The following is a 69,693-nucleotide window of genomic DNA, read 5'->3' on the forward strand; positions in this document are numbered from 1 at the left end:
AGCCGAAACCAAAAGTTGGTTACTCAACTGACTGAATCACCGAGGCACCCCTTTTAAAATTTTTTTATTTAAATTTTATTATTATTATTATTATTTTTATTTATTTTTTTTTTTTTTTGAGAGAGAGAGAGAGCAGGAGTCAGGGAGGGGCAGAGGGAGAGAGAATCTTAAGCAGTCTCCACATTCAGCGTGAGCCCGACTTAGGGCTTGCTTCCACAACCCTGGAATCATTACCTGAGCTGAAATCAAGAGTGGGTTGCTCAATGGACTGAGCCACCCAACAGCCCTTCTTTTTTGTTGTTTTTTAAAATTTTTAATTTTAATTCCAGTACAGTTAACATACAGTGTTATATTAATTTCAGGTGTACATTACTCAGGGCTCATCATGATAAGCGTGTTCTTTAATTCCCCCATCACCTTTTTTACCCATCCCTCCACCCACCTCCCCTCCAGTAACCATCAGTTCTCTACAGTTAAGAATCTGTTTCTTGGTTTGTCTTTCTCTCTCTTTTTTCTTTTTCCTTGTTTTCTTGTTTCTTAAATTCCACATATAAGTGAAATCATACGATATATGTCTTTCTCTGACACTTTGCTTAAGATTCTACTCTCTGCTTCTATCCATGTTGTTGCAAATGGCAAGATTTCATTCTCTTTAATGACTGAATAATATTCCATTGTGTATATGTGCCACATCTTCTTTATCGGTTCATCTGTTGATGGACACTTAGGCTGCTTCCATAATTTGGCTGTTGTAAATAATACTGCAATAAACATAGGGGTGCATGTATCCCTTTGAATTAATGTTTTTGCATTTGGGGAGTAAATATCCAGTAGTGCAATTACCGGATCATGAGGTACTTCTATTTTTAACTTTTTGAGGAACCTCCATAGTGTTTTCCAGAGTGGCTGCACCAGTTTGCGTCCCACCAACAGTGTATGAGTGTTCCTTCACTTAATTTTCAGTGAAATTATCATAATTTAATTTTATACTCTCCAAAAACTACCTAAATTGCCTCTCAGTACATATCATATATCTATCAGACATATCAGATATGTATCAATTTTGTCACATTGAGATGTCTTTCAGAGCCTTTGGGCCTGATCCAATGTAGATGTTTTCGTTTTACTCCTAGAATTTCTGTGCACCACCCTCTTGGGGATCCCTATTCTGTCTCACAAGTGGAATTTCAGTTTCCTGTGTCTCAGGTCTCCTTGTATTTTTAGTGAACGCCTTCATTTTGGTGGAGCATACCTTCCTGAAGCTTTCTGAGAAAGGAAAAATTTTGAGATCTTGAATGTCTGAGAATATCTTCATGACACCCTCACATATTTGATAATTTGGCTCAGTGAAGATGCCAGGGTGGAAATAACTTTCCCGTAGAATTTTGAGGACATTGCTCCATTATCTTCTGGTTTGCAGGGTTGCTGTTAAGAAGTCCAAAGTCATTGTGATTCCTGGTGTTTTGTATATGTTTTGTTTTTTCCTTTTTGGAAATTTGGAATTTGCGGAATCTTTTCTTTGTCTCTATTTTTCTGAAGCCTCGCCGTAATGTGCCTTGGTTTGAGACTATTTTCATGCTTTTTCCTTGGTCTTCCCTGGGCCCTTTCAGTTTGGAAATTTATGCCCTTGAATTCTGGAAATTGTACTGACTTATTTCACTGATGATTTCTTCCCCTTGATTTTCTCTGTTCTCTATTTCTGGAACTCTGATATTTGGCTGTTGGGCTTCCCAAACTGGTCTTTAATTCTCTTTTCTTTTCTTTCCAGTTTTTCTTTTTGTCTTTGTGGGAAATTTATCTTTCTGAGAAACGAAAAAAAAAACCCTTTATCTTCCATCTACCAATTGTTTAATATCTGCCCTTGTGCTTTTAATCTTCAATAGCTGTGTTTTTCTTCTTCTTTTTTTTTTTTTCAGCTGTGTTTTTCTTCTAAGGGCATCTATTCTTGTTCATGGGTATAGTATCATATTTTATGTCTCTGATGCTAATCATGGCCATTTTGTTCCTCCGTGGTGCTTTTTGGGGGTTGGTTATTTGTTTTGTTCATTCTCTTTTATGTTAGAGGCTTTCTTCAGATATTCTATAACCCTTGATCATCTAAAAAACCAAGTAGAAGCTGTGATCCATGAGTAGGGCTTATCCACTGAGAGCTCCCCTATAGCATTATCCGTTTCATTGAGGAACTCCCAATGTCAGAATTTTTAGGTCATTTCTCCTGGGATGCTCATGTTCCCCAAAGAAGGATCTTCTCATGTACTGCCTGGAGGGACAGGCCTGCCTTCTAGCATTTGGGGAACCGGGAGTGGGGAGAAGGCTGGGACTCTTAGCTCTAGTACCAGCCCATGTCCTATGCTGTGCCAGAGGATAAACTTCCAGTCTTCCCTGAGAGAGGGAGGAGGAACTTATGGCAGGAAAGGAAGTGGGTATCCAACTGTTTGGTAAGCAGACTTCCAACCAATCCTCCTCTTCTTAGCCCCACCGTTACTCCTACCCAGTTGCCTAATATCCCAGTTCCTGAGCAGATTTGCATCTGCCATGTAAATAGGTGGCTTGTCAGCTTTTCTAGCTGCAGGTTTAGGATTTAGCTTTCTGGATCTGCTACAGGAGTTACCTCTAGTGTATATGCTCTCCAGCTTCCAAAATTCTGCTGCTGCTTTCTCTTCTGTCCTCCTTGTCCTTATAGTTTAAATTAAAAAAAATGTCATTTGAGAGAGGAAGTGAAGCTATATGTGTGTTCGAGCCATCATTACCAAGAAATCTTTTTTTAAATTGAGCTATAATTCACATAACACAGTATTCAAGCTTTTAAAATTGTACAACTCAGTGGTTTTCCATATATCCACAAAGTCGTGTAACCATCACCACTATCTAATTCTAGAATATATTCATCACCCAAAAGGAAACCTCCTACCCATTAGCAATCATTCTCTATCCTCCCCTCCCCACCCAGCCCCCGGCGACCACTGATCTACTTTCTCTCTCTATGGATTTCTCTCTCTGTGGAAATCCAGACATTTCACAGAAATAGATCATACAGTATGTAGCCTTTTGTGTCTGGTTTATTTCATTTAGCATGATGTTTTCCAAATTCAAACATTTAGTGGCATGAATCAGTACTTCACTGTTTCTGAAAAAAAAGAAAAAAAAACCAGTTCTGTTGATATATTACCTCCTCTTTACGGCTAAATAATATTCTATTGTATGGCTATGCCACATTTTATTCACTCATCAGGTGATGGACATTTGGATTGTTTTCACTTTAGGGGTATGAAGAACAATGGTGCTAAGAACATTTGCGTGCGGGTTTTTTTTTTTTTTAATTTTTTTTTTTTAATTTTTTTTTCAACATTTATTTATTTTTGGGACAGAGAGAGACAGAGCATGAACGGGGGAGGGGCAGAGAGAGAGGGAGACACAGAATCAGAAACAGGCTCCAGGCTCTGAGCCATCAGCCCTGAGCCTGATGTGGGGCTCGAACTCACGGACCACGAGATCGTGACCTGGCTGAAGTCGGACACTTAACCGACTGCGCCACCCAGGCACCCCATCGTGCGGGTTTTTGTGTGGGGGTATGCTTTCATTTCTCTTGTGCCAGATCTAGGAGCAGAGTTACTGGCTCATACGGTAACCCTGTTTAATTTGTTGAGGAGTTGTCAAATTGTTTTTCAAAGTAGTGGTACCATGTTTTAATTTTTTAAAAATTTTTTTAAAGTTTATTTTGAGAGAGAGAGAGAGAGAGAGAGCAAGTGGGGAGGGGCAGAGGGAGAGGGAAGGAGAGAATCTAACAACCATGAGATCACGACCTGCGCTGAAACCAAGAGTCACTCTTAACCAGTTGAGCCACCCAGGTGCCCCTTATTTTATTTTTTATTTAAAAAAAAATTTTTTTTAACGTTTATTTATTTTTGAGACAGAGAGAGACAGAGCATGAATGGGGGAGGGGCAGAGAGAGAGGGAGACACAGAATCGGAAGCAGGCTCCAGGCTCTGAGCTGTCAGCACAGAGCCCGATGCGGGGCTCGAACTCACGGAGCGCGAGATCGTGACCTGAGCTGAAGTCGGCCGCTTAACCGACTGAGCCACCCAGGCGCCCCCCTTATTTTATTTTTTAAAAAGTAAACTCTACCCCCAATGTTGGGCTCAAACTTAGGACCTTGAGATCAAGAGTGGCCATTCTCTGTGGCTGAGCCAGCCAGGCGCCCCAGCTGTACTATTTTACATTCCCACCAGAAATATGGCATTTTCATTTTTTCCACATCTTTGTCAACACTCGTTATTGTCTGTCTTTTCGGTTACAGCCACCATAGTGGGTGTGAGGTGGCACCTCATTGTGGCTGTGATTTGCATTTCCTTAATAACTCATAACGTGGAGCATCTTTTCATGTGCTTATTGGCCATTTGTACATCTTAAAAGGGGCTCCTGGGTGGCTCAGTCAGTTAAGCATCCTACTCTTGGTTTCAGCTTAGAAACCACATGGTTTGTGAATTTGAGCCCTATTTGGAGCCTGCTTGGGATTCTCTCTCCCTCTCTCTACCCCTCTCCTGCTTGTTCTCTCTCTCAAAATAAATAAACTTAAAAAAAAGGAATGTTTTTAAAAAGTCTTATTTTATTAAAAAAATTTTTTTAATGTTTTTATTTATTTTTGAAGGAGAGAGAGACAGAGCATGAGCAGGGGAGGGTCAGAGAGAGAGGGAGACACTGAATCTGAAGCAGGTTCCAGGCTCTGAGCTGTCAGCACAGAGCCCGATGCGGGGCTCGAACTCACCAATGATGAGATCATGACCTGAGCCGAAGTCGGACACTTAACTGACTGAGCCACCCAGGTGCCCCCAAAAGTCTTATTTTAAAAATAGCTTTATTGAGGTATGATTGATACATAATAAATTTTGTGTATTTAAAGTGTACAATTTGGTAAGCTTTGACATGTGCATACATCATGAATAAAGCTCTGCAATCAAGATAGTGCCCCCAAAGTTTCTTTGTGCCACTTTGTCATCCCTCCTTCATGTCCCTTCCTGCACCACACCCCCTCAATCCTTTTTTTTTCATTAAAAAAATTTTTTTAAAATATTTATTTATTTTTGAGAGAGACACAGTGTGAGCAGGAGAGGGGCAGATGGAATCTGAAGTGAGCTCCAGGCTCTGAGCTGTCAGCACAGAGCCCGACGTGGGGCTTCAACTCACAAACCACGAGATCATGACCTGAGCTGAAGTTGGACGCTTAACCTACTGAGCCACCCAGGCACCCGTACACCCCCTCAATCCTTAGGTAACTACTCATTTCTTTGCTATCACTGTAAGTTAGTTTGCATTTCCTAGAACTTTATCTAAATGGAATCATACAGTATATACTCTTTTGTTCTGGCTTCTTTCATATAGTATACTTATTTTGAGATTCATCCAGATTGTATATGTATCAATAGTTCATTCCTTTTTTTGCAAGTAGTATCCATTGTATGGGTGAATCACAATTTGTTTATCTAGGTGACGTTGGGTTTGGGTTATTTCCACTTGAGGGCTTTTATGAACATTTGTGCGCAAGTTTGTATGGATACATAATTTCATTTGTCTTGATTATCCAGAAAATATCTTAACTAGTAAATATCTGAGTAACAGTTTCATTTCTTGAGCATCTCCTATGGTTACCAGGCTCTGTGCTAAATGCTTATTTACTCTTACAACTTAGCAAGTTTAGTATTATTGTCCTTCCTTTACAAAGGAGAAAAACAATTCAGAAAGGTCAAGGCACTGGCTCAGGTCATGGGCTAGGTCTTCCTGACTTGGAATTTGAACTCCGGTCTGGTGCATTGAAGGCCATGTCTGCTCTTCTCCGTCTCCTCAAAATACATATACTATCTCCCTTGACTTTTGAAATCTTAGACTCATTGAATCTTCAAACCACAAAGTCTATTTTGTTTTTATTTTTAACAGGTTTTATGTTTTTTTTTTACTTTATTTATTTGTTTTGAGAGAGAGAGAGAGAGAGAACGTGAGCAGAGGAGGGGCAGAGAGAAAGGGAAGGGATCCCAAGCAGGCTCTGTGCTGTTAGCAAAGAGCCTGATGTCGGGCTCAAAGTCACAAACTGTGAGATCATGACCTGAGCTGAAACCAAGAGTTGGGCACTTAACTGACTGAGCCACGCAGGCACCCCAAACCACAAAGTCTTTAAAAGCTGTTAAAATTATTTTAAAAATTACTAATGTAAATTTTGAAACACATAAAAGACATAAAGATTAATAAAACAAATGTGGTATGTGAGCCACAGATAGTAAGAAATAAAACCTTGCCAACACAGTTAAATCTCCCTTCTCAGGCCTTCCGCAGAGGCCCCCACTGTCCTGAATTTGAAATACATGGTTTGGACATCAGCATGACGGAAGAGCCGAGTGGTTAAAAACCTAGACTCCCCACTTCTTGGATGCATGATCTTGGGCAAGCACGTAGCCTCTCAAAAGCCTCTGTGTCCCTCCCTATAAATGGAAATAATAAAATCAAACAGGCTTCAAAGAGTCACTGTAAAGATCAAATGAAACAAAGCATGTAAAACAATTAGCACTGTGCCTGGCACAAAGGAGGACTTAGTAAGTGGCAGTTAATGTTAGTCCCAGAGCCTTAGAAACATGGACTCAGTTCATGAAATGCTCAAGTTAGGAGGCAGCAGGGGGATCACTGAGCCCACCGTTTCCTCTCCCTTTCTGCACCCAGCTATCTATGGGGGAACAGGGGAGACAAAGGCATTTTCTCTTTCAAAGTGGTTTCCTGTCTAGGGAGTGAACATTTGCCTGTTTGTTGAAATATCCAAAGTGCCTTATGAATCCAAAGGTCTGCCCGGAAACAAGTGACGAGGGCCCTGAGCAACCAATGGAAGTATGCTGGCCTTTCCACCTGTCTGGGGAGCATCACCACCCCCTCATCCTGCCCTGTTAAAGGCAGCTTTGCCCAAGTGGGGGTATTTCCAGCTCTGTGGTTTTCACTTCCACTTTAACTAGTGGGCGGAGTGGCCTCCTGTGGACGAATCAGATTCCTCCTCAGCCCCGACTTCAAGAGGTGGGCCACGGGTTCAGGGTCCCAGACACCCAGGAGGCAGCAGCAGCAGCAGCAGCAGGAGGTGTGGTGGGGAAGACTAGAGGCCAGAACCATGGAAGACCAGCGCGACCTTATCTCCAACCATGAGCAGCTGCCCATTCTGGGCCAGCGCCCTGCAGCCCCGGAGAGGTATGTGTGAGCTTCGGGAGAGAGCACACAAATCCCGGACCGTACAGATGTGCCCAGGTGCTGCGGGAGGAGCACTAGATGGGGAGCCGCAGGACGGCTAGATTCAGGCCCTGACTCTGGGTGATGTTGAGCAAGTCTCTGGCCTGCTCAGGTCTTCTGTTCTCCCTCCTGTACAATGAGGGGGCTTTTTGAGGGCAGGAGTTTTATATTTCTTTGCACGATACGCTTCTGAAAATCAGGAGAGCGCCCCGGATTCTCTCCCTAGAGTTTCAAACGATATCACAGGCTTCACAGACCTCAGGAAGCTGGACTGTGAATCCTAGGTTAGAAACTTTGGACGAGATTTGGAAAATGCTATGGATCCTAGATGGAGAAACAGAGTTTCGCAAAGAGGATGGTAGAAGCAGCTCATCACAGTGGGGTTTCTCTCTAATTCCCACGGACCAGTGTATGAGTTTGTATCAGGGAAGTATAGTCACAGGTGTTTGTTGAGTCGATGGACGCGTCCGCCATTACAGGAGGGATTGAGAGATGCTGGAAGGGGTCAGGGAAAGGCAAAGGGGGACTCTGGCTAAATTTGTAGAAGGCACTGAAGGTTGATGTGGGCATGCCCTGCCTGGGTCCCTCTCCTTTGTAGCAAGGGGCCGGAGCAGCCACCCAGAGGACCCCGGGACCTTCTCCCAGCCCCAGGATTCTCTCATCCAGATGTTTCCTGAAAAAAAGCAGGATTAGAATGCAGCTACCCTGTTCAGATTCTGGGTCTCCCTCCCTCCCTCCCTCCCTCCCTCCCTCCCTCCCTCTCTCTCCCTCTCTCCTTCTCTCTCTCTCTCCCTGTCTCCTTCTCTCTCCCTCTCTCTTCCTCTCTCTCCCTCTCTCTCCTTCTCTTCTCTCTCCCTCTCGCTCCCCCTCTCTGCGCCCCTTCCCTTCTATCTCTCTCTCAAAAATAAACATTAAAAAAAAAAAAGAATGCAGTTACCCTGTGTCCCCATAGTCCCCAGTCTTCAAAAAGTAATTTGCAAATTGGGGGTCCTGGTTGGCTCAGACACTAGAGCATGTGACTCTTGATCTCAGGGTTGTGGGTTCAAACCCCACATTAGGTGTAGAGGTGACTTAAAAATAGAATCTTAAAAAAAAAAAGGTAATTTGCAAATTACAGGGATTTAGAGCTGTGATGTCAGCTGTTACCAGGCAGAAAGGGGTTTGGGAGAGACGCTCAGAGATGTCATGAGGAACTGCATTCTGCGAGACAGGTGACCAGGCAACAAGTCACTGCTTCTCTCTGGGTCTCAGTAAAAATAAAGACAGTGATGATACTAGCCACGATGATAGTCCCCTTTCACTGTCTACCTGTTACCAGTCCTCAGTCACTGTTAGTAATTACTGTGATTAGTTATGTGCTAAACCCAATCCTAATTCTCAAAGTAACCCTAGAGTCGGGTACTTTTCTCATCCCCACATTATTTATTTATTTATTTACTTATTTATTATTAATCAATTAATTAATTAATTTTTTAAGTAGGCGTCACACCCAGCACAGAGCCCAGTGCAGGGCTTGAACTTACGAGCCTGAGATCAAGACTTGAGCTGAGATCGAGTTGGATTCTTAACCAACTGAGCCACCCAGGCACCCCATCCCCATTTTTACATAAGAGAAAATTGAGGCTTTGTTAGTTAGCAACTTACCTAAGTTATCACAGCTAGTGAGTGTTGGAGTGAGAATTTGAACCCAGGACTAGCCTGATTTCAAAGTGTGAGCTCACTACCATCTGGCCCCCATCTGGAAGCATGATTTGCAAGGAGGGGAGATGGAGGCCCTCTGAGTTCAGGCCACCCAGTGAGGTGCAGACCCAGCATGGGCTCAGTGTACGGAGAGGGTGCCCCCTCCTCAAATCTTTGTCTGGTTTTCCTTTTAGTTTAGTTACTGCTTCTAAAACTGACCTGCCCTGTGTGCCCAGTCCTTTCCAGCCTTGAGCTGACCTCAGACCCTTTTGTGAGCACTTCTGCCTGGCAACATTTGTATCATGATTCCTGCTAGTTCTGGTTGGCTCCTGACTTCAGCCGGTTATTATTGTTTATTTAAGAAGGAGGTAGTGGAAAGGAGGAAATGAATATAGAGGGGACAAGAGTTGGCAGTTATTCAGAACCAGGGGACCGCATTCAAGATGCAAAAAGAGGAAGGAAACCAGATGCTAAGTTTTAACTCTTAACTCCTGAGAAAGTGTTCAGTGTTGTGTGCCTAGGTATGGAGCCAAGGGCTTTACCCTCAGGATCTTATTTTCTGTAACAACCCTTTGAGTAGCTGTTCCTATCTCAGGTTACTCACTCAGAGGGGTTAAGTGACTTGCCCCTGGTCCCTGAGCTAAGGGGGTGCAGAGCCAGGGTTCCATACCAGGCCTTATCTCCAATATGGCTGTGTAGATTCTTACGCTCATAGGAGAAACTGACGTTCAGTTTCTCCTAAGACTGGAATTAGACTGGGCGTGGGGTTGTGGAAGGGGCGCGCGTGAGCCTGTAGGTAATGAGCTGGAGAGCTTGAGCCCAGACAAGACCCTGGCTCGGGTGGACTTTTTACAAACTTTAGGGGCTGGCTACCCCTATTCCTTGAGAAGCCCTAGAAGTGGGATTTGTTTTCATTTTCCCCTCCCGTCTCGTCTCCTCTTCCCCATGCAGGGTGTTTGCTTTGTCCTAACAGAACAACAATCTTTTGGTCTGGACCTTGGCCCAGAAAATGCAGAGGACTGGCAAGCAGAGAGCCAATGAGAATGAGCTCTGTTTGTGACGTCATGAGTTACTATGCAGAAGGGTCTCCTGGAGTTTCCTAAAGTGTCCTTGTTGGTTCCTGGAGTAAGCAGAATGCAGTCTCGTCCCGACAGTTTCCAGACAGTTCCCACGGGGGTTCTAGTTAGTAGTCCCGCCTCTGGGGTGAGGTGGGAGAAAACAGGCCAGGAACTCTCAGGTTCCTGGCACAGGATCCTTACCTTCCCTAAACTGTACCACGTCCATGTGCCCTGCCAAACCGTATCCAAGGCCAACAGCTCCAAGGGCTGAGATCTGGCTACTCCTCCCAGTAGGGCCATCCAGTTTAGGGAATGTGAGACACTCTCCCAGTTACACAGGCTCAGCGCCACACTCCCGCTGAAATTCCCCCTGGGTAGGTATCATCATTTGAAATATTTTCTGTGGTCACAGTCAGATCTTACTTCAAAGAAGAAAACTACCAGGTCCTAGAATTGCTGAGGTGAGAGGCATCCACATGACAGGCCCAAAGAACAGCAGAGATTTGCTCAAAGACACTGAGAGTCTGGGGCAGAGGATGTGCCCCCAGAGGGGGTGGTGCCTGGCCCTGTTCTAGTCTGACATCGTCCAGTGCCCCCAACCTGCCCCTGAAATGTCAAGGCCTCACTTCTCGTTTTTAGGTGGGCCACATACTCTGCTGTCCAGGTCCCACTTCTTTCCTTTTTCTCTGATTTCACCGCGGGGGTTGGGTAGGTGGGAGATGAAAACTGCCTTCCTCTGGAGGGCAGTCCTGATCCTCAGGAAATCCCCTGGTAGAAAGGACAAGGCACTTGTCCCTGGCTTTTCCCCACTCATCCTAAGTCCAGGGGATAGATCTAGGATTTCTGCTTAGGCGGACCGTAGGAACAGTAATGGTTGGAAATACGGGGCTTGGGGAATGTTTTCAAGCTGCATGCCCGTTGGGACTTGTTTGTGCTTAAAGTGTGTGTGTGTGTGTGTGTGTGTGTGTGTGTGTGTGTTAGGGGTAGCCGAGGGGGTGGAGGGACTGATAGAAATGGGGCATCCCCCCACTCTGTCAGTCCTTGGGGCAGCCACCTCTGTGGACTCTCCTCTGACCTATCTCCTCATCCCCCCAACAGCAAGTGCAGCCGAGGAGCCCTGTACACAGGCTTTTCTGTCCTGGTGGCTCTGCTCCTGGCCGGCCAGGCCACCACTGCCTACTTCCTGTACCAGCAGCAGGGCCGGCTGGACAAGCTGACGGTCACCGCACAGAACCTGCAGCTGGAGAACCTGCGCATGAAGCTTCCCAAGCGTGCGTGCCCCGCCTCCATCCTGACCTCCCCCACCCCACGTCCCTTGGCTTCAGAGACCCCATTCCGGCACCCGGCCGGGCCTGCCTTCTCCTCCCTCATCTGAGTACTCTCTTCCCTGGGCACTGGGGGCACCCACGCTCATACTGTATGTACCTCCTCTTCCCACAGCTGCCAAGCCTTTGAACAAGTTGCGGGTAGCCACCCCCATGCTGATGCAGACGATGCCCATGCAAGGCCTGCTCCAGGCGGTAAGGACGACCCCAGGACGGTGGAACGGGGAGGTGTTACGTAGCCCAGATGGAGGGCAGGTGCCAAGGGACAGGGGAGGACTGCTGAGCCAGGAAAAGCATGGCTAGGGGGAGCGGACCGCTGTGAGGGGTGGGACAGGGCCCACCCTAGGAAGAAGAGGGCTCCCAGGAGTGGGGGAGGAAAGAGCCTCTGGGGCCATCCCTGGGGTGCTTACAAAGTGCTTCTCGTTTCCCAGAGCATCTCAGTCCCCTCTTTCCCAAAGCTCTTGATGTCCTAGATGGGTAATGGTTTTGTTCATAAAACAATCTGTTGTCCCCAAAGTCCTGGACAGGAAAGCTTATGCAGATTTGACCAATAAGGACCTTGACGCAGGAAGGTAAAGTGAGTGGCTTGAGCTCTCATGCTTGCAGGTGGCAGAGATGGGCCTGTTCCTGTTGAGCACCTGGGCCTCTTACCCAGACTCCAGCTGCTGGCTCTGCTGCAGGGCGCCTCCTCTGTGGGCCAGTGCTGGTAACCCCCTTTTCTTTCCTTCCACAGCCCGTGCAGAACGCCACCAAGTACGGCAACATGACACAGGACCACGTGATGCACATGCTCCTGGTGAGTGGGACCCAGCCAGTGACCCTGCCCACCCACCCAGGTTTCCCCCGAAGGGAAAGCCTGCTCGAAGGCCTGCACCATTCTGGGCTCACAGGAGACATTCAGGACAGGCTCACCGGATCAGTGAACGAATGCCAGGGTGACCCTTCAATGTCATAGTCTAGCCCTGCCATCCCCTTTTTTGAGTGTTAGAGAATCTGAGGGCCAAAGCCCAGGAGTGACTTGCTCAAGATGCCCACTTTTTCCTCCCCAAATTTCTTCTGCATGTCTACTCTGTGCCAGGCACTGCAAGGCTCTGGGCTCACACTGGGAAACACTCAGACTCGCTTCTAATCCCATGGGAGTCCCAGACTAGTGTGGGAGGCAGACAAGTGACCAGGTGATGAGGGACACGCAGGGAGCTTTGCATGGAAAGAAGCAGAGGACCCGACTGAGTGACGGCAGGGGAGGGGGTGTGGAGGAGGGGAGGCCTGAAAGGTGAGGAAGAGTCTGCAAGGAGTAGAAAGAAGACTGGGGGTTAGTGGTAGATCCGGGCCTGGAACCTGGGTTTCTCTACTCCCAGCCTGGGGATCACACAGCTGTGCCGCTGGACGGCCCTTGCCGCCTCCCGTCCCCACTGGCTCCGTTACGGCAAGGGTCCAGGGGAACACGGGCTGCACATTTCACCGTGCCTGCGGGGGAGCACTTTTTAAACCTTCCCTCCTGCCTTGCTACCCTGCAGGAGGGTGACCCTCTGAAGGTGTACCCGCAGCTGAAGGGGAACTTCCCGGAGAACCTGAAACACCTTAAGAACACCATGGGGACCCTGGATTGGAAGGTCAGCAGGTTTCCCCACACTGGCTCCCTCTGGTTCCTGACATTAGGACAGGGCTGGGAAAAGGTGCTGTACAGGGAGGGGGGTGGGGTCCGGGGAAGCCATCCCCAGGGAGCTGCAGTAGTCTGGCCAACACCAACAAAGCCACAACCATGAAGAGGGCTGCAGCTGAGGAACCACCTAGACCAAACTCCGTGGGTCCGCGCTGCAGCTGGACTCTGGGGTGTCGAGTCCCTGTCAGACCCCCCCATGTCTGTCCCCAGGGGCAAAGCCAGGGAAGGTTGGAGGGGGCTGATGAGCCTGACCCCTTGCCTCATCCCATCAGGTCTTCGAGAACTGGATGTATCAGTGGCTTTTGTTTGAAATGAGCAAGAACTCCCTGGAGAAGCACCCCGCCGACATTCCAGTGAAAGGTATGGGAGTGGGAGCCTCGGGCTGCCAGGGCTTCTGGGGGCTCCCTCGGGACTCTCCTGGAGCTGCAGAGGGTAGGACCTGATCACTCCCTGACCCAAGCACTGGGACTCTCCAGGGCTCTCATTCCTGTCTTTCCTGCCTGTTCCTTCTGGCCTTGGCTGCTCCCCCCAACCCCAGCCCCCATCCTGCCTGAGGGCCCACAAGGCAGAGGCCTCCTTTTAGGGGATGACCTCCCTTGCGGAGGTCAGCGCTGCACAAGTTGGCCTGGAGCAAAACCGCCCGAAACATCCCAGGTGTCATCACAAGGTCTTCCCCGCTCCACACTGCACAGGTTCCTGAGGGGGCTGGGAGGGCTCATGACCCCACCTTCAGAGGGCCCTCCTCACGCTCACAGCCAGCAGGTGCCGGACAAGAGGGCCTTGGGGTTCTCCCATCTTGTGGACAACGTATGGCAGGATTTTCAGCCCTGAAGCATCGCAGAGTGCCAGGTCTCCATCCTGGCACTAATTTGCCACGCAACTCTGGGCCAGGGTCTTCCTTCTGGGCGTCAGGTCTGGAAGTAGAACAGTGGCCCGCCCCACCCTAGGCCTCTGATTTTTCCGTCATAGGTTCACAGAAGGCACGTTCAGTGTCATCTCGACCAACTCCCAGCTGATGTTTGAATTCCCTCTACATCCTCAACAAAGCCCCAGTTTGTACTTGGATAACCCCGGTAACAGCCGCTCAGACTTCCCGAGATGCCCACTGCTTTTCCCTACAAATAAGACTCACAAGTGCGATCCCAAACTTTAATAGGCCTTGAGTGTCAGAAGAAATCATCAAGTTCTGGGATAAATCAGCCACATGGCCATTCACTTCCTCTGATCTCAGACTCTGCTGGTCCATGCCTTAGTTTCCCCATCTGTGCAATGGGTAGAGTGAGCACGGCCACTTGGGCAGAAGGCATCAGGCCCACAGCAGTGGTATGTGGATCTCTCGTTCTGCCGAGACCCTGGCCCAGGGCCTGCTCACTCACTGTCTTCGCCATGCCTGTCGCTTCAGTACTGACCAAGTGCCAGGAAGAGGTCAGCCGCATTCCCGCCGTCCACCCTGGCACGTTCAGGCCCCAGTGCGACGAGGACGGCAACTATAAGCCGCTCCAGTGCTATGGGAGCACCGGCTACTGCTGGTGCGTCTTCCCCAACGGCACCGAGGTCCCCCACACCAGGAGCCACGGGCACCGTAACTGCAGTGGTAAGAGTGCCTACTCGGCCAGGGAGTGTCAAAGGAGCAGGAAGGTCCAGGAAGGCTGCGGGGCGAGAAGTCCCTCCTGGCGCACACGTGGCCCGGACAGTCGAGCTCCTGGGGGCAGCCGCTCAGCCACCGCTTTATCCATCCACCTACCCGTGCATTCCTCACGTGTTTGTCCATCCACCTTTTCTCTCCTCACTTCCACTCATCTACTTACTCATCTGTCCTTCTGTCCCTCACCTGTGATGCTCACGCAGCCCTGCACCACCCACAGTGCATCCGGGAGTCCTACAGGCCCACCCATCCTGTGTCATCATCCCCTCCCGTGGCCTTCCCCGACCACGCCTGGTTGTTGCCATCCGACAAGAGTCCTGTGGCTGGGCTGGGAAGAATGACCCAGGCCCCTCGCCAGTGGGTGTGGGAGGCTGGACTGCCAAGTGACAAATGGACTTGCTACTCCTTTGCAGAGTCAGTGGACATTGAAGACCTGTCATCTGGGCTGGGCATGACCAAGCCGGACCTGGGCCAAGGTAAGGGCTCCTGCAGGGGACATTTGGTCCCCAGCAACGTATCCCCAGAGGGGCCGAATCCCTCACGGATGAATGGCCAGTGCAGCATGACCCTGGGTCATTCTCCAACCTCCCCGGGGACAACCATTTCACACGAGCACCACCTCTAGGGGCTGCAGGGGTGGCAAGTCCTCAACTGCTCTGAGATCCCAGGGTGCTGGGAAGGGTCAGGGACAACAGGGGACCTCAACCCTAACCGGCTGCTTCTCTTCTCCATAGTGGTCATGTGAACAGCAGACACAGATGCCAGCACACAACCAGCCCTGCATGGCCACTGCTTCCCTGCTCCCCTCTCTCCTCCCACCCTAGCCCCTCTCCCCTCCCTCACACACCGCTCCCCTGCTCACCAGCTCCCCTTCTGCGCCTCCTTCCATGACACCCTGGCACCTGGCTCTCCATCATCCTTGGACACGCGTCCTGTCAGAGCAGCACAGATATAACGATGCGGGCCCTGCTGCCCAAACCCCATACATCAGCAGGGATGCACGGCCCACGAAGGTGAACCAAGAGCTAGGCTGACCCCCAGTTCAGCCTCCAACATGGAGCCCCAAGATCCAGGCCCATGGACGAAGTGGGAAGGTGCAGGGAGAGGGCACGATGCTTCCCTACACCCAACATGTTTGCTGTCGCTCTCTTTCGGCCTTGGCTTTGTAGCCTATTTAACTAGGGGGGGATGAGCCACTCTTTCCCTCTAGCGACACTCACCCAGGAAGAACCAGCCTCTCCACAACCCCACCTCCCTTTCTGCCAACCCCCAGTTCCCTGTGTGCAGTCAAGCTTGTCATTAGCCCCCAGGGCTGAGGCTCTGAGAATAAAACATAGTAAGTAGACCACTTCTGGTTCCTGACTGTTGTTGGGATCTGGTTCATTTATCCCAAGGAGGTAACAGAGACCTTGAATCCAGCGGTGTGGGTGGGAGGGCGCAGCCCAGGGAGCCCCCCAGAGGCCCGTGGGGCCAGGCGGGCTGTGGGGGTGCGCTCTTTAGATACAGACATACTTGGGTCTCCATGTTAACGCACAGAAATACTCTGCTTCCAAAAAGAAATAGGCTCTTGCCCATCGCTCTTTAAGTGCAAGCTCCTCTTGGTCCAGCTGCCATTTTCCCAGATCCCTGTTCTCATTTCTGTACTAAGAACAGTACGAGTGTGAGGACAGACGGCAGTGACCCAGGCCTGGTGTCAGGCCTGCCAGCGAGTGGGGGCTGTGGAGAACCAGGGGGCTCACCCCTGTCAAAACCGTACCTGCTCTAGACCGACACCCTTGGTGCGGGGACAGAGGCAAGCACGGGGGCAGGGCCCCAGGTTAAGGGTGCAGCCGGATGCCACCCTGGGTCTCCCAAGGCCTCCGGCCCAGCACTCTATCTGCACGGCCTCCTACTCTCACTAGCAGAAGGCTCGAAGCTTTGGAGAGAAATCGCCGTGACTTCGCTGCTCTGGGCAACCGCACTGCTGCCCTCCCCAAGTCATACAGAGATCACCCGGACAGCTCTTTTGGGTTCCTTGTTTCTCACCGTCACCATCACAGAACCTCTGTTACCTGGACACGAGGGCACCTCAGGCCTAACTGGTTTTCCTGCTCCTCCTCTGCCCGTGGTTCCCCGAGAGGGCCTGCCTCCAGCTCAAACCCTAACTTCAAAAGGTGGCTGGGAAAGTACCCCCCGCTTCCATTTCGTGCCTCTGGGTACTTGCCTGGCCTGCCCTAGCAAATCGACCATGACCGTGCTTGAGGTCCCCTTAGCTGAGACGCCCTTTCTTCCAGGAAGCTTTCCTTCCCCACCGATTCAATACCTGGGGGCACTCTGAAGAGTCTCCTCTGACAACCTGTCTGTCCCACTCACCAAAGCATCCCAGAGCCTTGATGTGTAAAGAACAAATCCTGAGCGATGGTTTGTTCACCTGCAGGTGTTGGCCAGACTCTCCAAGAATAGGTCAGCTGCAAAACGTCTGTCCCCGATGCACTAGGAACTCCCACCTTTCCTTCAAGCCTTTTATTTTGAGTTGTTACAAAAAAACCACAAACAAAACAGGGAAAAAACTGATAGAGGAGGACAAGGCCTCAGCATCAGCCAGAGACCAGGGATGGAAGGAGCTGTAGGCTGGGCCTCGCTAGGTCTGCAGGGCAAAGAGGTGCAAAGTCCCAAGGCCTCTGGGCATGTTGTGTTTGAAGGGGGAGGCAGGTCACTTAAAAAAATATATATATATACTGTACACATCTATATGAAGCGTTCGGTGTCAGGACAGAAGTCAGACGTGGAATCAGTGAGTGGAGGTCACTGGATCTGGATTCATTTCCTCCTCTTCCTCCTCGGACCAGCCTCTCTGCAGGGCTCCCTCGCTCGGCCAGCACGGACACTGCAGCTGGCTGTCGTCTTCTGGGGAGGGAGGGAAGCTTAAAGATTCAATTCCAACCCATGGTGGGCAGAGGGCAGAGGCAGGCGGCTGGTCACCGCCTGGCTAAGAAATCCCCAGGTGAAGGAAACACCCAGATGGAAGATTTCTGACCTTTTTCTCCGAAGAGAAGAAAACCAAAGCAAGACCTGGTATCTTGGTCTTGCAGGGAAGGAGCATTAACCACAGAGGGCACTTGGTGGCCCTGCCCGCGTCCCAGGAACTGGGCTGAGTGCTCTAGCGAGCCACTTAACCCTCACCACACCCAGGCAGGCTGGGCTACCCCCATTTCCAGGAGGCTGCTGGCTGCTGGGGCCGATCGGCCGGGTGGAACACTCAATCCCTCCTACCACCACCCCGAGAGCGAGCCCAGATCCCCAGGAATGGCCTGGCCTGACTAAATCGTCTTCCTCTGCCTCGGACGATGCCCTCAAAGTTACAAAATCAAAAGGAAAAGGAACTAGACAGTGGTGGGGAGAGACCAAGCCGTATCTGACCTCAAGCCTCATCCTCACATACAAAGAGGCACTAGCCCCGTGCCCGGCTCCTAAGGCACGAGCCGCGCGGGCACCCAGGGAGCTCCGTGTTGGTCACTGCCATTGCTGTTCTGGACTCTTCTGATTCTGCAGCTCTGACTTCTGGCATCACCTCGCTGGTCCCACTGACCTTGAGGGACGGAACCACTTTCTCCAGCCCGCCTGCCCGGCCCCCTGTGACCGCGCCAGATGCTAGAGCTGCCCTCCCACCCTCACGGGGGAGGGGAGGTCAGCAGGGATCCCCGGGCCAGGAAGCATACCTGTCCTCTTGTGCCCCTCACACAGTCTGCTCCGCTGTCTTCTTCTGTGAGGGAGACAAGTAGAAGCATGTACTGGAAGCATCTCCCCCCCTCCCCCCATGCTGCCCCCACCGGGAGCGATATGATGGTTCCCTCCTGAGGATTCGTGGCTCCCCGAGAACAGATATAGGGGTCCCCAAGGGCAGGGATGGGGCCCCATCTGCCCAGGAAGGAGCCTGGGTCTCTGAGTAACAGATGCTCAGCTTTTCTGAGCACAGCTGAAGCCCCGCTGGCCGAGGAGAGAACTGCACCCATATAAGGTGCGGCGCACCCTCCACTCCCACCTCACCTCATGTGATCGGTCTTTGGAACCCATAATTCTGTGGTGAGGATACCCTGCGAGCTGGGGTACACACATCCCAGGGACGGCTTCCTCTCACCTCAGCCTACCTGGCTGGCCTCCAGCTCCTGGGGGCTCTCCTTCACCCACCCCAAGAACATCCTTCTACCTCACAGACCTCACGGCTTCCACACGCACAGACCTTGTCCCTCCTCAGGTGGCACCTGCCTTCCCCTGGTCCTCTCCAGTGTGTCACAACTCGCAAACCCCCACCCTCTGGACCCCGAGAATGGAAAGGGGGCAGGGACCAGGTCTGGTTCACCCCACCCATACTCTTGACATGCACAGGATGGGGTCTGGATCCTTTTTCTGGCCAGAGACCCCCCGAGGAACCCATGCTACCTTTTTCTTCTTTTTCTTCTGGAATGGTGAGTCAGGGTCTTTGGTTGAGGCCTTTTTTGCTTTCTTCTTCTTTTCCTTTTTTTCCTTGTCTTTTTTTTCTAAGGAAAGAAAGTAAACCTCTTTAGTACCAGAAGCGGCGGGATCAGTATGGAGACAGGGCAGGTCTCCAGGGTCCTAGAACCCACTCCTGCCGAAGCCAGGTCCCGGCTCTCCCCACACATCGGGGAACCATCCCAACACAGACCCACAGGGCTCTGTGACCACCTGCCCTGGCCTGAGAGCCCGTGGGGCCCGCCTCAGGGTTTCAGCCCCATCCACAGACCACTTGGACTATTTTTAACTCACTTTCTAAAACTTCTACACATTTATTTTAAAAAGCTACATTCTACCCATAAATGGGAAGGTCACCGAAGGTACAGGGCTAGCGTGGGGATGACAGGGGGTTCCACTGCATGCGGGCACATACAGAGCTCGAGAGGGGGCCGCTTCTGGGAGCTCTGAGGGGAACCTGCTACCTAGGTGCCTGGGCCCCTGAGAAGCCGGAGCATCGCCCCAGAAGTCAGAGCCTCTCTGGGGTCCAGTTCTGGCTTTGCCACTACCTGCCCGGGGGCTGCAAACAAACATTCCTCAGCCCTTCCCTTCTGTGCAACTGAGCGCTCGCCCGGGCTGGCCAAGCGGGGACCCGCTCTCAGCAGGAAGCGCGCTCCTGGCTGCGGTCCACCACTTACTCTTGTCGGATTTCTTCTTCTCTTTCTTGCTCTTGGGGTTGCCCTGGTCTCCACCCTCCACCTTCAGCGTCCCCGGCTCCCCTTCTGGCCTCTCCTTGGCCCCCTGAGAGCCAGGAGACTCTTTTTCCTTCTTCTCCTTGATGTCACCACTTGCTCCGGCTCTCTTGGATTTCCCCTTAGGAGTCCCGGAGGCCTTTTCTGGCGAGACTGCACCCTCCCCGCTTCCCCCAGCCACCGGCTGCTTCTTCTTCTTGCTCTTGGGGGCCCTGGCAGCCGTCTGGTCCTCCGACAGCTTCCGCTTGCGGCCCCCCCGGGCCTTCCTGCTGCTCTCCTTGGCGGCATCCGCGGCCTTCTTCCTTTCCTGCTCCAGCAGCTCCGTCAGGACCTTGACCACCGAGGCCTGGAGTTGGGCCTCGTTCAGGGGCCAGGGCTCGTTCAGGAGGCGCCGGCTGATGTCGCCCTGCAGCGCCAGCGTGGACGCTTGGGGGCTCCCAGCCTCCTTCTTGGGCTTCCGGGGCTTCTGAGGCGTGGGACCAGCCTGTCTTCTGCCTATGGAGAGAGGATTTGGGGTCACAGATCAGGGAGAGTCAGGAAACAGACTCACTGTGTAAGAGCCAAGGGTCTAGGGACACGACCGACCTCCCCTGATGTGGTACAGACAGGGAAAGGGCAGCCCAGTGGTCACTCTGCCCCAGCAGGGTCTCCTGGCTCACACCTTTCCAGCAGCTTTTAACTTAGCTCTTTTCTTTACTGTTTTAAACTTCACTCTCTTGTCTCCTCACACGAAAAACCCGAGTCAGGTTGGGGGTGGAGAAAGACTCCAGAATGTTAATTGAGGAAGGGGCCTGAATCTGTCAACAGAACACAAGGTCAGACAGGAGGGAGATGGTCTTGTCCAGTCAGAAGTCCAGAGCTGGGAGGCAAGGGCCTTGGATTCCAGGTTTGACTACCGCCAGCTGGCTGTGGGACTACGCTCCTCCCAGGGTCTCAGTCTCCCTGTTTGTAAAGTAAGAGCTCAGATGAACAATGAGGGCCCTATTCCAAGTCAGAGACTCACGGTGAAAGCTGGGCAGGGGACAGGGCAGCTTGGGGGGTGACGGGCATGCTGTATAAGCACGTGGCGGCTGACTAAGCAGGTTTGCTGCCTGCCAGAGTGACTTCTGGTACAGCCTTTGTTTAGAATTTTCCACGCCTCTGCTCTCCTTTGATAATTGTGTGCTGACTACACGTGTGAAAAAAGCCTTCCACAGCCCCCTCTAAAATGTCTCCCTGTCGCACCCGCCTCTCACAAAGAACACTGGGGAAGAAAGTGAGCAATGACTCCTCTGCTGACCCGTGCCGGCAAGCTGCAGTTACAGTCACGGAAGGGGTGTATGCGGGGGCCGACGTCGGCAGTGTCCCAACGCTGCCCCTAACTTCCCAGGGGACTCGGCAGCTCTATACTGTGTTCTGGGCTTCACGGGCACGAGAATGCCTACACGCAGGGCTCTGGAAGGTGCGCAGGTGACTCGGCCAAGCTCCGCATCACGGGGCTGGGGGCTGTGCCCCACAGCATGCACTGGGCCCAGGGAGCAAACTCTGAAGCGGCTCTGGCTCCAGGGCTGTGGTGGGTGAGGGGAAGTGGACACGGCAGGCTGAGCAGAGGGGGTCCCGGGACAGAGGGAGGCCCAATTCGGTCCTCTGCTGCTTCCTGGCAAAGGTCGGGGTTGGAGAAGGCGGCTGAGGAGGGCAGAGTTTTTGCTGGCAACCTCCTCCTCCAGAAGCCCACTTGTCTGCTTCCTGTCTACAAATACCCTGGAACACCAAAGCTGGGGACTGGATCCCTAGAGCTGGCCCAGGCATGCCCACCTGAGATCCCTGTCCCTCAGCCCTGGCAAGTCAGGGCTGGCGGATGCCCCTGGCCGGGTGACCTCAGCACTCTAGTCTGCCCTAATACCACGTGACTATTTTCTGTATGTGCCATGCCTTGACGCTGACTAGATGGATCTACCCTGCCCTGTGTTGTTTAGACACACAAGCCTAGACTGGCCCAGGGTCTTGTCTGAGGCTTTACAACAAATCAGTCCATCACCGGGGGTCTCTGCCACGTGCTAGCAACTTCTCCAAACGTGGCTCCTGCCTTTTGTCTGAGCTCCCGAGTCCTTACACCCCATACCACGAGCCCAGTTGTCAACAGGCACAGCTAGAAAGAGCCAAGACTGCTCTAAGGCAGGGCTCACCCTACCAGATGCACCAGCATCCCACAAAGCTGGATAACTCGACTTCCAGGCTGTCTCGTATCATAACGGCCAGACACCTGGGCGCTGGGGCACCAGGCCCTGCTTGGAAAGGTCCTGGTGACACATACAACCCTATCGGTAGGACTATTCCTGAGGGAGAAAAAGAAGGGGCCCACTGCCTTGTCCCACTGGGTCCCACTGGGTCTTTCCTGTGGCCCTTGGCTCACCTGTTTTAGGGGATATGGTGCCTGCTACTTGTTGGGGCTCCACTTCCTGCTTGCCGTCTGGGGCATCTTTGGTGGCGGGAGTAGAGGAAGCCGAGGGGTCGAGATCTGTCCTGGGAGTGGCCTTTGAAGCCTGGGAATTGGCCAGAGTTGGCCCAGGGGTCACATAACCTGAGAGGAGAGACTGAAGAAACCCACTGTGAACGAGGTTGGAACCCTGCCCCACCTAGCCCTGGAGCACAGGGCCTGCTAGGGTGCCCCTAAATGGGGAGCCCCTAAGGTCGGGCCACCCTGTCGGTGGTGGGCACATTAGCCCTTTGTATGGGTCTCCTGCACTATTTTAATTAGTACATATTTTCGTCAGGCACATTTAAAAAGACAATTTCTTACAGCTAAGGCAAATGGAAAATCACTAGCGCTTGCCGTGTACAGAAGATAACCTTAAAGAAATCCCATCTGTTACAAAATATCTTCCCTTCCGGGACTCATCTAAAATCAAGGCAAGCCCTTTCTACAGACTCAGAGTCCACTATTCATGGCCTTAGGCTGAAATAGAGCCTCAGCGGAGGAGACAGCCTGGCCTCGGGGACACCAGGCCCTGCCGCGGGGGATGGCTTCGGCCTAACAGGCATCAGGTGGCCTCGAGCTCCCGCCCCAAGGCCCCTGAGGTGCCAGCCCTCTCCCTGGCAGTTACCTGAGAGGGTGCCACCACCTCGTCCTCACTGGACTCTGCTGTGGTCTCCTCCACCAAGGTCTCCGTTGTGGAGGGGGCCGGACCTACTGGAGGAGCACAGGCACCCTGTTGGGAGGCCGGCTGCGTGGGGTGAGGCAGAGCCCTCCGGGAGGCCCCAGGAAGGCCTGAGATTTCCACATGCCCCCCGCCCTCCCGCCCAAGGCTTTACCTGCTCCTATGACTCCCTTCCAGGGTCAACGGCTGTTTGCAGCCTTCTAAGTAAGACATCCAAATGCCAAAACCTTCTGTTCTAATTCCTGAGGCCCTACTTCCGCTTCTCTGCTTTTCTGGGGGTGGGAAGGGGGCATGCCCCTGGAATGCTGGGAGACCAGTTACGAGCCGGTACGAAAAAGCTGGGAGTGGTCAAACAGCGGAGTCTGATATCACTTGGACCAACCTCCTCATGGGGTTGCACAGGTGGGGAAACTGAGGCCCAGCATGGGATGACTAGGCCCAGGATGCAGAACAAGTGAAGATCCAGAGCACAGGCCTGAACTCAGGGCTCCACCAGGCCATCACTCCCCTCCTCTGGGCCCGCCGAGCCTTCCCCTCCTGGGACCCTCACCCAGTCTGTGGGCCGAGGGGACCATCTGGGGCCCATCAGCATCCTCCTCACTCCCTGAAGAGCTGCCGCTGCTGTCCTCACTGTCGTTGGAGGTCTCAGAGGCCTTGGCTCTGGGGCGTCCTGCAGGGGTGGCCGTGGCCTGCTGGACCACAGGAACCTCAGGTTTCCTGAACTTGTTGGTCACTTTGGCCTGCACAGGGGCTCTTTGGGGACTCATCACAGGGAGTGTTCCCAGAGCACTGTCAACCTAATTTGGTGAAAAAAGAGAGTGGAAGGAAAAAAAAGAAGGGAAATAAGTCTTGGTGCCTCCTGAACACCCAGTTACCCTACAGCTAGGCGACTGTTAGCTGCTTTGCACCCAGGCCTCAGCCCTCCCACAGATGCTCAGACCAGGGAGCAGAGAGTGCGGGGTATGGGGATGAGACAAGTGTACACGTCACAGTCACACGGCAGGCAAATGTTGGCCCTGGGACTCGGGCCCCTTCCTGGGCCCTCCCTTCTGCGCTCTGTAATCATTCATCACTGTCCCCTCCAGGGTGGGGCCTGGCCCCAACACCACCCGGCTCCCCCAGCTCACCCCACTTGAAGACGGGGTCCTGGCAGCAGGAGGCTGGGCCTCACTGGCTTTCTGGGCAAGGACCTTCAGGGCGGCCTGAGTCAGCGGGAGGTGAGCAGGGTTCCTCTTTGTCACCTGTGGACAGCCACAGGCAGCCCTGAGACTCCCAAGTTCTTAGGATGCCATCTATGCCGTGCCCTGGACAGATACTGGCTGGCACGGGAGGGGACCTGTAACTGCACAAGGAGCCATGGGGCTGGAGTGGGGGACTGAGGGACAGTCAAAGGGGCAATGCCACCATGTGGGCAGAAAATGGGGCCAGGCTTCAGGTTATAAGCTAATCGTATCGTTCTCAGAGGATCCAAAGGCTTCTAGCCCAGGGGTCGGAAGCAGCTGGGCCCCTACCCAAAGTCCCCCAACCCCATCCGAAGCCTTCACAAGGGACAAGTCTCTAGCTGGGTGGCTGCAACAGCCTCCTCAAAGTCTCCCTGGTGCCTGCCGCTCCTGCTTCCCACATGCGCCAGCAGTTGGGGAGAGAGAACTGGAAGAGAGCTGGGCAGGGCCCCCCCTGAAAACCTCCAGGCCCCCTCTGCTGCCGCGTGGCCCCCACCATGGCCTGTCCGGCCCGGCCCCTCTCGTCTTATTGCTTCCTCCGTCTCTTACCCCCAAGCACCTCCCCTGAGGGTCCCAGCACCTGTGCTTCCCTGGCTGGAGAACTCCCTGGCTCGCCTGCTTCTCTAGCCTCCTTGGGGAGGCCAGTCCTGCCAATCCTTCCTAAAGCGGCCCATCCCGTTGTTCTCTAGCTTATATTCTTTCTTTCACGCACCCACCAGTCGGTGAGTACTTTTATTTTCTGGCGTCCTCGTTTGATGGCCTGTGAGGGTAGGGATGCTCTCTGCCTTCTTCCTGCTGCATCCCCAGTGCCTGGCACCATCTGCTGGCTGAACGGCCGAATGGGTGCAGGCTGTTGGGTGCAGTGACCGCAGCCCAGCCACCCACCCAACAACCGTGCTCCCTCCTGCCCTCTCAGAAGGGATGAGGCGCAACGGGACAGGAAAACTAACCGCTATGGCCCCAGGAGCAATGGACCGGCTGTGAGGAGACCTGGGTTCGGGCCCTGAATAATCCTGGACAAATCTCAACTGTCTTGTTGAAGGGCAGCACTCAGCTCCATTGTTTGAACAGTGAGCCATTAACTCTACCCTGCTCAGGCTTCTGGATTTAGGCAAAGACCCAACAGAAATGCACTGAAAGTGGTGAAAGCTAGGAAGTCACTGCTATCCACGCTACAAAAGTGCAAGGTTTGTTCCCGGCAATTCCAAACTGAGAGAGAAAAAGAAACCAAAAGCACAACCGAGCCGGAACGGCTGCCGAGGGGTGTGCGGGACACGGTGCTTCGGACGACGCTTCCTCCTAGCTCAAAGGAATCCAGGAACCCGGTCAGGGCCGGGGGGTGTGGGGGGGTGGTGGACAAAAGCAACGGCAGTCCCACCCAGCAGCATGTGCGGGTACCGAGGGACAGAGGGCCCCTCACCCCTGCTGGCCTGCACGGCCCTCCCTCTCCCTCGCCTGCCAGGTACCTGAGCGACCGGTGCCTCCTGTTTCTTGCCTTCCGACACCCGACCGGACGCCTCACTGCTGCTGGCTCTGACAGCGGGCCTTGGGTGGGCCATGAGCGTGGTCGAGTTTGTTCTAGTGGCTGAGACGGAGCGGGGCGGGATGTAAGTCAGTGCACGCAAGAGCAATCCCCGATATCAGCCTGGGGACCTGGCCCAGGGCTCATGTCATCCGCAGAAGCCTGTGTAACGCCCTCCCTCAGTGTTGCACGGAGGAGCTGTCACCATCTCACGTTACAAGCTCAGGGTGCTGTGGCAGTGACCCCAGGATTTCCCTTTGCCCCTCCCCATTCTTCTGTCTTCGACGATGCTCCCCCTCAGCTGGCCAGGCCACTACTTTGAGTAATGGTGGGGAGTACCGGTACCAAATGGGACTCTGTGCATTTAGAAGAGTCTCCACAACAATAGCACGGTCATCTGCAAAGGCTCAGGTCCACGTGTTCACCGCAGCACCACTTGTGCTAGTCCCAGAGCCCCCAGACAAAACCTTTCGCTCCCTCTGGTACGGCCCTGCCTACGTAAACTAGGCTAAGTCCACCCGAGGGACTGCCTTGTGGCCAGCAGGCATCCCATGGTAAATACGTAACATCAAAATATGTAAAAATTCCTGAGGGTAACATACAATGTGATCTCACTTTACAAAAACACATACAAAGCTTAAGTTTTTGTAAAGTTAACAGCTATAAAACATCAACAATTATTCCAGACAGTGGGGTTACAGGGACATTCTTTCTTTTGTGCTGCTCTGTGTTTAATTAGCCTACCAAGATCAGGTATTGTTACTATCTTCACAAAAAGCATTACAATATTAACCACTTTCCTGATGTCGTCGGTCGTACCACAGATTCTCAGAAGTAAAAGAAACCCCAGATACGGCACTATCTCCCCCTGATAGATGCAATCCTTGCCTACAATGGTTGGCTGGGGATCACCTAACCCTCCTTACATACGAGCAAGAACAGGAGGCTCACTACCATTCTCCCTGTTCAGGCCATCATTCACTACAAAGCCCTTCCTTAGATTATGTACAAACTTGCTCTGCAGCTCCTAGCCACTAGCGTGGGTTCCACCCCTTGGAGTCGGCACACAGAAGTCATGGCAAATACTCCTCCAGAAATGGAGATCGGAGGTAGTTCCTTATAGGGATGAACCAAGCCCCGCCTGAGCCACATGCTGTGTTGACTCTGTCAGCATCCTCTCCCCTCCGGGCCTCGACAGGGTCTGTGCGTGTGGATGTGCTGGCTGGTGCATGTGTGTGTGCGTGCGTACGTATGTTACGTGCCGGCGGTCCCTCCCAGGTGAGCCTGGCAGGTGCGGCAGGGGAGTCAGCCCTGCATTACAGGCCTGTGCTCACCGGGAATGGAGCACTGCGTAGCAGGGATCACATCCTCATCCTCGCTCTCAGAGGAGGAGCTCCTGGCTGTGCTCTCCGAGGCCCGGGCCTTCCTCGGGGTGTTTGCAGCTGGGGCTTGTGTGGCGGTAGCAGCTGGGCCAGCTGGACTACGATTAGGGTCGACAAAAATCAGAGGGGGTTTAATCACCTTGAAAAACAAAAACAAAACATACCCCCCGAGTGATTAAAGGCTTGGCCAGGCAAAGGGGAAGTTGGGTGGGGGTTTACAGGGCAAGGGGTCCAGAGAGCTCAGGGCCGCTGGGAAGGCAGAGGCCATTGCAGCCGCCCAGGGCACTCCTGGCTCACCCTCAGGCCATGCACCTGCTAAGACCTGCACCGTACCTCACGGCTCAATAGGAGCCCATTGGACCTTCACAGGAACCCCTGAGGTCAGCAGCAGAAGCTCCATTGTACAGGTGAGAAAACTAAGCTCAGAGAGGAGAAAAGAACTGCCCAAGGGCGCACAGCTTAACTGAAACACAGCCAGGGCCAGATGCCCGCCCAGCAGGGTGCTCTAAGCACCACGCCCCTCGGCTGCCTGGGCCCTAACACACATTCACCTGAGGAGCTGTGCATCATCGAGCTGCCCCCACCCCAGAGACTCTGATGCGGCTTCCTGAGACGCGGCCCAGGGTGCCACCACCTAGCGACACAGAGCCAATGTCTTCAACAAACAAACCGCACGGGGGAAATACCCAACACATTAAGACCTAAGGGACTCCATGGAACACACCAGATGTAAAGAGTATTACTCATGAGACAATCCGGGAAATGGAGACACTGACTTTGCGGGTCAGCTTCTCAGGGGTGATGTTGGATGGTGGCTGTCCTTTAAAAAAAAAGGAAGCCGGGGTACTGGGGAAGGAGCGGAGGGTTTGCGGGAAGCGAGCCTGGTCACGAATGCAGACCCGCTGAGGCTGGGGAAGACACGTGGGGGTTCTTTGATGCTGTTCTATCTTTGGGCAGGCTTTCCATCTTCCAGCGAGACAGCAAAAGACAAGAGAAAGCGGCAGCTCCTTGGGATCCCGCGGACCAGGCTGGGGTCACAGCTCCAGTGGATATGCCCACCGCTCGCACGCGCCCCTCGCATACATGGAGCCAGGAGTCAGGCCGCCAGATGAGCCCACCTTCCACCCTCGGGTCAGACTCGGTCTGAGCTCCACTCCCTGTCTAGCCCTGGGGGGAAACACAGGAAGCAGGAGCAGCAGGAGGAAGTTGCCCAAGGCCGACGTCTAGGGCCCAGTCTTGCCCACCTCACCACCCTGCCTACCTCCAGGGCGCAGGGGGGCAGTGGGAGAGGCACCGTGAAAAGTAAAGCAGAGGGGTAACCGCGGAGGTTGGAAGCTTTGCTGGGCTGGGGCCCTTCCTACCCTTGCCAAACAGCCTCCCCCGCGGCTGCTCTGATCTGCCACTTCCAGAGCCTGCCTTCCCACATGATGAAAGAGAGAAGGATGGAAAGTGGGAGAAGGCTTACAGTTGAGGGAGGGGGGATCTATATATATGTGAGAAGACAGAAGAACAGATTGTCGGGGATGAAGAGAGGCACCGAACGCACCAAGGCAAACAATAGCGTCTGGGATGTTAAAAGCAGCTCGGCAGCAAACGCCTCCTCCTCCCTGCTCCACCTGCCCACATGGCCTCTGGGCCGGGGGCGGCGCAGGGGGCCTGGCTCGGAGGGCAGGGACACGACAGTAGTCCAGTGGCAGTGGATAGTTGAAAAGGTGGGTCATGCAACCCACAGATGAGGGGAAACCCGCCTCTGATCCTCCCTCTGCCAGACTTCACCATGTGGCCCAACCCTTGAGCTTCGTGGGCCTCAGTTTCCCACCTGTTGAAAGGGCTATTAGTAATCCCAGCCTGGGCTTGCTCACCAGAGGGGCTCTGATTCGCTTTGGAAACTGCAAAGCACAGCATACACATACAGAGGTGACAGTCAAAGACTCACTGGAAGCTGAGGCAGCCTGAACGTTTGGCTGGGCCGCCCTGTGGGCACCAAGGGCCCAGAGGGAATGCAGGGACTCCCTTCCCACTGCAGAAGCAAACCTGGGGATCTTCTGTCAGAGCTGAGCTCTCCAACTGTGCCCTCATTCCAGTCTGAGGCAGAGTGGAGGAGGGGGCCGACTAGCCCAGGCTGTTAACCCCGCGGGGGGCAGGGGAGAACAGAGCCAAAAAAGCACCCCAAGAGCCTCAGAGAGCTGCCTGGGGCTAGTTAACAGGTTCTGGGCCAGCCCTGCCCTAAGGGGCCAGGAAATCCCACCCTCCAAGGAGGAGCCTGGAGCTTCGGTGGTTCACCAGCCCCCAGGGAAATGTCACCCCACGGGCTGAGAAGGCTGAGGCTCAAGAGAGGGCAAGTGGCCTCACTCAGGGTGACCAGCAAACTGTGCCAGAGCCGTACTGGAAGTTAGTTCTCCAGGCACCAGACAGGAGCTCCTTCCAGGACCAACCATGCCAGGGCTCCCACTTAATGCCCTAATTTAGCTCCTTACAGGCTTTTTTCTCTGACTCCACCGGAAACTCTGAAGGCAGGGCTTAGGTCTTAATACAGTACCTGCCCCAGACCCTGGCCTGGGGTTAGCAATGCCAGCACCACAGGGCTGAGCCACAGACCACCCCCAGGAATTCCTCTCAGAGAAAGAGGCTGGAGCCCATCCCTGCAGGTGGGGAGACTGAGGCACAGTGAGGGAGCCTGGGAATGGAGTCACAATCCCCTCCCCGCCTCCCAGCCTGAGGCTCTGCCCACTACCCTGGCATTGATCCCTTTTCCCCACTGATGGGCTAATAATAAAGACAGAGTGAAACTTGTCAATAGAGAAGTGCTTGACAAATGCATAATAATGATAATAATCACAGCGCGCTGAGGACAGAGGCGCTAAAAACCCCCAGTCAGGAGGAGGCTGCGGCTTCCCCAGGCTGTGCCGTCTTCCCTGAATCCTAGGGAAACGCGCAAAATGTCAACTTTTGTCCTTCTTTTTTAACAGGGACTCCAGAATCTTCAGGACTAACGTACCAATTAAATGGTTCAGTTTAAGCGTGATGTTCATTGTAATTGTGTTAGTCCGCCCCCGCAGAGAAGGGCGAGGCGGCCCCCTCCCTCCCAGCTGTCCCGATCCGGAGCAGAGAAGGCGGCCTCGTAAGGGTGCCATGGAGAGCTAGAGGGCAATGCTGAACCGCCTTCCTCCTTCCCTGGAGAGGAGTGGGGAGGCAGTGCTGGGCAGAGCACGGACGGCCTGGGTTCAAACGCCAGGTCTGTCCACTTGGCACTGGCCGTGTGATGCTGGGGTAGGTCGCTCGACTTCTCTGAGCCTCATTCCTTCCTCCTTAAAATGGGAATAAAAGAGGGACCTACCCTCACAGGGCTGTTGTAGGAATTACACAGAATAATGAAGTATGGCGTTTAGCACAGTGCCTGGCACACACAAAGTGACCAACAATGTCAGATGTAGCCATTCATCAGGATTTTTATAATCCTTGCTACTGAGAAGAGAAAGGCAGTGAACCCCATGCCCCACCACTCGGGGTGTGCAAGCACATGTGAACTTGCTGATGGACTGGTCAGCACATGGTATGGTATGTGCAGGAGACGGTTAAGGAGACCCCACTCATCTGGTAACTGGAGGACTTGCGTCCCTGAGGGGACCTGGCAGAAGCTTCTAGGCACTTGGGGCTAGAGGACAAAGGGCAATTTTAGAAATTGCTAGAAAGGCTGGGGTTCACACAGGCCTGAACACCAGTCTTGTAGACTTAGGAAGCTGGGGAGACCCGGGGGGCTTGGTCCCAACCTCAGGGGTGCAGCTGGGGAGGGCTTGGGGTGCAGCAGAGCACGTGAACGTGTGCCACAGGTGCGCCAGCACGGTCTGCCCCCTGGCTTCAGACAAACCCCGTGGGGAAGACTCCCAGGGCCACACACGAAACAGAGAGATACAGGGAGGCAGGGGGCCGGCGTCTACCTCCGCCTTGGCTCCTTATGGGTCACGGGTATTTGGGGAATTGACTGCAACTCACTGGGCTCTGACTCCTGACACAGCAAATGGGCAAAAGCACGTGCCCTCCTACAGCAGAGCACAGACGCAGGAGGGGGACTGTTACTCTGCCTGCTTCAGTGGAAACGTCTGGGCCTCAGAATGGTTAAGATGTGCCCGTGGTCACGGAACTGGTGGCCGGGAGAGCTGGTGTTGACCCTACACTGGCTCTGAAGCCTAATGTTCAAGGATGCTCTGTTGCCCCCCTCCCAGGGGTTACTGTGAAGATGGATGTATCAAAACAGAGGGAAGAGTCCAGGAAATTGTGAAGTGCCGTTTAAATGGCAAAGAGCTGCCCTCGCCCCCACTCCACCCACCTGAGGCCCACTGCCCTGCTCTGAGTCTGCAGTGTCTCAAAGAGAAGGCAGGGCCTACCTGGCTGGCCGGGAGCTCCTCGCCACTGCTCTCCGAGGACCCTCTGGCATTCTTCTCTGGACGTGCTGGGGCCAGGGTCTTGCTTCTGGCAGTTTTGGAGTCACTCTCCTTCTGAGGGGACAAGCAGATGGGTAGGGGACAGAAGGTGTTAGCTGAGGGGGACCACAGCCGGTGAGCAATGACCCTCACACACGCTGGCTGTCCACGGAAGGCAGCACGGCCCCTTACTACATGCACAGGAGGACAGCTGCCGGCTTGGCCTGCCCCATAGCCAGTGGAAACACAGGCTTCCACTCTGCGAACACCCCTTCCCGAGTGTACTCTTGAAAGGGACGTGCGAGTCAGACCCACTAACAGCTGAGGGCTGGAGTGCTGTTGGCCAGGCGTCTGAATGAGGACAGAGCAGCCCAGGATGAGGTTGCAGAGGTGAGCCAGCGGCCCCAGCACAGCTCACATCTGGCTGTGACACCCCCAGGGAAAGGCAGGAGCCAGCTGGAGGTGGCCCAAGGCTGCCATCCCCTCCTGCCAGGCCAGGCATACACGAGGAAGGCTGGCTGGGCAGAAGCTGCTGTCGGGGGGCCAGAGGAGCAGACACCGGGGGAAACCAGCTCAGGGGAGCCCAGGGCAGGGCAGAGGCCCCTCTTCACTACTCAGCCCAGCACCAAAGTGGCTGAGCCACCTAGATTGCCCGAATCCAATTTCTCAAGAGACACTAGAAGATCCCGAAAATGGTGTCACTTCCTAATCTTTAAATGGGTCAGCTACAACCCACGCTGCAACTGCCATGCCCCCATGTGTTCCTTGCTAACAGAACCCCAACTCTGCTCTGGTAGTCTCTCTGCCCCCCACCAGGCTCTGAGGAGGGTGGCCCTTTCTCCCAGCCAATCACAGAACCACAAGACCCTTACCAATGAGCAGTTTGGGGTTGTTTGTTTTTTTTTTTTTTGTCAGGGGAAGTACATGTCCTAGATCTGGACAAGGAGATAAGGGGTAAGGAGGTCAGCTGGGGGACTTCCTAGCTTTTCTGGAGGTGCTGCAGCCCTGCCCCGAAAATGAGGCAGGTAGAGCATAAGAAATCGAGGTTACCAATGATGCCGAGCTGAATGGACCACCTTTAGAGCAGCGTTACCCCAAAACGTTGTACCCAAAACTAGGAGATGGCCAATCCCCTTTAAGCTCTTGCAGTTAGGTTTTCTCCTGAAGATTCAGATGTCCTGATACAGGAAACCACTTGAAACTTAAAAAACAAAAACACACCAAAATACTGCATGTCTAAACACGGCTGGGACCCTTGTGTCTTAGTCTGGCACTGAGGCCCCCCAAAAATGGTACTGGTAACGAGCAACTAGAAGTGACTATTGCCTACAGGATGGCTGGCCTTTGTGGAACACACCTGACTTCACATCCTTTCCCCTTGGCAACCCCTGCCCTCGGGCCCCAGAGTGCCTAGCTCCACTTTTTTGTCTGGTGAACCCCTGGTCTTCCTTCCTTCAAGTTCTGCTCAATCATCTCTTTGGGCCTCTCAGAGACCTGTTCTCCCAGTTCCATCGGACAGAGCACTACCAGAATATTCCTCAATAATACAGCCACTTCATCTTGCCCTACTGACTACAGGTCCCACTGAGGGCAGGGCCAACATCTTTTATCCCTCTGTGTCTATCAGCAAGAGAGGGCACTCGTAGTTGGTCTCGTGCATTGAAGGCAGAAGTCAGTGCTAGGAGTGCTCAACAGACTTCTTGGTACTTGTTTCACATGTGAAGAAAACAGGAATCTAAGTGGGGATGGGGCTCAGCCTGGCACAGCGATTCCCCTTAAGAAATGAAGATCTGGGGGCAGCTGGGTGGCGCAGTCGGTTAGGCATCTGACTTTGGCTCAGGTCATGATCTCATGGTCATGAGTTCGAGCCCCGCGTCAGGCTCTGTGCTGACAGGTCAGAGCCTGGAGCCTGCTTTGGATTCTGTGTCTCCCTCTGTCTCTGCCCAACCCACTCGCCTTCTGTCTCCGTCTCTCTCAAAAATAAACATACATTAAGAACAAAAAACCAAAAAACAACATGAAGATCTGGCCACCCGAAGGGTACATTTCTACAAGGTCACAACTGGCTGCTGGAGCTGACAAGGACCGTGTTTCTAGATGGGGCAAGAGCTCTCCAGTTTGCCCTGGCTGCCACCACCCGCTACGGTCTCTCCTGACACCGAGGCTCGATGCTGACCACCAGGCCTATGTACATCATTTCCAGCATATGTCTGAGCCCGAGAAGTCCTGGAGTTTGTCCCCCCTGGACTTCTACAGGACACAGCTGCTCCTGCTGCATTCTGCAAACAGAAGGAAGACCGACCGGAAAAAAAAGTTCGTTCCTCATTCCCTCCCTCTCTCCACTCCCCAGGCTTCACACCAGATGAGCTCTCCGTGGAGAGATGTACACGCCTACATGAGGGCCCAGGTAAGGGACGGGTCTCCCTCCAGCTCCCCAGGGGACGCATGGTACCTGCCTCCCAGTCCAAGCCTCCTCAAGACTCCCTGTGACATCTCTGGATTCTTGGCCTTGTTTACCTTGGCAGGAGTCATTGGCCTAGGCTTCTGTGGGGCCGGTGTGTCCACTCGTGCTGGGGGAGCCTTGGTAGATTTAGGAGTGCCTGCGACACCTTTCGTCAGGGAGGCCTTGCTCTGGGGGTGGTTTACAGCAGGTTTCACCTAGAGACATGGAAGACAGCAGGTGGGATAAGGATCCGGGAGTCGCAGCCTCGATCTGGTCTTCATTCCTCACCTGGCCCCAAACCCAAGTTCTAAGCGAGGAGTCGGTGGCGGTGGCTCAGAGGCCCCGCGTGGCAGCCGCCTCCTCCTTAGGCCTCACCTGGGCTGGTGCCGCCACCGCCTCCTCCTCCTCACTGTCAGACTCCTCCTCACTGCTGCTCTCCGAGTCCTCCTCTGGCTTCCTGGCCTGGGTGGCCACGGCTCCTGACTTCCCGGGGGAAACTGCTGCAGCCCCTTTCCTGGCGAACCCCTTGCCAGGGGCTGAGGCAGTTCTGACCTGGGGGGTCTTCCCAGAGGGCTTCGCCTGGAGTGAGAGAAATAGTCAGGGGAGGGAGTGAAAGGGACAGCACGGGGCTGCTCTCGGTCCTCCCCGGGCCTCACCTGAGCGGGGGCTCCCCCGTCACTGTCTGACTCCTCTTCGCTGCTCTCCGAGCCCTCCTGTGGGCCCCCGACTGGCCCCGGCTGGGCCTGGGCTGCCGTGGCCACTGCTTTCCCCAGAGCTGCCACAGACCCCTGGCCCCTCACTGAGACAGCATTGTTCTGGGGGGTTCTTGCTGTTGGCTTTACCTGAATCGTGAAGAGGTAAGTGTATTGGGGAAGGAAGTCGACAACAGGGTTCCACTTCGATTAAGCCCCACCCACGATGTGACCGTACGGAAGTCCCTTCCGCCCGCGCAGGGCCCTTGTCCAGGAGGAGGCAACTGCTTGGTCCTCCTCTCCACCCCACCTCTGGCACCTCCCGGGGCTTCTGGTCCCCCTTGCCTTGGCCGGGGACTCCTGTTTGGCTTGAGCTGCTGCAGTGGCCATTTTTCCGGGAGCAGACGCTGCCCCTTTGGCTGAAGCTGTTCTGGTGGAAGCTGGGTTGGCTTTGGTCTGTGGGGTTTTCGCTGAGGTCTTCACCTGGAAGGAGAAACAGGGATGACAGAACGGACAAGGTGAGGTGCAGCAGGGTGGTTAGCCAAGAACACGGATTCTGGAGTCGGAGGCCCGAGCTTGGATTCTTGTTCCTCCATTTAATGGCTATGTGAAGTTGGGCAAATCACTGACCTCAGTGGGCCTCAGTTTCCCCCTCTGTAAAATGGAGGTCATAACAAGGCCCACCCACAGGGTTATTATGAGGATTAAATGACAGATTCATAATGTTTAATTAACATGGTGCCTGGCACATAATAAGCACTCCTGTAAACTTATTATCGTGAGCACTTTTCTTAATGTTAGCTAAGTACAAGCCTACCCAGAGCACAGGTGTTTTCCAGGCCCCTTTTCAGCTAGGCAGCCATGAATTTAACTTCTGGCTAACAGAATGGAAGTTGAGTACACGATTTGACATCCTTACACATGCAAAAAACATGTGTCTTCTTCCTCCCAACTGGAAGAAATGCTGAGGTAACAGCTGGAGCTCAAGCAGCCATCTTAGTCTAGGAGGAGGGAGCCGACACTCAGCATGGCAGAACAAGATAGAAAACCACTGTTGTTTCTTCCATTTCACCTAATCTTAGCGGCTATCCAGGTGATCCCCAAAAAGCCTGTTGGGGGTATCCAAGCAAACACAGACTAGAGAGATGAGAGCAACAAAGAATAAAATCTCTGACTGTGAGATTGTTGATAAGAGTATGAAAGCAAAGCCTGCTGATGTAAAGTAGAATGAGGAATTTGACAGCCCGTCTAGGCCCCTGACTCATTCAGAGAGGCCACCTAATCAGTGACATCCCCCACAGCCCAGCTTCCCTCATCCACACAAGACCAAGTGAAATTAAGAATCAGGACTTCAAGAAAGAAAACCCTTTAGAGCACAGACTGTGTCTGATAAAGGTCAAGGTGCTCATCAGCACCAAAAAGTCATCCTGAGGGGAGTAATGTGTTTACCTACATTTAAGAAAACAAAAGACACCAGGACAAAGTTGACCTAACAAGTCTCAGTAAACTTAAAAGGACTGAAATAACACCAAATATGTTCTCCTGCCACAATGGGATTAAATTAGAAATCAACCACAAAAAGTAATCTGCATAGTCCCAGATATTTGGAAGTTAACCCACTTCTAAATAACCCATGGGTCAAAGAAGAATAAAAAACCCAACATTTCAAAATTCATGGGATAAAGTTAATGCAGTCCTTACAGGGAAATTCACTGCATTAAACACTTACATTGGAAAAAAAGGAGAAGGACCCGGGTGGCCTCCAACTGCTTTTTTCTGCTCAGGTCATGATCTCACATTTTGTGAGATGAGTCTGGAGTAGGGTGTAGGGCTTCATGATGTCAGTGGGGAGCGGGGGGGAGGTGGTATGTGTGTGTTCCACTAGCCTGCTTAGGATTTTCTCTCCCTAACCAGCCCCCCCACCCTCTTGTGTGCGCTCTCTCAAAATAAATACGTAAATAAATTTTAAAAAAGTAAGAAAAAGAGAAAAGAAAAACAAGAGCTACAATAAACAATTAAAGATTCCGCCTTGGGGTGCCTGGGTGGCTCAGTAGGTTGAGCTTCTGACTTTGGCTCAGGTCATGATCTCACTCATGGTTTCTGAGTTCAAGCCCCACATTGGGCTCGCTGCTGTCAGCCCAGAGCCTGCTTCAGATCCTCTGTCCCTCTCTCTGTCCTTCTTTCGCTTGTGCACTCTCAAAAATAAATGCACATCTTAAGAAGCTAGAAAGAAAGAGCAAATCAAACCCAAAAGAAGGAGTAATAAAAATAAAGATCAAAGCAGATGGGGTTAAGTCTCCAGCTCTTGATTTCAGCTCAAGTCATGATCTCACAGTTGTGAGATTAAGCCTGTATCGGGCTCCTCCTTGCTGGGCATGGAGCCTTCTTAAGATTCTCTCCTCCCTCTGCCCCTCCTGCCCCCCACTTTCTCTTAAAATATACATACATATATATATATATATATATGTATATATATATATATATATATGAGTGGAAATTAATGAAATAAAAACCACAAAATAAATCAATGGAACCACAAGTTGTTTCTTTGAAAAGAACAACAAAATTGGTAAGTCTTTAGCTAGGCTGACCAAGAAATAGAAAACACAAATTACCGAAAATTAGGAAGAAGGCAGGACATCACTATAGACGCTATGGAAATTAAAAAGAATTATAGGGAATATTATGAACAAATTTATGCCACCAAATTAGACAATGGAGATGAAAACACACAAGTTTCTAGAAAGGCAGAAATTATTAACTGTGCACAAAATCACTAAAAGGTACAAAATAGAACTGACTCAAGAAGAATGAAAACCTGAATAGACCAATAGTCAATTTTCAAAATTGATTCAGTAATTAAAAATCTTCAGGGCACCTGGGTGACTCAGTTGGTTAAGCGTCCAACTTCGGCTCAGGTCATGATCTCACAGTTCTTGAGTTTGAGCCCCACACTGGGCTCGCTGCTGTTACCGAAGATCCGGCTTTGGATCCTCTGTCCCCAGCTCTCTCTGCCCCTCTTCCCCGCTTGCATGCTCTCTCCCAAAAATAAACACTAAAAAACCAAAAAATCTTCCACACACAAAAAATACAGGCCCAGATGGCTGTATTGGTGAATTCTACTAAGGAAGAAATAATACCAATCCAACATAAACCCTCAGAAAACAAAGGAGAGAATACCACCCAACTTACTTTCTGAGGCCAGTTATCAGGGCGATACCAAAGCCAGGCTAAGACATCACATGAAATTTACAGACTAGTATTCCTTATGGATATAAACACAAAAACCCTTAACAAATGATGAGCAAACCAAATCCGGCAAGAAAAAGGAGTATACACCATGACCAAGTGGGATTTATCACAAAAACAAAAGGTTGATTTAACACCTGAAAACCAACTAAGCATAATACACTGCATTAATAGAACAAAGGAAAAAACCAGTAAGATCACTTCAACAGAAAAAAGCATTTGACAAAAATTCAACTAATAAAAACTCTCAACAAACTAGGAATAGAAAAGAGCTTGGGGCACGTGGCTGGCTTGGTCAGTAGAACATGTGACTCTTGACCTCGGGGTTATGGATTCGAGCCCCATGAGGGTGTAGAGATTACTTAAAGATAAAATCTTTAAAAAAAGAAAAAGAAAAGAACTTTCTCATCCTGATAAAGGGAATCTTTGAAAAATTTATAGCTGACATCCTATTAAACAGTGAAAGACTGAGTGCTGTGCCCTAAATTAAAAACAAGGCAAAGGTGTCTGCTCTCACCACTGCTACTCACCATTGTACTGGAGGTTCTAGGCAGTGCAGTAAGACAAGAAAAAGAAATAAAAGCCGTCTAGATTGAAGAGGAAAAAGTGAAGCTGTCCTTATTCACAGGCAACAAGATCTGTATATAAAAAAACCCTAGGGAATCTATAAAAGCCATGAAAATTGATAAGCAAATGTAACGTCATCACAGGACGGAAGATCAACATACAAGGCAAGGTCAGACTCCAAAGGCACTCTACCACTCACGCAGCCATTCCTCACACTCTGACTGACCAGCTCTCCCACCCTTCTCACACAAAGGCTCTCTTCCTATAGCATTTCAACCGAGAATCACCTCCTTCCTTGGTCTTTGGCACATCTGGTTTTCCAGAACCAATCCTGTCTTTGTTACGTTATTTTGAACCTCAGCTCTCACATAGATGGTTTCCTTTGAGCTGGGTGAGGTCTCTGAGCAGACCAGCGACTACGTGTCTCACTTCTGACCCCAGCTACACTGAACAGTGTGGAACCCACTTAGTATGTACAGACAGCATTTGAGAGTGAGGCCACACAAGTGTTATTTCACTGAATCCTCCTAACCCCGTAACAGGGGCTTAATGAGCCTTATCCTCCAGACAAGATTCCCATCAGACCCGCCGGTCTCAGTGGGGGCAATTCAGGCCTCTTGAAATTAGGCAAGGCACCATCTCCTGACAGGGCACCAGGCTAGAAGGCTGGGCCCCTAGAGAGGGATTAGCCGCTTTGTTTTGCACCTTGGGAGGAAGTAAGGCCCCACAACATAATCATGTCTGTGGTTGGAAAAGTTTGGGCCAAAATGTAGCAGGAGAAAGCATAAAAGGCAAAGGCTTCTGAGGCGGGCACGCTGGGGCGCAGGCCCAGCTGACCCTCATTGGCTTGCTGAGCTGAAGCTGGTCAGCAAACAACTCTTCTAAGCTCTAATTTCCTCCTCCAGAAACGAAAGCAAATGAACACCTATCTAACGGTATTGGTGGGAGGTTCAGATGGGGAGACAAATACTTAGGCGATGGGCACAGTGAAACTTTTCAGGTGTTGGTCTGGAATGTGTCTGCAGCGTGGAAACGGGACAAGAGCTGCTGGGCTGGGACTCCAACAGGGCCCACATGCACCTGTCAAATCACAGGGGAATCACAGGACCCTGGGTCCCACAAGGCAACTGTGAGAGGGGGACAAAAGAAAATCCCATAGAAAACACGTGCTCTGGTACAGGGAAAATAGAAATGACTAATTTGTGAGTGGTTATTGGGGGGGAAAAAAAGAGCGACAATTACAAATAAACCATGGGTGAGCATGAGGTGTGAGCCATCTTCACTTTTCCCAGCTCAGCTCTTCCAGGCTGGGAGGGGACTCCTGATTCTGTTCCCCATCAGCCTGGCCCACCCTCAGGGAGGCAGAGGAGTGAGCTTGCTGTGTGCACAGGGCCCTTGCTGGGTATGGTAGGTGAGATCTCATTAAATTCTCAACCCTGTGACAGCTAATTTCCAATTTACAGAAGAGTCAATAAAGGCCCTGATAGGTAGGAATCAATTGGTAGGAAATGGGGCCAGGACTTGAACCCAGGCAGTCTGGCTCCAAGCCCCCTGCTCTGTCTGCCACTGCATCATTTCCCCCAGTGATCCCACCAAAATGCTCTGCTCGGGGCAGCTCCCTCAGGCCAGGCACTCTCCCACCCTCCGGGCACGAGCAGGCTTCTTTGCCTGGAACACTCCATTTCCCCTGGCCAGATCTTTCAAGCCTACAATTCCAATGCCACTTCCTCCAGGAGGCCTTCCCTCCGGGGAAACCCCGAGACGCTACCCACCTGCAGTGCTGTAACCCAGGTACGTGACCTATTTTCCAACTTATCACGTTATGCTGGACTAGCCTGTGTGCACATCCACGCCCCCATCTAGACTGGGAACTCCCTGAGGGAGACAGGGCAGCACCAGGCAGAGGAGCGCTCCACAGAGCTTGCGGGTGGCATAAGGAGTCTCAATGGGAGCTGAGAAGGCCACGGGGGAGACTACACCTCTGACAGGGGAGGAGACCGAGTGAAAAGTGGGGAACCAGGCTGAGTTGAGGCTGCCCTCGAGGCTTCTGCACAGCCAGGGGCAAGCCCAGCCCAGAAAAGTCCCTCCTCAGCCCTGCCCCGGGCCCTGGTGTGGGCGGGATGGGCTAGCTCTTCCCAGGCCTCACCTGGGCTGGGGCTGCAGTCACCTCCTCACTGTCTGATTCCTCCTCACTGCTCTCTGAATCTTCCTGAACCTCAGCTTTAGCCGGGGCCCTTGCAGGCCCTGCCTTCCCAGCGGGTACTGGGACAGCCCCTTGGCCCGAGGACCCCTTGGTGGGTGCAGAGGCAGCTTTCACCGGGACGCTTTTACCCGCAGACTTTGCCTGGAATGACAAGGAAGAGACACGTATCTCAGGTCAAAGGGCGACGAGAGGACTAGCCCCGAATCTGCCAGACCAACTTGGCCTCACCTGTCCTGCTGGTGGGGCAGGAGTGGTCTCCTCTTCACTCTCCGACTCCTCGCTGCTTGAAGAGGCCTCGGGCCTCTGGGCGCCCCTGGCCAGAGCTGGGGATGAGGCGCAGGCTGGAGAGGATGCGGCTCCTGCCTTCCAAGGGGCTGGCGTGCCCACTCGCACCGGGGGAACCTTGGCAGGTGCAGGGGTAACGGGGGTGCCCCTCTTTGGAGGGGCCTGGGTCTGGGGTGTTTTCATAGCTGGTTTTGCCTGAGAGGAAGAAGTCAGAAGCTAAAGAAGGAGCCTGAGCTCAGAGCCCCCATCTGTTCTGGGGCGGAGCCCCGCCGCCATGCCTCCCCACAGCTCCCCGGGGAGCCGACGGGTGCCAGTGGCTTAGGTCAGGCCGTGGGGCAGCCCCTCCCGGGCCCACCTGGGCTGGAGCCACAGCTGCAGGCGCCTCCTCTTCACTGTCTGACTCCTCCTCACTGCTCTCTGACTCGTCCTTGCACTTTTCGGCCTTGCCCTGGGTGGCTGCAGGCCCTGCCTTCTGAGGGGGCCCCGTGGCAGGACGTGAGGCAGCTGTGACCTGGATGATCTTCCCCGAGGACTTTGCCTGCAGAGAGAGACACACAGGAACAGGGGAGGGAGCACAAAGTATGGCTGTGTGCAGAGACACCAGAAACCAAGAGGGCAAACAGAGTCAGCGTGTGGGTGTGTGTGTGTGTGTGGGGGGGGGGGGGGGTGGCTCCTGACACTGAAGGGGAAGGAAGAAACTTACAGGCAGGAGCCTCACCTGGGCCGGCGCCTCCCCCTCGCTGTCTGACTCCTCCTCGCTGCTGCTCCCTGAGTCCTCCTCCTGCTTCCCTGCTTGGGTGGCTGCAGGCCCTGCCTTCTGAGGGGGCCCCTTCACGGGACCGGAGGCTGCTCTGACCTGGGAGTTTTGCCCCAAGGGCTTTGCCTGGAGTAGCAAAAGACAGGATCAGGGCAGGAGCCCACAGGAGACTAGCCGTGAGGGAAGACCAGGTGAGGAGAGCAAATGCAGGGCACGGGACCCAAGGTGTGGAAGGGGAGGATAAGCCGACAGACAGGCTCTCCAGAACGGGGCAGACCGCGCCGTTGCGGGGCGTCCTGCAGCCTCACCTGAACAGGGCTCGTGGCTAGGGGCACGGCTGCTGGCGCCTCCCCCTCGCTGTCGGACTCCTCAGTGCTGCTCTCTGGGTCTTCTTCCCCCTTCCCCTTCCCCTTCCCCACCTGAGCCTGGGCAGCTGTAGGCCCTGCCTTGCCAGGGGGCACTGGAGGGGCCCCTTTCCTAGGGGACTCCTTGGCAGAGGCTGCGGCAGCTTTGACCTGGGGGGTCTTCCCTGAAGGCTTCACCTGGAGGGAGACAAGCAGAATCGGGAGGGAGCACAAGGGTGGACGTGAGGAGACACAAGAGGCTGGACAGGGCAAAGGACGCCACACACACCGCAGGGGAGAAGGGGTAGGGCTCCAAGTGTGTCTAGGGCCCTGGCAGACAGAGAGTGGAACCGGTCCTCAGAAGGCCTCCTGCGGAGGGGCACGGCTTCATGGACTCTCCCTCCCCAGGCCTCACCTGAAGTGGTGTCTTGGCAGCTGGCGGCTCCTCCTCGCTGTCAGACTCCTCCTCACTGCTGCTCTCTGAATCCTCCTCTGGCTTCCCTGACTTGGCCCGGGCAGCTGCAGGCCCTGTCCTCCCAGGGGGTGCTGGGGTGGCCCCTTTCCCAGGGGTCCCCTTAACGGGGCCCGAGGCAGCCCTGGCCTGGACAATTTTCTCCGAGGCCTTCGCCTAGTGAGAGAGAAAGGGAGGTTTTGTTGCCCTCCTCACCCTCCAGTGTGCCATCAGGACGAAGCCTAGGCCTTAGCTGGGGCTCACGAGAGCCCCCTGTGCTTCTCGCTCTCCACCTGGACCGGGGCTCAGGCCCGGCCCGACAGCTTCTCTCACTCCCAGGGCCTTCGCAGCCTTGCCCAGCTCACTTGGCCACTGCTGCCTCCTCCTCTAGGTCCGAGATACACACCAGTTCCTCGTGGCAGTTCTCCCCGACACCCCTGCACCGCTCCCGGAGTCACCCACACACAGGCATCAGAGAGAGGCTCCCTCGGCTGGGCTCCCGTCAGCGGGCAAGCCCTGAGAGCACAGGCTCCACGGCTGGCGTGGTCGACCACTGTACTCCGGGTCACAATTCTCTCTCCCACTGCCACATCAGGGCCCGGGCACTTGCCGTGCTCCCCAGCAGAACGACCGTTGTCCAAATGTCCACGTGGCACACACCCCCACCCTGCTCCTTCAGGCCCGCAACGTCTCTGTAAGGCCTTCCCTGAGCCGCTGTTTTAATGACCATTCCTACAGCCCGCCCCCCGCCCCCTTACCTTCCTCATTACCACCCAGCAAGATGAACTTTATTTTACTTATTGTATCTCTCCTTTACCATCCGGCCCTGGGCTGGGACCTCCACTCCTGGGCCTCACCGGGCCAGCTTCGGGGCCTTTTACCACCACTGTCTGATGCTTCCTCCTCCTGGCTCTCCGACTCCAACAGCTTCCCAGCCCCTCTGCTTTCCCTTCAGATGCACCCAGAGTCTTGGCCACCCAGCCCAGAGGAGTGGGTCCCGGCAGATGGAAGGTAAAGATTCCTGTTAGCTAAGAAGCCATGATTTGGCCGAAGAAGCCAGAGGACTAGGCAATTAAAACTTAAGTCCCTTCACAATAGGACCGGCTGGCCGTATCCCATTCTCGAGACAGGGAAACTGAGGTAAAGGGGAGTTGCTGACAGAGAGGAGGGTGCAAGGCCACCCTGTGGGAAGTAGCTCTTCCAGGCTGCGGTTCACACAAGAAGGCAATTTCCATAGGGGACTGACAAGCCCAGCTGCTCTTGTCCTTCATTTTCATACCCCCACCTCCTGCTCCCCAAACCCCAAGGTCAGTCTTATCTGGCAGAGGAGGCCAGGTGCTCCTTATATAGCCATTCGGCAGCCTCCGGGGGACCTGAGGACGCTGAGGAGTGGTCTGCCCCCAGGACTCACCTGGTGGGGCGGCTCCAAAGGGGCCCCCTCCTCACTCTCAGACGACTCCTCACTGCTCTCCGAGTCCTCTTCTGGCTTCTTGGCCTTGCTGGCTAGGGTCAGGGCACCTCCTCTGACTTGGGGTGTCACATCCCCTGCCTTCCCAGGGGTTGGGGCTGCCCCTCTCCCTAGGGAGTCCTTGGCAGGGGCTGGTGAGGTTTTGACCTGGGGTGGTTTTACTGAAGGTTTCACCTGGAATAAGAGGATGCAATTAGAGAAGAAATAATAATCTTTGCCTCTGAGGGCTATGAGAGGCTTCATGGTTTACAAACCCCTTTCCTAACATCATCCAATTCTCAAAGAACTCTGAGTCAGATGCTATCTTTACACCCATTTTCCAGAGAGGGACAAGAAGCTCAGGGAGGTTAAGTCACTCAAGACCAATACTAAGGGCAAAGTCACGACTAGAACCCATGTCTGTGTCGCCTTGGGGGCAGAACTCCCATCCACTATGCTCCCCTGCTGCCTGGCACACAGGGGCAGCCTCTCTCAACCAGAAGGCCCACCCTACCTGCCCCTTCAACTACAGGGGTATCCGATCATGGCGGCCTTCCCAGGGGCTGGGAGGCCAGGATCTGAATGCCAGTCTTGCCGAGGTACCCCGGGCATATTCCTTTCCTCCATGGGCTCTTTCTTAGACTTCTAAAATTCTGACGTTCCTAAGGCAGGCAGTGCCCTACCTCCACATCTGTCATCAGGTAGATTTCACCTGACCCTGGGTTTCTGGGGCAGCCATCTCCTCAATCGCAAACTCCTCGCTGCTGCCAGGGCCCTGTGCTGGCCTCTGGCCCCCCAAGGCTGTGTGTATGGCTGCTGGTTTCCCAGGGACAAGTAGGAACGGGAGCCTGGGTGCTCTTATGGCTGTACCCAGCGCCTGAAAGTGGGGATGGACGTGGGAAGAGGATAGGCCTTGGGTAGATGGGAGGAAGGTCTCCACCTTCACAGGTTACTGGGTGAGGCAGGAGGTGAGAAGTACTCCAGGCACCCCAGGGATGTGGCCCCTGCCTACCTCTGATCTCCTCTTAATTAAGGCACTTTCACCTCATTCACATTCTTGTTAGGGCCCCTCAGGGCTCTCTACATTCTCCCTTTATAGTAACCATGAGCACTGCGGTCAGACTTCTGAGGGACCCCCCCACCTCCCACGTCCCCATAGCAGCAGCAATCATGCACCTCGTGCTGCCACTAGATCCCCAAGGCCCGGCTGCACAATAAGGAAGGACTTCCGGGTCACAGTTCAGAGCAGAGATGAGGCCACAGACCAAGACCTGACCGTCTCTGACCAAGCGCCCAGGCCTGGCATCCACCCAGAACCACTCAGCAGCCTCGCCCAACTCACCCGGACCACACCGCAGGATGGCCACCCGCCTGCCCCTGGGCTCATGCAGCTCTTTCTGCTTGAACCCTGCCCCCACATCCCTTCCTGGAGAATCCCCTGTGCGTCAAGGCCCTGCTCCAGTGCCACCTCTCCCAGGAAGCCTTCCCTGGTCTCACAGGCTGGACGGCGTCTCTCCCCCACAACCCTAGACCTTTTTCACACCCGCGGTGTGACGACAGCATCTGGCTCTGCTCCCCAGGCCTCAGCCTTTCCAGCTCCCGGTCACGCTGAAACACTTGCTCGGTTGATTTGGCCCCGCTGGTGTGCGAAGCCCTGGCCAGGCCCCCGGGGGGGGGGGGGGGGTTAGAGGTTTGCAGAGGCAGCTCCTGAGGACGGGTGGCAATTACCTCCACATATGTCTCATCGCTCGAGGTGGAGGTCTCCTCGCTGGAGCTGTCAGCCTGGCTGGCCGATGCCATTCCTGGGGGACGAAGCAGGAGAGGACTGAGGGCCTGCCCTTCCGGACTCCCCTCCCCGGCTCTCTGCTAGGCCAGGAAATGAGACGCAGGTGCCTGTGCTCGCTTCCCGAGTGTGGACCTTCAGCCCCGCCTACCTTGAAGCCCCACAGCTGAGGCACGTGCCACTCGTACGCCTGTGTTGCCCACACCTCTGTGACCCCGGGAAGGCTCATGCTAGGTCCTACCACACACAAGCCACCGTCTGCTAGTCCGGGCATCTCCTTCCATCATCACACTGAGGCAGGCAGGGCAAACGCCTATTTCACACGAGAAACTGGAGCGAACCCAGGCCTCGGTTTAGCCTCAGCCTCCGCAGTGGGCCCTGTACCCAGCTGAGAGCAATAAACCAGAAAATGCTCCACCATCACCTGGGCTGCTCAAACTCTCTTAGCAAAGCCTGACATGTCCCTGCAGCAGACCCTTCCTTATTGGGGTGCCGCGGGACCTTACTGCCATGGAGACAGACCTCTAAATTCCAGAACGTCCCAGAGCTTGACAAAGCAGTGCCGGGCCTGCCTCCCCAGCCCAAACTCAGGGGGCTTGACGTCTACAAGTTGGGGACGCTCACCAGGCTTGGCCGTGGTTCTGAGGGCCTGGACACTGCCCTCCTCCTCAGTTTCTGAGGCCAGGATGGTATTCGCTGAAGGCCCTGCTGACTTCTTAGGTGACCTCCCAGACAGAAGGTGGGCCACCGCCTTCCCAGCGGCAGGATGCGGTGTGGAGTTCACCACCTTGCCGGCCTTCTTGGTCTTTGCCTACAAAGGACGGGGGTGACAGACACGCTGGGTGTGGCCTGGTGAACGACCAGCACAAACCGCTTCCCAGGCGTAGGAGTTTGGACAGATTACCTCCCTTGGTCTGTTTCTTCACCTTTAAGATGGGGCTGAGAACGGTACCTCCCCTCACAGAGGCACGGAGAAAACCAAATTACAGCTCTTGGGACCCAGGAGTTACTGGCTAAGCGATAACTGGCAGCCTGCTGCGGCCGTCCTCACTACCTCATGCTGTAGTTGGCGCTCCAGGTATCTCAGGGACGTGTGCTTTACACGTCTGTGATGCTGCTTTGTGGACTACCAGCAACGGTATTCTACCTTCTCAGGAGCTGCAGTCTAGAAAATGGTTTTCCAGCTTTCAGACCCACAGGCGTCTTACTGTGGTGCCCCCACTGCCTCCCACGGTCCCTGGAAAGTAACTGGATCAGTAACAGGCCGTTGGCTGAATAGGTGAATGCACGGATGAAGGAGGAAAGAAACTGTTACAGGTGCATGATGTGCCCAGCGGCCCAAAGCAGTGGGGCATCACCTCCATTTTACAGAAAAGGAAATTGAGGCCCAGAGAGGTAAAGGAGTCACCAGGATCACACAGCTGGTGATAAAGGCCCAGAACTGAATCCAGGTTGGGTAACTGCTCACAACCCTATCCTTCTCTGACAGGGGACTGTCCCCCTACAGGGCACGTAACTCCCAAAGGGCGACAGCTTGGAGGTGGTCCTACTCACCCTGGCTTTTTCTTTCGTGCCTGATGGCACAACTGCCCCCGGAACCGAGGAGTTGGTGGGCGCCAGTCTTGGGGCTGCAAGACACAGACACCCGCTGCATGAACCAGATGAGCTTTTTTTTCTCATTTAAGAACAGCCAACAGGTTTCAGCTCACCTAACGATTCAATTGGTATGGCTGTGCCTGGTGCTGGCCTGAGCATCTGAGACTGAGCCCAGACTTGTGGGAAAGAGCTCTGGGGTGCACGAGCCACATCCACCAGGAGCGGGAGAGCCGGGCACCACGAAAGCCACGGGTGTGCATCCCCCATGGAGCCCCAACTCCCTGATGGCACGAGACACTGAAGACCCCAGAAAAGGAAGCGCTGGCTCACAGTGCCGCTGCAGACCCCCTCGAAGGCACCACATGACTTCAGGGTGGGCCATCCCCACAGGCTACCACGCTGCGGCCCCGAGAGTCACTCAGCAGGACAGCGGCAGCAGTCAGGCAGCCAGCCCCTGGTCCACAGAGAAAGCTGCTCGGGATTTCAAGAGTTTGTACTGGGAAAAGGAGCTGAACTATGAGACCGGGAACTGGTGAGATGTTGAGACCTACAGATTCTGGGTGATCTTCCAGCAGGAAACTTGTCTCCCCAAATGTCAGACAGGGTAAGATTTCTAGGGTATGCTGTGACATGGGACACTGCTGAGATGAATGGCATGGTCTGACTCTCTTCCTGGCATTTAACTCCATCTCCCTCTCTTTTTTAGACACATCTGTAAGTAGAGAGGAAGTACAGCAAACCACACAGTCCCAACCATTACCAGCTTGTGGCCTGTGTGATGTCAACCGGCCTCTCCAGTACCCTTCCCCATCAAGTACTATTCTGAAAAAAAAATGCCAGACATCGTATCATGTTGCCCACAAACATTTCAGCGTGCTTCTTGCAACGATTCCCTTATCATAGAAAAAATTCATGAAACAAAAATCCATTAAGATCAAATATCAGTCAGTATGAAATTGAACAATTTTTGCTTTTACATAAGTGTGTTGGTGTGGACATGCACATATGCACGGCTATCTGTATGACTAGATGCGCAGGGGACAGTTTTAAAGCTACCCACCAGGATGCATTCCGGGGGTAAAAGGGACCCATCCAGGGTAGAATAGAAAACCTCTCATTTTTCTTCCATATGCTTACATATAGTTCAAAGTGGACTTGTTTTGCATTTATGATTTTAAAAGATGAAGATATAAGATATGTATTTAATATGATCTTGAATATTTTTAAAAACATGCTCAGGAAAAATAAATGGAAGAATAATTTGCCAAATCGTAGGTGGCAAGAACGTGGGTAATTTTTTTTCCTGCCTTTTTAACAAGTAATTTGCATATCCATAACGAATCCTGTATTTCCTTTACAATCAGAAAATACATTTAAGAATCAAGAAATCACCTTCTATGTAAGCAAAAGCTAATAACCTTGCAGAGAAAAAGGATGATTCCTCGGTGGAGTCAAAAGTCTGTTGGTTAAAACACAAACTGTCAGGAGGACTTGGGGAGAAGGGGCTGTGAAGGCCTCACGGGGTCAACCCTGCCAATGCTCTGAAACCAGAGTGCCCGGGACAGCCTTCCAGGGCTAACCTGCACACGTCCAAAACAACAGGAAAGCCAGCCGCTCCCCCAGCAGCCACAGGTGACGCAGAAAAGGTGCCTGCCAACTGCCCTCTCTGCAATCTTTCCAGCAGTTTTTCTACAAACGCAGGCTTCTTTCCACCTGTCAGAATCACCTGGGGGCTTGTAAAAATGTAGCTGTTGTACCCCAAGTTAGGCTGTAAGGGCCCAGCTAAGTTTTTGTTCACCACTGGATTCCCAGTACCTCTGACACAATGTCTGCCACGAGAAAGGGTTCAAATAAATACCGCAGTAGATATGTGGGGCCCTCCAGCCTTCTCTCTAGGAGGTCCTGGTCTTCCCAGGGCCCACTGGAGGGGAACCTGGAGGTGGACTCTCCCCTGGAACAACCCAATATCCAAAAGCCTGTTCCCCAGAGCTGCAGGGCCCTGGGCTGAGCTCCCACTAACACCAATGACTGAGGCTCCCCCGGGGCGCGGGACTCGTACTGGCTTTGGCGGTCTCGGCCTCTGCCTCCTCCTCCTCTTCTGAGCTCTCTGAGCTGCTAATGGGGTCGGACACACGGGTCTTCTTAGCCTGCAGCGCTGCATCTTCCTCTGCCTTCCGCTTCTGGCCAACCTCTGACGTCCTGCAGGACAAGGGTGACTGGCTGTACCAACCAGGTGACAAGGGCAAGGCCAGGAGATTTGACAAGAAAGACACCCCCCCCAACCCCTGCCAGGAAATGCGCACAGAGTTTGAAAACAGCGTAGATACACTTGTATTCTGCCTTTTCACCCATTTCATACACTGGTTTTACAACTATTAGTCTCCAAAATAATCAGTAAGGGCTGGTGACATTGCATAGTCACAGCAGCTAACCATCACTGACTGGTATGTGCCAGCACCTGCGGGCTGTTCATAGAATCATCTGGGTTCTCCCTCCTCCAGAACTTAGAGCACCTATAGTGCCCTCTTTCTGGAAGCCCTGCTCCTTCTTGTCCCTTAGGCCTCAGCTCCAATACAGCTTCTTCAAAGCCCCTCCCTGATCATGATTCCCCTCCCCCTGACATTCTCCGCTCTGTCATCCTGTTTCATTTTCTTCAGAGCACTTTTCTCTCTCCTGTTATTCTACTTACTTCCTGCCTGACTCCCTCCCTACAAGGTCAAACCCGGGGCGGGGGGAGGGGCTGGCAGGAACCTCTGCTAGCTCGTTAAGTATCTTCAGCACATAGCACACATCTCAAAAAATGAACGACTCAGTGACTTGCTCAGGGTCAAAGAGTAAGTTTTGGGCATCGGCAGGACAAGCACCCAGATGGCTCAGTCCCTGGAACTTTCAAGTACCAGCTCCTGTGACCTCACCCTCCCATCCCAAGGGAATCACTGTCTATGTCCCATGTTCTCCAGCTGGGATAGACATGCTCTACCACAGTTTGGGATGTGGGTCCCTTGTTCCCAGGAAGGCCACTTGTTGGGAATCCCCCCTGAAAAACAGGTTTCATTTATTACACTTATCAATTCATTCTGCCGCTCTCCCTCCTCCGAACAGAATGTTTCACAAGGGCAGGGATTTCTCTCTGGTTGTTTCCAGATATATCAAGAACAGTTCTGACGCATAGTAGCTGCTCAATAAATACCTACAGGACAAATAACTCTGATGGTCAGGTTTAGCACCTGATTTACTACCATTTTATTTTATTTTATTTTATTTTATTTTATTTTATTTTATTTTATTTTATTTTCTTATGTTTTTAAATAGGCTTCAAGTCCAGCGCAAAACCCAACACCACGCTTGAACTCACGACCTTTGAACTTCAGAATCAAGACCTGAGATGAGATCCAAAGTCAGATGCCTGACTGACTGAGCCACCCAGATGCCCCCTGATTTACTATTATTATATTTTACAGATAAAGATGAACATACAGACTCAAGGAAGCCAAGTCTGCCCAAGCTCACACAGCTAGTTGTTGGGTTTGAACTTTGCTGGGAACCATCAGGCAAGGCCACCTCTGGTGGGTGTGAGGTCCTCATTCTTGTTAGTACCCCTCACCCACAGAAGGGGCCAGTGACAAGGAAGGGCTCACTGAGGCAGTTCTCGAAGGAAGTGCTGTCATACCCAGACACCTGGGCAAGTTGGAGGCGGTGATGGAGAGGAAGTGCAGGGTGGGCCCTATGCTCTGACCTTACCTTAGCAGCAGAGGAAAGCCAAGAACTGAGAGCTGACAGGACTTTCAAAGACCTTAGCTCTCCATTGGAAGCTGCCATCTCTTCCACACCATTCTTGCCTTTCCTTACACACCTCTGATGATAGGGAACCATAGCCTATCTCATTTCTGGACAGCTCTGATGACCAAGTGCTTCTATTCAGAAATTGAAACCTGTCTCCCTAAAACGGTACATATGGGTCCTACTTCAGCCTCTCAGAGCCCCAGAGAACGCCCCACTCCCTTCGTCCTCAAAGATGTGCAGACACATCACCTGCCCCTTTGCTCTTTTCCACCCTGGACAATTCAGTATTTTCCAATCATTCCCCATGGGACATGATCGCAGGCCCTTCACTTCCCTGGTTGACTGTGGGTCAGGCCACTTTGTGGAGACAATGATTTTCCCCTCCCTCCCTCCCAAACCATTCCTTTGTTGATATGCCCTTGGATTATCACCCCTTCCTTCTTTCTGCACGTTTCAGACATTTCGCACTCAACAGGTCCTTGAAATCTTTCCCTCCAATTGCATTCGCTTCCAGCTCCACACTCAGGCCCACCTTCCATGCAGGTGCACAAGCCAGGCACCTGGGAGTCAACGAGACTGCCCCTCTAGACCATCCCCAGCTCCCAGTCTCACCCCCTAATATTCCTGGAATCGGCTGACTGTCTACCCCATTATTCCTGTCTAAGCGCCACAAGCTGTTGCCTGGATGATGGTGTCCACACCCCGACTAGCCAAGCTGTCCTGCAGTGACCTCGCTGCTCCCTACTCCCCCCTTTCAGGGCTCCCGCTGCTCCTGGGGCAAAGACACAGCTCCTCACCACAGACGTTCAGATCCGGAGTGAGGTGGGCCCCACCAACTGCCCGGCCTTATCTGTCCTGTGGCTCCAGCTATAGGCTTTGGCACCCACAGTTCTCAATGCCAGGTGAACTCCTGCCTCATGAGACCTACTACTCCCTGGTTTACTCCCCGCTCCCCGCAGCTCTCAAATCAAAGGTCACCACAGGGAAACCTTCCTTAAACCCCTAAATGAGGCTAGGCTAACCTGGTTTTGGCACCAAGTCCTCTTCATAAGCTTTACCATCATTTTAATTTTACATTTCTTTCTTTCATTCGTTGAGGCATGCCTACCTCCCTGACTCCAATATCAGCTCCAGGAAAGAAGGAACCATGTCTGTCTCACTCATGACAGTGTCTCCATACTTAGAGCAGGACCCAGCATTTAGGAGGTAGGTACTCAATACGTGTTTGTTGACTGGATGAGTAACAAGTGGCCGAGAAGCTCTGGTCCTTAAGAGCACTGATTACAGCTCCCAACGTCCTTTCTCCCTATCGGGCACCCCCGTGTGCGACCTGGCTTCCTGGGGGCAACACTGGTGTCCACACTGGGCTATGGAGGCAGACTGCAGACCAGATTAGCATCCTAGCTTATTTCAAGCTGACAGCTTGGGCTGTCCCTACTCCACTCTTGAGGCCCTGTCGGACTTACTGTTGCCAGTGAGTATAGATGTCCAGAAGGGTTACAGGCTGAGCCAGGAAACTTTTCTGCAGAGAAGTAAAGAGAAAGCAGCAATTAACCCCCCGGCACAATAAGGGTCCTCTTTGGGCCCAACTCTCCACAGCCTCATGGGAGACTTTTTGCCCAGGGAAATATGTCTGCTTAGCCCCGTCAGTGCTGCTCAAACCTTCCAGAGACAAGCAGGGCAAGTCCTTCCAGCCAAAACCTTTTAAGACAACACATTAGTGAGGGGTACCTTTGAGAACCTGGAGTTGGAACGTGCCAGGCTAGCATTATCCAGCTCCCTCTCCCTGACACCCACCACGCTCAGAGGCCACAAGACGGGGCTTTTTCTACCCCTGACCTTTCTAAAGTCTTTTAAAGGTCAGGTGGGTCAATCGTCCCAGGGCAGTACGAACCACAGCCCAGACATCCAAGGCGTCCGGGTGGCATGACCGCAGTCCACTCATCCGCTGGGAAGAGACTAAACCAAATGGCCCCAGTCCCTTGACAGACGCAGAGGGAAGCGGGTGGAATCCAGCCCTTTGGAGCCGAGGCCAGATGGCCCACTCTGCAAATGTCAAGAACCGAGGGTGTCAAGCGCCCCAGGGAGGTTGAGTAAAGCAACGTAAGGTGACAGCAGTGTCAGGGACGTGGGCAGAGTGGCCAAGAGGGTACATCTGGAGTCAGGCAGAGCTCCTGTGTTAACTGGCTGAGCTCATCTCTTCACCTCTTCACACTTCAGGCTCCTTCTTTCTAACACAGGGATAAGAGCAGCACCCAGGGTGCTGTCGGGCCTGAACAAGATATTCTAGTCAGTGCCCAGCACATGAGCTGATAACAGGGAGACTCCAATAGTCCGTTTTACCCTGCTCTGCCCCAGGCACTCTGGCCTCCTCACTGCCCCTCAAATGTGTCAGGCCACCGGCCCCATCCGGGCTTGCTATTCTGTCTGTCTAGAATGCTCTCTCCTGCTAACCACACAGCTCACTCCCTCACTTCCTTCAGGTCTCTGCCCAAATGTCACCTTCTCAGTGGGGCTTCCTGATCACCCTATTTATAACTGAACCCTGACATTCCTTATCCTCCTTGCCTGCCTTATTTTTATGGCTCATATGATCACCTGACACACAGTATCTTTAGTTTTTTTTGTTTTTGTTTTTAAAGATTTGTCATCTGTCTGCCCCTGCTGTGATGTAAGCTCCATGAGGACAGGATACTTTTGCCTCAGCAAATGCCCCAATGAACACGGGTAATGTTTCTTGCCCAAGGCAGTCAAGGTCCGGAGAGGGTTGGGAAAAGCTTGGATCATGTCTTAGGGCCCATCACCCTTTAGACTATGCAGATCCTGGGAGCAAGCATCAGGACCAGAGCCTACACCACAGCCAGAGGGCTGACTAATCAGGTCAATATCCACCTTACCGATTTAAAACTCTCCAGTGGCTTACCACTGCTCTTCAGATGAAGACCAGACTACCGTGGGGCTCCAGCCAGCACCGCCCCCCCCCAACTCTCCCCGTCACCCTGTACTCCACCCTTCAGCCACGATGGAATTTCCAGAGGCCAGTACAAATGCAACGAGTTCCCTCCCACCACAGGGCATGTGCCCCTCTGCCTGAATATCCACCTCTCTTCTCTCAGGTCTCAAATCAACATCCATTTCCTCAGGAAAGCTGTCCTGGGTGTCCCTGACCCAGGCAACTAACTTGCCATCCCTGTCTTATCGCCCTACGCCTCTCATTCTTGGCACTTAATGTGTTAAGTGTACAGTTACTTTTGCGATTCTTTATGTCTACCTCCCCTACTGGATTTAGACCGTAACCTCTAGTAGGGCCGGGGGACTGTGCTCAACACTCTATCATCAGCACCCTGAGCGCTAGTTCAGGAGTTGCTGAAAAGAATGAATGAAGTGTGCAATGACTCCACCACAAGCTCGAATCCCAAAGCTGCCCGACTCCATACGGGAGGGATAAGGGCCCGAGCTTCATTCAGCTCAACTAAGGGGCCACGAGCCCCTTCGCCTCGGTTCCCTCTTTCGCCTCCTCACCCTCCCCTGGGGGCTGGTCGCAATCCACCCCTCAGGCTCTCAGCAACCTTCCCGGCCCGCGGAGCCACGTGGCCAGAGACTTCGGAAACTTTAAACCGCCGCTACCAGGAAGGGGTGGAGGTAAGGGGCGCGGGAATTACAAAGCCCTCCGCGTCGGATCTCCCATCCCGGCCCGCCCACTGCACAGCTCGGGAAACTGAGGCCCAGAGCGACAGGGAGCCGAAGTGTGCAGAGGCTGCGGCTCCTTCGGTACCCCTGGTCGCTTCCCGGGCCACCGAAGAGTCCGGCTCTGGGCTCACGCCAGGCCGCCACGGGAGGGGGCGCAGGCAGCACCTCTCCAGATCTAGCACGCGGCCCTCGCACACGGCCCGCGCACGCTCACCTGGCCACTCTGCTCCTTCACTTCCCGCGCCGCGCGCACGTAGCCCGCCTGTAGCAGATGCTGGTAGATCAGGGGAAGAAGCTCCCGCCGCTTCCTGGCCTCAGCCATGCCGGCAAACCCCTGCCAGTCGGCTCACCTGCACGCCCCCCTGAGTCCCCGCCCGCCACTTCCCTCGTGCCCTTAGACCTCGCGCGGCCCACTTCCGGCTCCTCGTTCGCCCTGGCCGCGAGGCGCGCCGGGAAGTGTAGTCTTATCTCCTGGAGTGGCCGGCCCCGCCCCAAGCGGGTGAAGGGGGCGGAGGCTTGGAGGGTTACGAGGCCTCCCATTGGCGGGAGGAGGGCGTGTTGAGACCTAGACCCTCCTCCCAGCCTTGAGATGAATGATTCCCTCTTACCTCGTCCAGACTCGTTCACTGCAGGCATTTGTCTTCCATGTTAGCTCTGACGGTTGCGATAGGGTCTTACCCATCTCTGAACATCTTAAATCTGCATCTCTCTCTGGTCCCGAACTTCTAGTTACCCACTCTTATTCATTTCACAGATTTTTTTTAGGGCCCATGACTACTTATAATTATTCATTCACTGCATAAACCGTTTTTGAGCACCATACCTTAGGCTAGTGTTCACCTAGAATGTAGGGATAAAAAGATGACTAAGAAATGGTGGCTGCCCTCAAAGCTCAAAAGGAGGAGAGTCGGTAACCAAGCAACTGTGGTTCAATGCCTTGAGCGCATTGTCAGGGATAGGCACAGCCTATGGACGCAGGGAGGAGGGGCACCTAACCCCAAAGAGATATCTAGCTTGAGGCTTAAAGATGCAATAGGAATTTCTGATTCTGCAGAAGACAGGACTGGCATTCCAGGTAGAGGGCAGTGCCTGTATACAGACAGGAGAAACCACCCGGTATAGGCTGGGAAGCCCAAACATAGAACCCAGTCTGTGCTGGTGGGCTGTAGTTGTGGGAAAGAGGGAAGAGTAAGGACACAGGAGGATGGGGGAAGAAATAGGCCCTACAGCACCCTCTCCTGCCCAGCAGAGCCTGCACTTTGTTCCAAGGGTGATAGAGAATCTCCGGTTTTATGTAGGAGGGTGACCTGGGTTTGTGTTTTTAAAAGATTGCTATCATCAAAATGCAGAGATGGATGCGTGGAGAACAAAAACTAGATGTAAGGTTGTTGTACTTGTTGAGGAGAGGTTGGCAGGGAGAGGATGAAGTAGGCTGGGGAATATTTGCATCAGTTCTTTTTAACTTCATGAACCCATTGAGAAACTGGAGACAGCATGAACCACCTAGACTTTGCTGTAGAGAATTAAAAATATTTTTTCCCTTTTTTTTTTTTTTTTTTTTTTGCAGAGGGGCAGAAGGAGAGAGAGAGAATCCTAAACAGACTCCATACTCAGCACAGAGCCCGATGCAGGGCTCGATCCACAACCCAGGGATCATTACCTGAGCTGAAATCAAGTCTGATGCTCAACGGACTGAGCCACCCAGGCACCCTGCTGTAGAAAATTTTGAATGTGTACAGACGTAACATTTTCCTTCCAGTTTTAGGATGCACATAAACACATAACTGAACCTCCTAGGGTTACTGCTGCTCTGGGAAGAACCAGGGCCAGGGCTAGGTGACTGAATGCAGTGAGTGAGAAAGGGGGAGGAGACTAGTCTGCATTCAGCCATTTACCAAAAAATATTTATTGAGCACCTACTATGGGGGATGAAGTAATCTTCGCCCCAACAGAGCTTAGAGTCTAAAGCGGGAGACACGCTGGAGACACGCTAAACAAACAGTCATACAGACACATTGTTACAAACAGCGAGGACATGCAGATAGGAAAAGGATAGAGTTTTCTTACAGAACAGTAAACACAGGGCAGGAGTCACAGGGCTAGGGTTCAGATTCTGGCTTTGCTTCTTGTTCACTAGGGAACCTTGGATAAGTTACATAACTTCTCTGTGCCTCAGCTTCTTCATCTGTAAAATAGAGATAATTATACTTTCTACATCATAGGGTTGTCACGAGGAGTAACTGCCTTCTAAACAGAAATGCTCAGAAGGGCTCCGAACAATAGTGCTGTGCTTCTATGTATGTTAACCATTGTTGTGAGAGCATTTAACAGGAAGGAGGGGTTAGGGAAGGACTCCCTGAGGAAGTGCTATTTGTGAGGAAATATGAACTATGTATAGGTGAGGATGGGAGGGGAAGACTCCTAGGAAGAGGGAAGAACCAGTGCAAAGGGCCTGAGGCAGAAGGTGCAGCTTAGAGAAGAGGCGAGAACGGCCCTTGGTAGCAGGGTGTAGAGGAACAGGGGGATTGGGGAATATGGAAGGTGGGCAGAGGCAGGTTCCACGTTAAGGATCTTTCTTTTCATCTTAAGTATGATAGGAAGCCACTTGACAGTGTAGGTCCAAGAAGGACAGGATGATTCTTCATTTTAATGTGACCTGTGTGAATTCTCAGTGGAGGGTGCAGTAGGGTGTGTATGTGTACATGCTGGAAGCCAAGTGAGGGGTAGGAGCACAGGCAGGCATCCAGAGAGAATATAATGGGGCGATGCCGGTGGCAGTGAAGGTGGAGTGTGGTGGAAGATTCCAGAGTCATCAGGAAGTAAAATTGTCATCGAGCTGTGTTGGAATGGAGAGAGAGTGTCAGGATGGACTCTGAGGTTTCTGTGCAGCCTGGCAGGCAGCTACTTTCCCTGCGAAAGAGAGACCGCTGGGAGAGGACTGGGGTGGGGGCAGAGCGAGGAGGGGAGGGTGGTGAGGGGGACATGAAAAGCACAAGTTCCACTTTAGCCACGTGGAGCTTGCAATGCTTTTGAGACGTCGAGTCCAGGTGTTGAGTAGGCACTTGGAAGCCTGGGTTTGGACTCCCGTGAAGACGGGGAACTGTCAGTAGAGAGATGCTCATCGTGGCTGTGGATGAGGGCCGATTGCCCAGGGAGCAGAACAGGGGCAGAGGAGAGAAGGGGGACCCGGGATGGAGCTCAGAGGTGAACCCACAGGTTAGGGCTGCACAAAGGAGGTTGTGTCTGCAAAGACTGAGAAGGAGTGAACAGACAGGAGAAAACCCAGGACCGTGGGTGTAGGGAAGGAAGGCAAGGACAGAGCTTCAGGAAAGTGGGGCGAGCCCATGGGGAATGCTCTAAGAAGTCAGATGGGGTGAGGAGAGAGCCAGGAGCGTTGGGTTAATGACAGGTATGGCGATTGTTGATGGCTTTCGGGAGTTCCACTTCTGTGGTGTGATGGGGAAAGTCAGGTGGCAGTGGTCTGATGACTGAAGGCGGGATGAGGGAGGTTGTGGGTCTTTTGGAAAGTTTCTGAGTGAAGCGGACGAGAGAGACAGTGTGACAGGGTCAGTGTGTGCGTGTTGGGGGAGGTGTGTTCTAAGGCGCAAGAGAGCTGGGTTTGTTTAAAGGCAGATCAAGGGGAGAGAGTTTAATTAGGGGTGTAGGGAATAGGGGAGAAAATCAGTGAGTGATGTTCACGGGCATGTGCGAGGGATCAGGCACGTGGGTGGAGGGGTTGGTCTCAGAGAGGGGGAGGGATGACTTCTCTAAAACCAAAAGAAGGAACAAAGAGAGGACGGGTGCAGATGTAGATGTAGGTTTGTAGTGGGATGTTAAGGGAGATTTCATCTTGAGCTTCTATTTTTTCTGCAAAGTGGGAGGCAAGGTCTTCTGCTGAGAGCGAGGAAGAGGTGGTGAAGAGTCTGGAGGAAGGAGGAGAATGAGCATTCTGAGTTGAGAAGCAAACTTGCCCACAAAATCCCCAGTGTTGACAACCCAGTTGAGGCTGGCGATCGTTAATTTATGTGTGTCCTGTCCCATCCCGCTGAGTGACATCCCCCTTCGTAGCTCTCCCACCCAGGTGCAGGCCGGGGGAAAGTACTTAGTGGGGTTTATCCGGAGGCCTCGGGTTTTGCCAGATGGGTGGGGGAAAGGGGCACAGAGGTCTAAAGTGTTGGCAAGAGAGGCGCCCAACCTCTGGGCTCTGGGCAGGGAGGGAAGTGGAGACAGACGGAGTCAGTTTGCAGGGAGAGAGGGGAAGCCTTTGCGAACTGGGCGACCCTGAGGCTGATAACCAGCAACCTGAGCTGGGAGATGGTTGATGACTCAAACTGATGGCAATGCCCAGGTTCCTGACTGGGTGGCTGGATGGGCCACCGACTGAGCTAGTCAACAGGCTGATGAACATACAAATCTTTGGGAGAAACCAAAGATGTTTTTCACCGCTCCAAGAACTAATTTTCACTCCCTTGTGGTATCATCACCCCCGTTGAGAATGAACACCTTTGTAGGATATAAATTCCCTGAAGGCAGATTTGGGGTTGTCTTGCTGGCTGTGTTATCCCAACACCTGTCAACAAATATTGGCAAACGCAAGGGTGGTTAGAGCATATAGCCTATCTCCTGAAGAAGAAAGAGGGCAGATCAGGCAGGACACACACTGTGAGTACAGGCCTGGAAGCAGAAATGGGGAAGCTTCTAGACGGCAATGTAAAGGGAACGGGATGATGACTCTTGTGCTGACGTTGGGAAAAATGAAGAACTGATATTAAATTAAAAACAAAACCAAAACCAGGATGGTCTAATACCTTCTGTCTGGCAACAGGTTGTTTGATTTTGTTTTGTTCCTAATAAAATTCGTTTCAGACACTTATGCTTTGTCCTCAGCCCCTGGGAGGCTTCCTCTTCTGTGGACAATTTTTTTTTTTTTTATTTTCTTGATTTTCTGAATGATACCCTTCACTGAATTGCCTCAGCGCCCAAGCACAAAATTAAAACATTAAACTGATAAAATATAACATGGCAACAATTAAGACAGCAGCAAACAAAACAGTACATTAAAAAAAAAATTAGCCTCAGAGCATTTTTTTTTTTTTTTTTTACCAGTTAGAAAAAGATGTCTTTGTTAGTGGTAGAAACCAGAAGCTTCCAGACCACTTGACGATGAGTGCCTCTCGGGTAAGCAGCATGCCTTAGTCACCTTGAATTCTCAAGCAGGGCACAGCGAGGGCACTCAGGAAATGAGAGAAGAAAGGACTGTCAGCAGAGCGGAAAGAAGTTAAGCAGGTGGGACATGATATTCTTCTTTTCCCAGAAGAATGGCTCCTGCACAGAGTTGGAAGGTAGCATCATGTAGGGTGGTGGCTACTGAGCCAGGAGTCAGGAAACTGCCTTTTTGGCCAGGCTCTGCTGTGTGAACTTGGGCCAGTCTCTTGCCCTCTCTGATCCTCAACAATTGTTTTGGTTGAAGAGGTTAGACAAAGGCCCTTCTGGCACTGGAACTCTCAAGAGAGGAGCCCATCTGGGAAGACTGCCTTTGCCCCCTGGACCCAAAGATGTCCCCTTCATTCACTGTAACAATGGGTTAGCCTTGGGCCAAATCACTTGGGCCGGGAGGTTTCCCATAGCCTCCTTCCCTCTCCCTGGATGACAATTTCTTGCTTTCTTTTTTCTTCAGCCTCATCGGAGATTTTAACGGTTTACAAAAGGTTTAAAAGTGATTACTGAAATCGTAAGTCAAACAATTCAGGGATGTATAAAGACCAAGTTAGTCCTTCCCTCCATCTCATCCACTCCCAGCCCACTTGCCCTGCCCCTCCAGAACCTCCCCTAATGGGCTGGTAACCTCAGGGGCCTGGGGTCAAGTCCCTTCACCTCCTCCCTTCCCTTGGACCAACGCAGACAGACACCCTGCATAGGGTTTTAATCCTCCCTTCCCGTTTGTGCGTTTTCATCACTCTTCTCTTTCTCGCTGCAACTCACGCTTTTCCCTTAGTGATATATCAGAGCCATTTCTCCAGACGCTGGGGTCTGCCACAGCCTTTTGAGTAAGAGTGGCAGCTCCTGAACCATGAGCCCGCTCTGTGCTGTGGGGAGCACTTCCTGGCTTAGCCCTCAGGGCACGCTATGGAGCAGGTAACTGGTTCCCTGCCCTGTTTACAGAGGAGGAAAGTGAGGCTCAGCGAGTTAAGGCCCAGGCCCTGAAGCTGGTGAGTGCAGGGCAGGGCTTGGATGGACACCGGCTACAGGGTCGGGGGACTCCTGACGGACAGAGGGGGGAGATAGCATGCATGGCCTAGGTTATTCACTTCCCATTTTCTGGCTAATACGACAGCACCGCTCTAACACCCTGGTAAATACGTCCTTACAGACTGGAGCTTTAATTTTTGTAGAATGGAATGAAAGTAGGCCAGAGGGGATGCTCTGGTTTATTTTAATAGCTAAAGCCGGATTAACTGCCAAAAGGGTGGAGCCATTCACAACCTCATCGGCATAATTTCTGATTTACGTGGTTTTATTTCTCAGAGCTGGAAGAGAGTCTTTGGAGAACATGGAGCCTGGCTTTCTCCTCTCACGGGTAAGGAAACAGGCCAGAGGCAGGAATTAACCTGGTGAGGTCCCAGTGGGGTAGAGGCCGAGGCAGGCCCTACCCCACTTCCCTGGACCACTGCCACACGTCCCTTGCCTCCAGCTGTATCTGCCCTGCTCCCCCCTTCCCTGTCCATTCTCCACACTGCATTTGGCATCGCATCTCTCCCCTGCTTATCAAACCTCCTCTGGGTGGACCGCTGACCAGGAGAATAAATCACAGCTGCCTGATAGGCATTCAAGCTCATCCCTGTCTGGTCATTCTTCAAAGCCAAGTGCAAACACCACCTCTTTAACGGTGACTTCCCTGACTGCCTCAGCGTGTCACCTCAGCACAGTCAACTCTGCCTTGCAAGGAGGGGGCCTCGCTTGGCCGCGTGGTCCAGGAGGAGCCACATTGCAGAAGGACCCACCAGGAGGGGGCAGTGTACAACCAAAGAAAGGTCTCCCTAAAGGTCAAGGTCACTAGGGTAACTGAGGCCCACCACAAGCCCTTCGGTGTCCACGCTTCATCTCCAGTGTAGACGCCTGTGGGAATATGAGGTTCACCCCACTGGCGTGACCGTTGGCAAGCTGCCCCTCTCCTCATGCCTCAGTTTGCATCTCTGTAAATCGAGAGGGCTGGACCAGCTCCGGGTTTCTGAAAGTGCGGTGACGCACAAAGTGACTTGGGGAGATAAATAGATGGACGTTTTAAAATGGAAATCATTATGTATTTATTTTAATGTGTATTAGACAAAAAATAACTAGCACATCAAACCTGTTATTTCACAGATATTATTGCTTAGAATGGGGCTAAAGTAGGCATTCAGGTAAAAAAAAAAACAGTGAGTCAATGTAAAAGAAAGTAGCAATTAAATAATAGTACAGGTGGTAAGACGGCAGTGAATGCTTTTGATCTGAAAAAGATTGGTCTGCCTCTGACGTTCCAGAATTCTGTGAGTTGGGGTGATTCCTGCCCTTGCCAATGGTGGGGGCAGGGAGGAAGGCACTGCCTCCAGGGGCTGGGGCACCAGGCCTTGGAGTGGAGGGGCAGGAATTCAGCAGATGGGTCCTGTCCCCCCCCCCCCCCCACCGGACCCTCCTCCACCTGCGGAGGGGTGCGAGTGCCTGCCCCTCCTCCCCGCCTTCTTTCTCAGCTTCCCTGCGGTTACTAAGGAGTGGGAGGCTGAGAGGGGCCGCATTCTGGAAGCTCATCTGCTCCCTCATTCTCACCCAGCACCCTGCTTGGCATCAACTATTCAGGGTGATGATTAACAAGGATGCAGGAAGGCACTGGGGATGGGGAGAGAAAATAAGGCGATGTGGACAGCGTTTTCTCACATATGTGAGTGCCCAACCTGGAATGACCGGCTGATTCCCAAACTTGCCCGGGCATTGGAATCACCTGGCAATTCAACAGAAACACAGTTCCAGGGCCCCACCGCAGGCAGTTCTGATTACGGGGCCACTACAATCGGATGTCATTCTAATGCTTCTAGGTTTGGAACCATCACGTTAGAGCACAACTTTCACTCAGCGCACCTCAGTAGAGACACCGAGGCTGAGAGAGGTTTATCCCTTACCCAGAGTCACCCAGAGTCACCCAGCAAATCAACAGCAGATGTCCTGACACCCAGCTCAGTACTTCCCACTGAGCATCCCTTGTTGAGCCTAGTCCGTGGTTAGCAGAGAGAACGCCGCTGACAAATGTGGTGGGATTTCTTTGAGCCTCCTTTGCGTCTGGGCTTCTCAAGGACTTTCCACAGAAAAGAACATGCTGTGTGAAAGCCATCTGCTTTAAAGACTGGAGGGGTGGTGAGGGGCGGAGGGGGTGGTAACAGAGGGGGTGGCTGGGAGATTCAGCCTCCTCTCTGCAGTTGCCAGCCTGCACAACCACACGGGATCCTCAAGGAACAGAATTAGGAGCAGTGGCTAACAGTGATCAGTGACCCGGGAGACAACTGACCTTGGAGCCGTTGTCTGAAAAAAATTAAACATTCAACGTATGAAAACTATAGGGAAAAGTACACATAGCTCCCATGTTCCCAGGACCTAGATTGTGGAATAAGACAGCGCAAGTAAGTAGGAGCGTCTCAGCCTGTTCCCCACCCTCCTGCCCAGAGACAGTCACCACCCCGTTCCCTGAGGTTGGCGTGAATTATTCTTATACATATTTTTATGTTTATGCTATATATGTATACATCCATAAAACATGTAATGTATTGCTTTGCAGATTTTTTAAGTTTCTGTAAGTGATATAATATTGTACATATAGCCTTCTGCAACTTGCTTGTTTTCTTTCAACATTTTGTTTGAAATTCATCCACGTCATGTGCAGAGCTCAGTACATACATTGCAACTGTTCTAATCCGTTTCATTGCACGTATGTGCTACGATGTATTAGTCTATTCTCCTGTTGATGGGCATATGAGCCATTTCCAGTTTTCCATCAGACAAGCCTCACTGCCAAGAACGTCCTTGCACATGTCTCCCGCGTGTGCCTGGGGAGGGGTCGCGGGCGCGTGATCTCCTTCCAGTTCACTCGCCATCGCCTGACCGCATCTGAAAGGCTGGCCAGCTTCTGTCGCTTCACATCCAGACTCATGCTAGCAATTGTCAGACTTTGGAATTTATGCCGCTCTGATGGGGGCCAAATGCCTCTCATTGGTGTTTTTAATTTGTATGTCTCTGATCAGTGGGGCTGAAATGTTTTCATCATTTCTCTGGTCGCTTGCATTTCCTCTCTTGTGAATTGCCTTTGTGTCTCCGGCCTGTGTTTCCATTGTACCGTCTGTGTCGTTCTTACTGATTTGTGGGAGCTCTAATCCTGGGCCTGTTGCTACTATCTTCTGCCAGTCGGTGGCCTGTCTTCGCACTTTATTTATGGAGTCTTTTGATGAACAAGGATTTTTACATTTTAATATAATTACAGTGTCAATCTCTCCCTCTGCGGTCTGGGCTTCTGCAGTCTGTGGAAAGCAGAGGCCATTTCCCCGGCGTGGCGCCCTCCATGGGAGGCCTTGTGCTGGAGTGGGAAGAGGATGGGCTCCTGAAGGGGGCCAGCTGGGGCTGAACCCTTGTTGGGAGATCTTCAGGGGAGGTGAACTTGGGAGTAAGTTACTTTACCTCTGGGTTCCAGCTTCCTCTCTTGTAAAACAGGGATAAAGACGGTCTTAAGCTTCAGGGATGCTATGAGGCTGGAGGGAGGAAGGCAGCCGCAGAAGGGGAGGAGAAGAGTCTGAGAAGGGCTGAGAAGAGTCTCCAGAGACACTGTCACCTGAGACCCATCCAGCATGGATATCTCAACGTTCCCTGGTCCAAAGGGATCGATACAGTCTCTTCAAATCTAACTACATCTCAGAATGCGGCTACGTCTCTGGAGGAACACTGGACATGTGGGAGCCAGACCTAGCACCCCTCCAATCCCATTCAGGCCCTGGGTCCTGAGCCCGTGTTAGGTGACTCCAGAGCTGGGGACAGCTATGGATTCGCATTCCTGATCTTGCAGGAGAGGTGGGAGGATGCACACCATGGCTGCTGCAAGCCAGTTACCCACGGCAGCAGGCTTGGGAGAGCATCTGATGGCTCCAAGCAAAATACCTGGGGGACGAGAATGGCATACGTGTCCAGTTGCTTTCACTCATATATGACCACATGTCAGCCCACACAAACGGGTGTCGTGAGGCCACAGCAGGGGGGTACCCCCCATCACCTCCACGCAATTGATCCCAGGCATGGCACCCTCTCGGGGCAGGATCAAGCCTGGGGGGAGGTGGGCTTAGCCCTCTGGGGTGAGCAGCCATTTGGACAAGACCACGGAGCCCATGGACAATAAGGTCAAAGGATGCCTGATATTCACTCCACTTGCCCCAAATCACCCCACCACCTCCACCATCACCTTACTCTGCTTAAGGGACCAGAGCACTGGGATGGCAGTCGGGAGCGTTTACAATGGAAACTTATTTCTGGAGTAGGCGACACACACACGCGTGATGTAAAACTATAAAGGTACAGAAAGGATGCAGAGAAAAGTCTCCCAGCTTCCCACCCTTCTCCCCAGCTCCCCAGGAGGAAGCAAGCAATGTTATTGGAGGGTGTATACATATATGGGTTTAAATAACATCGAGAGTAGCACATTATACACATTTGGTAAACTTTGCTTATTTTTTTTCCACCCTATCTTCTCTCTCCCAAATTTAGGACCTGGACTATAACGGGCAGGAGTGAATACTTGAAGAGTGGATGGGTTAGTGGATGGGGTGGTGAATAAATGAACGATGTTCATCCAGGTTGAGGCTTTTTAGACTCTCTTCTGTGAGACTCACCCCTGACCTTGGGAGCTTCCCTCTTCCTTTGGCATGTCACTGAAGGTGGGTAAATTCAGGCCTTCTTGACCCTGGCACAGAGCCATCATGAGGGGGGAACCAAGTGAACCAGGCAGCTGAACAGCTTCATTGTCATTTCCACCAGCAGATGGTTACCAGGGAAACTTAAAGAATGTTAGAACTGGGAGGGGCTTTCAGGCAATGTGGAGGCCGCCTGACAGAATCTCAGACTGGGGGGTGGGCATCCCCACAAGTTCTTTAAGACTTTAATTTTTTTATGTTCATTTCGATGACAATCTAAAACAATTAAAGGCAATATTTTTGGATCCTCTGGATGTCCGCCTGATAATGGCACGGCTGTGTGACTATACCTGTGTTCGTGTTTGTATTTATGATCACATTGGCACTGGGATAATCAATGACTCTGTGGCCTCCTGAATAAACCAAGATTTTCACAAAGGTCAAACTGAGCAGGCTCTTATATTTTGTGTCTGTAGACCCCTAAGATCCCTGGAAATATTCTTAAGGTCAGTGAGAAAAAAAATTTTTTTTAATTTATTTATTTTGAGAGAGAGAGAGAAATCCCAAGCAGGCTTCGCGCTGTCAGCACAGAGCCCAGTATGGGGCTCGAACTCACAAACCATAGATCACGACCAGAGCCAAAACCAAGAGCCGGACACTTAATCAGTTGAGCCACCCAGGTGCCCCATGGTCAGTGGGACATTTTTAAGGCATGTGTCCGTTACTCAAGTATGAGAAGCCCTTGGTGAAGACAAGGGCATTCCAGGCAGGGGCTGGGAGCCTGGACTGAAGTTCTGTCTCTGTTTCTTACTGGCTGAGTCACCTGGATTCTTTAGAGTCTTCTGCTTTAATTTTTCCAATAAATTAGGGATCAAAAAGCCTTCCTTGATGGATATCATGATGGCAAAATGAGGTAGTGAATGTGAAAATGCTGTCTTTTTTTAAAACAATTTTTAAAGATTTTTTAAAAATGTTTATTTATTTGTGAGAGAGAGTGAGAGAGAGAAACAGAGCATGAGTGGGGGAGGGACAGAGAGAGAGGCAGACACAGAATCCGAAGCAGGCTCCAGGCTCCAAGCTGTCAGCACAGAGCCCAATGCGGGGCTCCAACTCATGAACCGCGAAATCACGACCTGAGCCAAAGTCGGACACTTAACCGACTGAGCCACCCAGGCGCCCTGAAAACTCTGTCTTTATAAGCGTGTTCAACTCTTTCATTTCATAAAGGAGGGAAACAGGCCTGGGGAAGCGAAATGATTTTTCCGACATCAGTTACTGGCGGAGCTGGGCTGGGGGCTCGGGATCCTACCCCACCGGGCACTTTCCCCCTGCCCCAGGCACCGAGGTCCATCAGCAGCAGTGGTGTGGTTTTAATTCTAGAAGAGTAATAATAACATCTCAGATGGGGCCTGTCACTATTTGGGCAAACACACTATCTTTATTTTTATTTGTTAAAGAGATTAAATTAAGGAAGCCAAACAAATAAATGAGCACATTGAACTTTCCACAGCCATACCTCTCTTCCCGGAGCAAAAACAAATTCTTTCTCAGGCAAAAGGTCAGACAGGAGGCATGTGGGGACAGAACACCCAACCAAGCACCGCAGTGCCAATGTGATTTACCATTTCGACTGGTAGACGGGCCACCGAGCCAAGCATGTGGGCTTCACTTCAGCACCCACACTTCTGGACGATGTGCTTACAGGGTTGGGGTCACCCAGCGTAGGCTGAGAGCTTCAGAAAGCAAGGACGATTTGTGGTCAGAGCTGTTTCTCCCAAGCTGAGTCTGCCCCTTGTACGTAGTAGGTGCTTGTGAGCAGAGTCACATTCTTTGTGTTTAAAGATTTGGAGGGGCCCCTCAGAGATGCATCTAACAAGTCCAGGTTCAAAATCAGGAGATCGGGAAGCAAGGGAACTTAGGGCAGAAATGGCCTTTGGGCCTGGATTTCAGAGACCAGGCAGGGGTAAGGCCAGCGCAGAGGCTGAGGGCAGACACAGCAGGCTGATTGACTTGCAGTTATCGGTCTCTGTTGGCTGGGCATCTTTCACGTGCCAGGCTCTGTGCTAGATGCTGGGGATCCTGAGCAGAGAAAGTCTTGCACCCCAGAAACCCCCAGTCTGTGGCAGTGAGCCCACAGCGCTGAAGAAGAATCTGGGCTTTGCAATCAGCACTACAATGTGTGACTTTGGGCAAACCACCTTAATTCTTGGCGTTTCAGCTTCCTTCCCTGCAAAATGGGACGAAGATTAGTACCTGCCTCCTTGGCTGGAAAATAAGAGACAACCCTAAGGAATGTCACTCCTGGCACAGAAAGGAGGGCTTAGGACCTGCTGCTATCCAGCATGACATCTGACAGGGCTTGGGCCCTGCTGGGAGACAGGCTCATCTCTGAGCCCCCGGACAGCTTCTCTGACCCAACAGAAGGAGATAGGTCAGACAGGCATCTTCCGTCCACGCACACTGGGTTATTTATAGTTGATTTGTTATTGTGGTTATTGCAGTTGGTGTTGTTTCTACTCAGAATATAAATGCTATGAATAAACTTGTGCATTTTTCTTGGTGAATGTGAACCAGAGTTTCTCTGGGGTATGTATAATAATAACAAACAGCCGGAAAGGTAAGGGCATGGAGTGATCAGAATGAATGTTATGGAGCCGGGGGTATTCCCAGAGGCCAGGTGTTAACCTTATAGTTCCCAGATCATGAGAATGTTGGGAGGGTCCCTAGGAGAGGGGCTGGGGCAGCCAGCTCATGGGGGCACGGGTGGGGGTGGGGGGCCATACAGTGAAGGAGCTGGGTGGAGAGACTTGGGACAGCAGCTATTTTCCAACTGACCTGAAATTATTTCAAAATTTTAATAACCAGTGTGGTCCAAATGGTAAGCACTCATGCATATATACCTGGAAACATATAGGTCTAGGAGTGGAATTGCTACATTGTAGAGAAAGTGAATGATCAACTTTATAAAAATAACAGCAGATGGTTTTCTGAATATCTCGTGGGTGTAAAATGGCATCTCATAATGGACTTAATTTGTATTTCTCTGAACCCGAATGAGGTTGAGCCTCTTTTCATATGTTGTTTGGGCTCAGAACTATTTGCTTAAAGGGCCCGGGCCTCTAACAGCCAAAGAACATTCTGCTAGCTACCGGCCTTGAACAACAGCCAGGGAACCCAATAGTGCTGGGTGGGAAGCCAGGAGACCCGGGTTCCAGCCTCAGCATGGCGACATCCTCACTCTGTGTCCTTAGGCAAGGCATTTGCCTCTTCTGAGCCTCAAATTTACCATCGGCTAGGTTAGGGAGAATCTTCCTCTGCTCACAGGGAGGGCAGCTAGGAGATCAAATGAGCTCACGGAAGTCAATGTGCTTTGGGGACTGAAAACTCCTACACCGGGCAGAGATTAGTACTCACTCTTTGAAGACAATTTGAGAAGGCTTTGAAGTCCAGGGGACCAGGAACAACCGACAAACCTCCTGGAAGCAGAAAGCACCAGCTCCAAGGCCTGAATGAATATCTCCTTCCTCCCTAAACTGTTCCAGGCCCCTGTCAACCCCCATCAGGCAGAGAAGGAACAAAATCCCTTAACTCCTGGCACAAACATGCCTTAGCACCCTCGAGGGGCTTCGGGACCCAAAAAGCATGCCTGGGCTGCTCTAATGTGAAGACAACTAACCTTTGGTGCCTGGTGTTTCCGTCGGAGGCCAGCCATTGTAGGTTCTAGGGCCAGAGGGTGGCCACAGGCTCAGCTGCCCTGGCCAATAAGTAGAGGTGCAGCCATGTGACAGTGCCTAACCCATAGGTTCCTGGGTTTTTCCTCTGTTCCTTCGGGCCTTCCATGCCTTGCCTGTTTATAGCAGGGGGGTTAGTCTAGATGGGCATTTCTCAAAGCATGTGCGGTGGAGCGATAACTATCATGGGTGGTAGTGGATGGGATGGCAGGGATGGGTGGGAGATTCTGCTTTGAATCAAAATGTTG

General features: G+C 52.5%; 2 protein-coding genes across 12 annotated transcripts; one reads left to right on the forward strand and one right to left on the reverse strand.

Moving 5' to 3' along the window:
- Positions 1-6,985: 6,985 nt before the first annotated feature.
- Positions 6,986-15,973, forward strand: CD74 (CD74 molecule; the record flags this gene model as incomplete). Its single annotated transcript, XM_047851118.1, has 9 exons — positions 6,986-7,215; positions 11,091-11,263; positions 11,433-11,512; positions 12,051-12,113; positions 12,835-12,930; positions 13,253-13,340; positions 14,383-14,574; positions 15,039-15,101; positions 15,360-15,973. Coding segments are annotated over 9 exons (996 nt in total), but the record flags the coding sequence as incomplete, so codon positions are not given.
- Positions 15,974-17,086: 1,113 nt separating this feature from the next.
- Positions 17,087-55,187, reverse strand: TCOF1 (treacle ribosome biogenesis factor 1). Of its 11 annotated transcripts, none has more exons than XR_007150542.1 (28): positions 55,013-55,187; positions 52,575-52,630; positions 49,385-49,524; positions 47,284-47,357; positions 46,354-46,540; positions 45,675-45,748; positions 43,911-44,141; positions 42,464-42,676; positions 42,013-42,246; positions 41,651-41,830; positions 41,303-41,485; positions 40,891-41,142; positions 40,606-40,803; positions 34,989-35,126; positions 34,608-34,793; positions 34,327-34,530; positions 34,026-34,166; positions 31,473-31,583; positions 27,040-27,226; positions 25,650-25,768; positions 24,091-24,204; positions 23,514-23,760; positions 22,910-22,995; positions 22,219-22,399; positions 19,769-20,321; positions 19,045-19,142; positions 18,324-18,367; positions 17,087-17,511 (listed from the first exon to the last, which is right to left on the reverse strand). XR_007150542.1 is itself a non-coding variant. In XM_047851117.1 (28 exons), exons 1-27 carry the CDS (start codon positions 55,118-55,120, stop codon positions 18,341-18,343), a joined length of 4,500 nt encoding a protein of 1,499 aa, XP_047707073.1. In that variant the 5' UTR covers positions 55,121-55,187; the 3' UTR covers positions 17,087-17,511; positions 18,324-18,340. The 11 variants fall into 11 exon arrangements, 9 of the variants coding, with proteins under 9 accessions (XP_047707073.1, XP_047707029.1, XP_047707023.1 ...); XM_047851117.1 differs by having other exon boundaries at positions 19,773-20,321; positions 22,910-22,992; positions 41,666-41,830; XM_047851073.1 differs by having other exon boundaries at positions 19,773-20,321; positions 41,666-41,830.
- Positions 55,188-69,693: the final 14,506 nt, after the last annotated feature.

The sequence above is a fragment of the Prionailurus viverrinus genome, chromosome A1, assembly GCF_022837055.1.
Source record: "Prionailurus viverrinus isolate Anna chromosome A1, UM_Priviv_1.0, whole genome shotgun sequence".
Taxonomy (NCBI): domain Eukaryota; kingdom Metazoa; phylum Chordata; class Mammalia; order Carnivora; family Felidae; genus Prionailurus; species Prionailurus viverrinus.

Coding starts and splice junctions, on each gene's coding strand:
- TCOF1 (XM_047851051.1), bottom strand. CDS start 55,120: ATGGCTGAGGCCAGGAAGCGGCGGGAGCTTCTTCCCCTGATCTACCAG. Junction 52,631..55,012: donor TGAAGGAGCAGAGTGGCCAG/GTGAGCGTGCGC, acceptor ACTTCTCTGCAG/AAAAGTTTCCTGGCTCAGCC. Junction 49,525..52,574: donor ATCTATACTCACTGGCAACA/GTAAGTCCGACA, acceptor CTTGTCCTGCAG/GACGTCAGAGGTTGGCCAGA.